This window comes from Coenobita brevimanus, chromosome 46 (assembly GCF_032717465.1).
Source record: "Coenobita brevimanus isolate Jiangsu-jjx chromosome 46, ASM3271746v2, whole genome shotgun sequence".
NCBI lineage: Eukaryota > Metazoa > Arthropoda > Malacostraca > Decapoda > Coenobitidae > Coenobita > Coenobita brevimanus.
In genome coordinates, this window is record NC_136999.1 from 45,596,590 (window position 1) to 45,668,678 (window position 72,089).

Below are 72,089 nucleotides of genomic sequence, written 5' to 3' on the forward strand. Positions count from 1 at the left end.
ATGTGGCCATGTGGAGAGGATGAATAATGAGAGACTGAGAAGGCTAGTGTAGGTGAATGAGGTGGGAGGGGAAAGGGGGATAGGGAGACCAAGAATGAAATGGACGGATGATGAGAGAGTGGGATGTCAATTGGAAAGAGGGCAGCAAAATGCAGAGGGCAGGGCAACTGGGACACGATTTGTTTGTGGTCACCCCTCAGGGGATTTAGACGTCTGGCTATAGATAGATGGATTGGCAGATAGATAGATAGATAGATAGGCCTTACCTCATCTGATGGTATCAACGAGACATGACCCAGATATAATTATTTTCTTGTCTGTAACTTAAGGATTCGTGTAGTATCAGATCAACTAACATACACCCACACCCCCCTCCCCCCCACACACACAATCTATATTTGTTAATTTCAGTTTCCATATACGTTTTAATGAACAATATAACTATGCCTTCTCCATGATGGTAAAATTAAGACAAGAAAATTACATCAGATTCACGTCTAGATGAGCCTGGGGTCACAACAACAACAAAAAGAACAACAAATATATACAGCTGTTGCTACTGCTACTACTAATACTACTACCACCACCAAACCACCACCACGACCGTTACTACTACTGCTACTGCTACTACTACTACTACTACTACTACTACTGATGTTGTTGCTGCTACTACTACTACTACAGCCGTTGCTACTACTACTACTAATACTACTGCTACTACTACTACTACTACTACTACTACTTGCACCACCAGCACCACCACCACCACTACTACTACTACCACAGCTACTACTATACGACTACTACTACCAAAAAAACAACAAATAAGAAATATAATAATATACTCTTGCTGCTGTTGCTACTGCTACTGCAACTATTAGTACTACCACCACCACCACACCACCTGCTCCATCATTACTACTACTACTACTACTGCTGCTTATACAACTGCTGCTACTACCACCACCACCACCACAACCACCACGACTACTACTACTACTACTACGACGATGACAACTTTTTTCTAATTTCACCTCCATCCATTTGCGAAATGTATTGTGAAGATCAAAACCAACTTTCTTAACCTCTACACCGCGGGCATGTTTACCAATGTTTTGGGTGTCCCGTGGGGTTATTCGAGCTCCGACAGACTCTTAAAAAATATTTGCCAAAAATCAGTTATTAGTCCTAGAATATTAAAATTATATATGCTTATGGCACATACCTTCAGCTTTCTCCTGGAATGTTTGTTGAGCCTTCGTCTGTTACAGTAGGACTTGTGGAGACCTCTGAAGTTGGGTAACGAAGTCTCCACTTTACACTTCCTGACAACCCGTAATATGATTACCACAGCCAGATATTAACTCTATAAACACTACTCTATGATTTTCAAGTAGTTTGGGATCCATACTCCAAAAAAAACTCACTGTGAAAGCAATGGAAATTACGAACGCGTCTGATTGTCGCACTTGCGCTAGTTCACTCTTGGTACTCTGTCATTTATTATTCATAAAACCCCTCACACTTTATATTTTTAATACTATATCACACTTATATATATCTGGAGTCTTTCTCCATAAGTTTCCGTCAGTAGTATTAGTTTATTGTCACTGAAGTCATTCAATTTTTCATTCAGTAAAATACGTAGAGAGCCACGGATTCACTTTCACTGTTATAACATAAATTATTTGTACTCATATTCTTATATTACTAATTACTTACATTACTATTTACATTTTCTATTCTATTTTCAATATTTACCCTTCTATTTTACTTACACTATGTTATTCACTGTCACTTTCAGTAAGATAAAACTATAATACACTGTTCAATCATATGTACTGAACATCCATTGCTTTCACTTGCTATTTACACATTATTTACACATTATTTCCAAATTATTCTCCTTTCACACTTGCACTGTTAGAACTGCTTCTGGCTGTGGTAATCGAAGAAGCAGGTAACACAGAGAGGAACCTGGCACTCAGCGCACTGCCAAGAGGTGCGTTTGTGCTCAGGTGTACGGCGGGTGGTATGTGCACACACCTGACACCTGCGAATCGCAGCCTTCCTTTTCCCTGTGGCAGGCATAAGCTCAAGTCTGTGCCGATCCATATACGCCCTCTGCTCAAGTCGGTCTGGAAGTGTTCCTGGATGGCGCCTTGGAGTTGCTGCTGTCACCCTACCATATCTTTCCAGCAGCTGCTGGACACAAGTCCTGGCGAACAACCTCAGGGAGAAGGACTTGGGTGGCTTGACCTTCATCTTGTACAGGATGAAGGCGTTCAGCATCGTCATATCTATGAGATGCAGAAAAACTTTCCTGTACCACCTAGTATTCTTCCTGAGGCAATCGATCTCACCAATCATCATGTCGGACTTGTCCACCAGCCGCATGTTGATATTGTAGTCCAACACAGCATCATGTTTGATCACAGGTTCGCCTGTCCTACGGTCGATCTTCCCACTGTCTGTCATCTCCCCCTTATGTACGGTGGTGAGCATGTGCACGACTCTCTTGTCATGCCACCATATTGCCAGCATCTTCTCAGACTTGCGTAGGTGCACGTCTCCTCGCTGCGAGGTTCCTACCTCTGTGAATTTGGGGAAGTGGGCACGATTACTTTTGACAGTGCCGCAGGAGGCAATACCGTGCTCAGAAAGGTATTTGGCAAGTTTCGGTGCTGTATAGTAGTTGTCTGTATACAGCACATGATTCCCACCAAAATACTTTTCAAGGAGCACTTTCACTACACACCCTGAGAAGCCAAGGGGGTGTGTTTTATCCAGATCGACAGTGCTGGCTGAATAAATGATAAAGTCAAGGATGCACCCCGTCTTACAGTCGCACAGTACAAAGAACTTAATTCCAAAGCGATGGCGTTTGCTTGGAATGTACTGAAAAAACCGAAGACGTCCTCTGAACAAAACCAAGGATTCGTCAATGACAACCTTCTGAAAGGGGTGGAAGAATGACATAAACTTATCCTCCATTCTGCTCAGAATCTCCCAGATCTTCCAGAGTGGGTTGGTTTGGGAAGGTACATCGTTGTCGGCAAAGTGCAGGTTTCCCATGATGTTCCGGAAGCGATCTCTGGCCATGTACTTATTGAAGGTGGGTGAGGGTAGTAAGGGATCCATGGACCAGTATTCTTCCAACTCATGCTTCTTGGAGTGTGGCATGAGAAGCATGAGGGCAAAGAACACATACAGCTCCTGCACTCCCAGCATGGACCACTGTTGCATCTTGGCTGCACCTGTACCACTTGCAGCACATTGTGATTCATACCTGTTGGTCTCATCACATATGTGCTGCATGACTTCGTCATCTAGGAAGGCCAAAAGGTAGTCCACACACTCAGCATTTTCGTCAATAGTGAAGGCAGGCTAAACTCCTGAGGAGCTCTCATCAAATACTAAATTTTCAGGCACAAAATCTGACCCTTCCGTCCACGTGAAGGCGTCCAGGATTCCCTGTCGTGGCGGTGTACGGTGGGTGGTGGTGGTGGTGGTGGTGGTGGTTGGCTGTGAGGCAGATTTATCTCGTTCAAGGTCACTCGCACTGACCCTGGGTTGCTGTACAGCACTAGCAGCCCTTACCCTACTAACAACGCTACTTTTCACAGTCCTGGATTTACCTCTTCCTTTACGGCCTGCCTTCACTGTTGATGCTGGTGGTGACTCCGACGACGAAGTCTCCGAAGATAACTCAGCCGACGATGAGGAAGAAATGAGTGAAGTGGGGCTTGGGGAACGGGGAGGTGAATGCACTCGGGACTCATGGCGGGCTGGGTCACGTGGGGGCATTGTTCTGGAGCTAACACGCCACCTTTTCACTCCCTTCCCATATTCCTTGCCTTGCTGCACTAACGGCTCCTTTCCCTTAAAGCTAGAGACTACTTCCGACACTGCAGCACTCATACTAGCACTTTCTGGCATGATAACCTCACCTGGCTCATCACACGATTCACCCGAATCGTCAAAATCACTGTCCATCATCACCATGGACAATTCTGCAAGTTCACGTGCCACTGCAGAGTCACTAAGTCCTTTCCTGCTTCCCTCACTACTTTTCTTAGGGGTAGAGGTCACGGGGCCCTTTGCAATGGGCGCAGAAGCGGCATGAATGGCGGGGCGCGAGTGCGACATGGTTTCACTACAGTGGAGGACAAGGAACTAAATGCCGTGGCTTATCTGAGAAGGGAAGGGTTGACAATGACACTGAGGATGACTGCTGCTAACTTACATGCTAATTTTTTATAGGTAGAAAATCTCGGCAATACATAAAGAAATAGGTAGTTCCAGGTGAATGTAAATGTCACTTAGGCTTCTCACTTCCTTTCTGATATATATTTTTATTACAGACATCGATTACAAGGCATAATTCAAAGGGGAAATTACCGTGGTAATGTAGCGAATGAATGCACGTGAGGTGTTGTCAGGTGATAATTAGCCAATTCCTGGTGTATAACACTATCACTTACCTTATTTTTTTTTTTTTGTATATATTATTTTGTATAAGTATAAGGCATAGGGCTTATTTCAATGGATGAAATCTGTGGAAAAATCCGGGGGAAATTTGAGTAGCACAGCGTGGCGTGGGAGGTGAGAGGACAGGGTAATGGAGGGCAGGTAGGGAGGGAAGTCACGAAGAGGGTTAAATCGCTAAAATGTCAACAATGGATGGGAGTACAGATGAGATTTGGAGTGCTGACTAGTGTTGGACATTGGCAGTACTGATAGATGATACAAGCCACCACTTGAGAGCCCGGGATAATTCAAAATAACACAGAATCACAAAAGTGACGCCCCGCGGTATGATCCATTGTGGCCGAGCGTCATGAAAGTGACGCCCCGCGGTTAACGGATTAATACAGTTCACCATTTGGAATCGAATGTGAAGATCAACACTGGCCCTTATCATACAATCTGTTGGCCTTCACCATTTGGAATCGAATGTGAAGATCAACACTGGCCCTTATCATACAATCTGTTGGCCCAAAACATGCCCAACGACTGTGGTTACCAGCTGTAGATTACTATTGTTATTACTTTAGTTTTCTCATTAACATTACTTATAAAGACATTAATCTTTAGTAATCGTTGGTCTATGTGGCTCCCAACCACAGTAACTTCGTCAACCATACCTGCCAGAGGGACAGACCTGAGGACTGATGATCTTGTGCCCCTGAGGCATTGTGAATCTTGAGCTTGTAATATGTTAATCTTGAGATTTGGTTCTAGTTATCGTGTAGGTGAAGGTAGGAGAAGTTAAAGATAGATACAGGGAGTTGATCTTGATTTATTATCTTCAAAAGAAAAGTTTAAGTTGAGCAATGTATGTATTACACAGGAATGTAATATACTAGGTAAGTCTCGTTGGACCCATCTTCGTATATCCTCTCTCCACAACCTATTGATTCTGTGGCTAGCCCCTTTCTGACTCTCTAATCCTCACATTCTTATCTAGGAGGGCTCGTGTCACATGTATAACCCATAGGTAGGGTTTCTGGAAGATTGCATGTGTCTGTGTATATGTAGCGCTTCCAGTGCCCTCTGGCATTCCTTACAGAAAAGCAGACACATTTCCTTTGGTCAACTCTCACTGACACATTTCCCATTTCCACACCTTGGCTGGTGCTCCTATCTACTATCTATCTATCTACCTATCTATCCATCATGCTATGAGTTGTATTATTATAAAATGGAGTCCTGGCATCGCTCGGTCACGCCAGCTGGTGATCCTCCTACAACAATTATCATTGACATATGCTAATCTATTAATACATAACATTGATTATAATATTGCATAGATATAACATTCATGTTAATATTGCAATGATCCAGTAATATTTTAGAAACATAATACATTTTAAACAAGTTGTATACATAATTGAACAAATGTACTATAGTTAAAATGATTATAGAATATTGTATGACGTATTGTAAAATGTGTATAAATAACAGACATATGCATATATGGAAATAATAGTTCAAAGTTAAGATTATAGTAAGAGCTATTAATATTCTGTACAGAGATAATGATACTGGTATACTTCTATATCATGTGTCTTTCCATTTTTATAAAATTAATACTATATACAAAATATGTACACTTCATTCAGGTGGTTTTACTTGAATCTTTACTCTACCCTAACTAAATACTGACTCCAAATTTGCAATTCTTGCATGCATTCTGTGCATTGCGAACAGCACTACTGCAAATACAATAGAGTAGATTATATTGACAATAGGTGCTGGGCTATACACATAATATGGGTTGACCATACTCAAACTCAAATCTTCCTAGGGCATAATTGTTTCATTGATTAGTTGCATAGTATCAAACTTAGGTGAAGTCAACTTAATACTTGTGCTCATGTTTAAGTCCATATTAGGTAGAGGGATTTAATACTTGTGCTCATGTTTAAGTCCATATTAGGTAGAGGGTGGAATTATTTGTGTGTATGATTGAGAATGGCATAGTGATTGATGGTGGATAAAGTGGACATGGATGGTGTAAAGACCGCACAATAGTCTGGTGCAATGTATAATCCTGATGCTGAAGTATGAGATGGTGGTATATTTGGACAGATTATGTAAACTGATGTGTTATGAGTGAAATTTAAAAAAAAAACTGTGAGTGTCCGATGCGTTGATGGTATATAAGCTTATCTGGAGCGAAAGTGAAGTTGCGGTGATTATGAATGTCGTGATTTCTTATGATAGCCATTTCACAAGAGACTGTTCCAGTAGGCTGAAATGTGAAAATATCCGCAGGACAAAGGTGAACAGCATGTAAGGATGTACGGCACTTTCGTTCAATCGTTGATTCACTGGCCAAAGTGACAGTGTTCCATCTCTTGGAGACCATGATGAGTTCGGTGTCTGTGTCGATGTTGATAATGACCAAAGTATTATTATTCTTAGAAGGGAAGGGGTGTATTTAGTATACTGTGAACAGGTCGTCAGTTATGAATGGTACATGAGCTACTAATGATGTTGGTGTTAGTGTTGCTTCTAAATATAGATAATATAACATGAAATCTCAACCACGAAACAAAGGCTTCAAACTATGTTTATGTATGCCCTGGCTAATTATCTGACGTAGCTCATGAACTAGAAGTAGGTCAACTGTGATCCTACCATTACCAGCATTTGCAATTCCTTGCATAAGTGCCCTGTAACGAACTCTTGTGTTATCTAGCTGGAGTATAAGTGTGTCAATATGTTCCGTGATGATGGAAAAATGTTGGAAACGTGTTATGTTCCCTTACATGGCATTTAGTTTGTCTATACTCTGGTAAGCTATGTTTTCTGTTTTTTTTTTTTTTAGATTTTTCACGACTGTCTTCATTGCTGAGTTTTGTCCGGCGACGAATTTGTTTTGATATGTTAGTACCTGAGCTATTTTATTAAATTTGTTGTTTATTTCTTGAAAGTCTTCCTCTGTAGCCAATCCAAAGATGTTCCCAAGAATTGCACCACCCAGATCAAACAATCCGCGCTTTTGGCGACTAATTGTGATGTTTGTGTCGTTCAGTACCTACGGTCCATGAGATGGGAGATCTTGGATCATGATGAGCATAGTTGACTTCGCCTGTTCTATCTTCCATTTCGCTAACTTCGCTATTTCATCCACTTCCTTTGTGTTATGTGCTTGTGAAACATAGCCTCCTATCATGAAGTCCAGGGCCCTCATGGGTTTGGCGATGTTCTCTAGATAAGTGGATAATTCGTATAAATAATCCAAACTGATTTCAGTACTCATGACATCTTTTACGATTAACGTCGTGGCCATTGGAACTATGAGGCATCCTTGCCGTTCCATGTGTTGGGGGTCTAAGTGAGCATATCCTCTTACTATGTAGAGGTGCATCCATGATATTAGTCCCTTTATCATTACCTACAGAAAAATAAAAACTATTAATTTTCTAATATAATCATGCTGTGGTCAATGATAGTGATGATGTGCGTTACGGTTGACTAACAGAGAACAATAACTTGCTTGTTATTTCATTTATAGGAGTTTAAATAAATATTTAAATCATTTAAATGATGTCCTGCAGATTTTTCGGGAACAGTTGCATCTATGTTTGTTTGTTTGGTATGCGACCTTAATCTCTTTTTGTAATTATTGTTGTTTTCTTGATTGGTTTCATGAGTTATGTTCGGATGTTCGGTGGTATTCGAGGTCTTATAATTATTGGGTAATTCCCTTGAAACTCGTTTTAAATGGTCAATATGAACTTGTTTCTCTTCGCCACTTGACAGTGACCTAATTACAACTTTGATTGCTTTTATGTTAATTACTCTGTATCGGTCCTCAAATTTCAGGGACAATTTATTGTCTCTCGCATGAATGGTACCATAGACAATGTCTCCTAAGCTGATAGGCGATTCTTTTGGCGTTTTATTAAATGCCTCCGTCATTTCTTCCTTAGACATTGATAACTGTTTTTTTTCACTCTTTTATGTATGTCTTGGAATTCACTTAAACGGAGTTTAGAGTAATTATCGTAGTTGTATATGGGCAGATTTTCATTTTCTAAAATTTCATATGGTAATTTTTTATCTATCCCATATGTAATTATTCCCTTATACAAAGGAAAAGGGGAAAAAGAAGTGTGTGGTAATCATAGGGGCATTTGTCTTCTTAGTGTAATACGAAAAGTGTATGGTAGGATACTTATTGACAGAGTTAGGGAAATAACAGGAATTAGTTAGAAAAGAACAGGGAGGATTTAGGAAGGGAAGAGTTTGTGTAGATCAGATATTCATTCTTAGATCTTTCGTGGAAAAGTTTCTAGAGAAGGGAAAGAAGTTGTATGCGGCCTTCATGGATTTACAGAAAGCATATGCCAGGGTGGATAGACAAGGATTGTGAAAAGTATTAAGAATATATGGAGTAGATGGGAAGTTGTTGAATGCTGTGAAGAGTATGTATGATGGTGCTAAGGCTGCAGTGTGTGTGGATGGTGAACTGAGTGAATTTTTCTCTTTGAAGGTTGGGTTGAAACAGGGATGTTTCATGTCTCCATGGTTGTTCAATCTGTAAATGGATGGGGTAATACAAGAGATACAAGGTAGGGCAGTGGACGTTGGGGTGGCCCTAGCGAGAGAGAGGGTAGTGTTTGAAACTTCCTGTACTGTTGTTTGCAGATGATACTGTGTTCTTAATTGTAGACGAAGGGGAGCTGGAAAGCTTGGTGGATAAATTTGGGAGAGTGTGTAAGAAACGGAATCTAAAGGTGAATGTAGGGAAGAGTAAAGTGATGATCCTTGAGAGGTGAAGTCAATGAATGTACAGTGAGGTTGGATGGAGAGGAAATGGAAAATGTGAGTACGTTTAAGTACCTGGGGAGTGTGATGAGTAAGGATGGACGTTTGGAGGATGAAGTGCTTGAAAGGGTACAGCAGGGAAGAAAGGCTGCTGGTTCCTTGAAAGCAGTGATAAGAAACAGGGAAGTGAGCATGGAAGTGAAAGTTACTACATGACAGTATTGTGATACCATATATAACGTATGAAAGTGAAGCATGGATGTTGTTGGAAGGACACAAGAGTGAAAGCAGTGGAAATGAGTTATTTAAGGGGAGCCTGTGGAGTCATATGGAGAGACAGGCTGACAAATGAGGATATACAGTAAAGGAGCTTTGTGGTGTGGATGTGGATGTGATAGGAAGCGTCAGGAGGAACACACTGAGGTGGTTTGGCCATGTGGAGAGGATGGAGGGTGAGAGACTGACGAGGAGTGTATGTGAGTTAGATGGAGAGGGTGAGAGGGAGGGGGAGGGCGAGGAAAAGACGGAGGGATGGAGTGGAGAGGTATATGAGAGATGGGGTGTGTGAGTTGGAAGCAGGGCAGTGAAATGGCGGAGGACAGGGCGACATGGAGGCGATTTGTTTGTGGCCACCCCGTACAGGATTAGGACGTCTGGCAATAGATAGATAGATAGACAGATAATGAAATGTGGTGTGTCTCCTACAGACTTATTTATAGATCCATCAATTGATGCTTCTAGTCTGGGAATCCAAGCATCCCAGCATCCATAATTTGTATGGAGAATGTATCATAGTATATCCAATACTTTTTTGTTTTATCTCTCTACTAATCCATTGGATGCTGGGTGATAGCCTAAAACTTTAACCTTTTTGATATTGTATTGTTTACGTATTTCTTGTAAGATATCAGAATTAAATTCAACTCCATTACCGCTTATTAGTACCTTTGGGGTAGTAAAGCGACATATTACATTATCTATTATTGCCTTTGCAACTGTTTCTGCTGCTTTATCCTTAATTAGGGCTAAAATTACATAATGGGGAAAATGATCCGTTGCTTCGAATAGGTATTGATTATCATTGTATGATAACGGCATCTTGAGTAAATCAACCGCAACAACGTCCCATGGTTGATGTGGCACAGGGTAATCACCTGTAGGGGCAGGTGTGATTGGGTATGTTTTGCGCATGATTCGCATCTGTCTATACGACTGTTTATATCTTTTCGTAATGATGGCCAGTAATATAACAACTGGGCTTGTTTGAATGTCCTATCCTTTCCAGGATGTCCTGTATGTGGGCTATCGTGTATCGTTCGTAATATCTGGGGTATCATGTCATTAGGTACCATTAATTGTTTATTATTTCTTCGGCGTTTTGGTTGTCCTCGGTTGATCTTGTATAAGGCATTATTGATTATTGTGAATTGGTTTAGTGGTACATGTAGTTTGGGTAATTGTATGTCATCTCCACTTTCTAACTTGTATACAACTTTAGACCATGTTGAGTCAAGTCTTTGTGCTTTGGCGATTTCATCATGGCTTGGGATGTTTCCTTTGAGATCTGATGCCGCGACATGAATTGTTTTCTGGTTCCTGGATAATGCATCAGCTACTAGATTCATTTTGCCTTGTATGTAATGAATGTGTACATTGTAGTTTTCGACTGTACATTTCCATCTTGCTCTCCTCCCAGAGAGGAGTTTTTCTTTAAACATACCCACTAGCCATTTATTGTCGGTGAATAAGTGTATTTCCTAACTATATATCAAATCTTGGAACTTTTGTAATGCAAAAACCACTGCAAGTGCCTAAATGTCTGTACTACAGTAATTTTTCTCTGCACCTTTTATTTGTCTGCTGGCAAATGCAATTGGTTGATCCTGTCCTCTCTTATCTTCTTGCATCAGTACAGCCCCTAATCCCTTAATAGATCCGTCTGTGCAAGTAATAAATGGTTTTGTGAAATCCATATAGGCCAAATATGGTGCATTTGTAAGTTTATCTTTTAATTCTTTAAAGGCTTGTTTTTGTTTTTCTCCCCTTTGGAATACAATATCTTTTTTGAGTAGCTGGAATAGAGGATAGGCTATATGAAAGAACTGTTCTATAAATGACCTATAATACCCTGATAGACCTAAAAATTGTCTAACTTCGTCTATCGGAGTGGGTTCTAGGAAGTCTCTCACTGCCTGTATTTTGTCATCGGTGGTGTGAATACCTTCAGGATTTAGTTTGTGGCCTAAGAATTTTATTTCCTTAAAGCAAAACTTGCATTTAGAAAGCTTAATTATTAAACCAGCATCACCAGGCTTTTGTAAGAGTAGGTATAATTTCTAGAGATGTTCTATTATATCATTAGTTGCGACAATTGTATCATCAAGATAAACGAATTCCGGACAATATGTAATTCATTAGGCTTTGGAAAGTGCCTGGTGCTGTCTTCAATCCCATTGGCATTCTCCTATATTGATAATGTCCTGTATTTGTGGAAAGGTCAGTTATTTATGCGAATCCTGATCTAATGGAATTTGATAGTATCCATTTAGCAAAGATATACATTATTTTCTGATCCAAAATTCTGTAGGATGTCACTTAGCATAGGCATGGGAAACCGGTCTGGGATTGTGTGATTGTTTAGATTACGGTAATCTACTACCGGTACCTAACGCATTTCTCCAATTCCTTTGGGCACGAACAATGATGGGGCATTCCATGGGGAGACTGATGGCTCAGTAATTCCAAGTTTTAACATTTCATCGACACACTGGTTTGTGAGTGTCCGTTGAGATTGTGGGACTATAGGCAGGTACGAAAATCAGTTGTGCGTCTGGGTGCATATTAATCTTGTGATTAATCAGGTTAGTACACACTAATTGTTCTCCGGGGAATGCTACGGTGGCCCTATGTTTTTCCAACAATGTTAACAAATCAGTTTTTCATCAGATTCCCCTGAGTGAATTAAATTCTCTTTTATGCTTTCTCTATCCGTAGATTTTATCTTACTTGTCAGACCAGCTAAAACTATTTCCATCACATGGGTGGGGCATTTTTCAAAATTAACTATAGAAGTCCCCTTTTTCAACTGCATTTCCCCATTCATGTGATTAATTAGGAATATCTGAGTCTGTCCATCGTTATTCATCTGACATAATGCGTTTTCTACTGACAATCCTTTTACTTTACATAATGCTTCCAAGATAAGAACAGTACTATTCTTTAGTTTGCTCTTTACGGTTACCCTTATGTAGGAGTTAGGAGCAATAACTAAGTCATTGGTGAGATGGGCGGGAAAAAGTGATGTCAGTACAGTTACCACGGTCTCTAGTCCTGGAGGCTGGGGGGGGGAGGGTAAGTGCATCGATACACTCCATCTATTTGTGTATGTTTGTTTAAGCTTTTAATATTACTAATTCTTTTTGGTTCTGTTTTACTAATCCGTGAGGACTCTGATGGTATTTCTTCTATGAATTCATTATCAAAGTCTATTCCATTTATATCTGGAAGTAAAGTTATTTGCTCTGTTCTTATGCATCTAAAGCCCAGCAACATATCAGCTTTTATTGCTAAGTTTTCAACAATATACAAAAATGCAGAAATTGGTCTTGTAGTCTGTGATGTTTAACCGTATCATACCTTTTACTTCAATTTGTTTGCCATCTACTGTATATAAGTCTAAATCAGTTTCTTCAAGGAAAGTTACTTTCATCTTATTTCTAAAAATTCTGTCTATTTCTTCTTGTGTTATTAAGTTCACTGGAGAGCCTGTGTCTAAAAATAAGGAAAAGTTTTGATCCTCACATACAGCTGGTATCAAGATACACTCACTTCCCAACATGCCTCCTCTGTAAATTTTAGACTTGCTTTTCTTTACGATTGATCATTTTTTGTTGTGACTTGGCCTTCCCCCGATTTGAAAATGGAAACTATTTTCTCTACTGTCTTACAATTGCTGATCCAGTGCCCTTGGGACCGATGATGTCTACAGTATGGATCATATCCTTGTGTCTTTTGTTTATCTTCTTGCTTTGATAAAGCAGTCATTCTTTGTGTGTCCTGGGTTAGCACAGTGATAACATAGAATGGACATATCTCCCGACTGTGATCTGTGAGATGACTTCCATATTTAGTGGTGTCTGTGGCGTGAGATCTGCTCGGACTGTGCGGAAACTTATGTGACTGCATGTGGCCTGGAGTTTGAGAACGCTGCCTCGACGCATTAAGTTGTTCCTTCTGTCAGTTTTCGGGTCGCGATCGATTTTTATCTCAGTTTTGGGTACTTGTAGCTGTTTTCACAGCTGATACTGTCTCAGGCACTCTCATTCTACTAGAATGTGATTGTGTTTCGGTCACCCCTGCTTTGCTACAATTCATCTCTACCTCGTTCATTAAGTCTAGTAAGCACATAACTGGGGTGTACGGGATCGTCTTGGCTATTTTGAGTGTCCTGTCAGGTAATTTACACAAGGCAGCTACATAACCAAGGATGTCTACGGCAAGGTCTGGTGACATCTTTCCATCTCGTGTTATCCAGTTTGAGTTTTCTAAAGTAGCTAATAATGTTCTTTTAACGGCAGAGACATCTGCTATTATTTCACTGAGCACATGATTTGTAGTGTGCTCCCTTACAAGATCCACAATCTTACGTAATTCTGGGATTATGCCTGGCAAAAAGTTGATACTTCCAGAAAATTTCTTTAAGAATTCTATTTTAAACTCATCGTATGTCTTAGCCTTAAGAAGCTTATCTGACTTAACCAAATCACCTGCTGGGCATCTTTCCTGTTTAATCCATGAGGAAAATAATGCATTTTTTTCTTATTCATCCGTTATGCGTCTTTTTACGAAGATCTGTTCACACTGATTGATCAATGAAATCACATGAATGCGATCTTTTTCTGTGCCTGAGAATTTTGGGGCGCTTGTATCCTCATGATAAATGTAAACATGAGGTGGCGATGTTTGATTTGTGGCATTGCCTGCGGTGTTCATTTTGGATGGCTGCTTTGGTAGGTTAGCTTGGACTTGTTTATCGTTGTGTGAGGGAATAGTGGAATAGATTTTACCTGAGCGATGAACTCTGTTAAGTAAATTTTCATAGACAGGCAAGTCATAGACAAAGTTCTCACTTGCTACATCAGAGGGAGTTTCCCAAGAATCATCATTATCATCTAGAAATTATGTATTTGTCTCTTTGTCTTTAGTTTGTGTGGTTGTGTTGTCCTGTTGTTCTCCAAATTGTTGATCTGAAGTGACCGCTGTGTATCATCTGTTATTAACACGGGTGGAGGCGAAAATATCCTGGTCATATCACTCAGCTAAAATGAACTCATGTTGCTAGGGTATAGTGTTATGAAATACGTCTTTTATTTATGTCCTAACGGAATAGATGAGTGAATGAGTTGTAATAAATGAAAGATAACAAGTGTATAAATGTATATATAAAAATAAGTAAAGGGGTGATTGTACCTAATTTAAAGCATTGAGAAGAAATGAGCAAAGTATAATTACACCCACTTGATACAGATGATGTCACTCGGAGAGGCGTGTTGATAGAGGTGTCACTCTCGGAAGGTTAATGCAGAGCTGATATAAGATCTCCCTCTTGATAATTCTAGGGCTGTGTTGATGGACGATATTACTAAGGAATTGCCATGGCTTGGTGATCTCAGTGTTTATTGCAGTGCGAATTAATCTCAGTGATTGAAAACCTCACCATTCAACGTCCAACTTCCAATCAATAGCAGTTGGAAATAAATGAGTATGAGTAGGAATGTGTGAATAAGAATGAGTAACGAGCAATGGGTGAGAGATGCGTGGTGTCAAACACACGATGATTGACTTGGCATTGGTTCAGCAAACACACATGGTGACGTCAACTTCCCACACTCTGGTAGCTGTGGTGAGTAAATGAGTGGCGATGAGTAACCTGAGTGAGGAAAGGTGAGTTAGATGAGTTGTGAATATGGGCTTGGTATTTTCCTCGTCGTCTTGACCTTCTTGCACTCCTGCATCAGCGGTGGAGGCTGGGGGGCGGTTGGAGAGAGTGGTGGGGTTCAGGGGATGTTGCTGTGTACTTGCTTTTCGTTTGCTTGTTTTGTGTTTCTTCTCGATGTATTCTCGGTCTTTTCTTATTGTGATTTGCTCGTTGCCGCTACTTGTAGGTGCATGTAGAAGATCATAGAGATGTCTCGTAGACTTGTTACTTGTAGTTTTATCGTAGAGATGTCTCGTAGCTTGTAACTTGTAGCTTGTATTTTGTAGGAATTCACTGTAGATTTGAAGACGAGGTTCGTACTTCTGCTATCTCAAACTATATATGTGAATCTTGAGCTTGTAATATGTTAATCTTGAGATTTAGTTTTAGTTATTGTGTAGTCGAAGGTAGGAGAAGTTAAAGATGGATACAGGGAGTTGAACTTGATTTGTTATCTTCAAAGAAAAGTTTAAGTTGAGCAGTGCATGTATTACACAGGAACGTAATTTACTAGGTAAGTCTCGTTGGACCCATCTTCTTATTTCCTCTCTCCACAACCTTTCGATTCTGTGGCTAGCCCCTTTCTGACTCTGTAATCCCTGCATTCTTATCTGGGAGGGCTCGTGTCACGTGTATAACCCGTAGGTAGGGTTTCTAGAAGCTTGCGTGTGTCTATGTGTATGTAGCAATTCCGGTGCCCTCTGACATTCCTTACAGAAATGCAGATATATACATTTCCTTTGGTCAACTCTCGCTGACACATTTCCCATTCCAACACCTTGGCTGGTGCTCCTGTCTACTATCTGTCGAGGATATATCTTACAGAAACTTCGTAGCTTCTTGTACTGTGTTTGGTAGATCAGTTATGCACGTATTATACTCGCGGACGAGCGGTAAATATACGTGAGTAGGTTTGTAAGTAGAGAATCTTAATTCCCATTGTCATGCAATGACAGGAGAGGTAAAGATGAGTATGGGACTATGTATAATTTTATTTGTTTTGAAAAGATTAACTAAAGTCTCACACACGAGAGAAGGATAGAGTCCCGCTGTTACCTCTCAGATTTGTCTGGCTAGACCCCTTCTCTCTCTCTCTCTCTCTCTCTCTCTCTCTCTCTCCAACCTTTCGCTACGATCGCCAGCCCCTTTCTGACTCTATAATCCCTGCATTCTTATCTAGGAGGACTCGTGTCACGTGTATAACCCGTAGGTAGGATTTCTAGAAGCTTGCGTGTGTCTGTGTGTATGTAGTGCTTCCGGTGTCCTCTGGCATGCCTTACAGAAATGCAGACACATCTCCTTTGGTCAACTCTCGCTGACACATTTCCAATTCCCACACCTTGGCTGGTGCTCCTATCTACTATCTATCTATCCATCATGCTATGAGTTGTATTATTATAATATTGAGTCCTGACATCATAGGAGTGCATACTTCATGAGGGAGAATGACAGTCGACATCTAATCCAGGTCATAACTGAACTCTGAGGTTGATGCTTCTTCTCAGAAAGAACCTGAGCCAGTTTCGAGGAGAATCTCACCGCCTGTGGACCCATCCCACCTGATGCTGTGAAAACAAGGGCAGTGAATCGACCGTGATCCACATGCTGGATCCTTTTTTGATAGTTTGTTTCCTGTTCACTCCTCTTGTGTGCAACCTCGAGACACTTCGCAGAGACATGCTGCCAGAGGATCAAATATCCCAAAATCGAAGAAACCCCTTTGCCCAAGTTTCCAGAAACTTCGAGGACTGACATCCACTCTTGCATCATTTGATGTGTTTGCTGTTCTGTGTATGAAGTGCTCACCGTGTAGAGGCAGCAGAGCTGGCTCTGTGGTGACATCTTGGCACTTTTGATGTAGCATTTTCGCAGTGAGGTCGCGTACATCATCTTGATGAATACGCTACTACTGCTGCAACTACTACTATTACTACTACCATCACCACCAATATTACTACTATTACTGCTACCACCACCACCAATATTACTACCACTACTACTGCCACCACCAATATAGCTACTACTACTACTACTACTACTACTACTATTATTGCTATCACCAACAGTGCTACTACTACTACTGTTACTACCACCACCACTTTTACTAATATTACCTCTCCTACTACTACTAATTACTTCCATTAACCATAATTCTTCTTCTTAGTACTCTGCATTTGCTATCTTCACCATTGCTACTATTGCTACCACCAGCATTGTAACTACTGCTACTATTACTACCACCACCACTGTTACTACTGCTACTATTACTACCACCACCACTGTTACTATTATTACCTCTATTAAGCTACTACTACTACTAGCTACTTGCATTAATCATAATTCTCCTTAGTCCTCCAAGTTTCCAGTCTTCAGACCCCTAAATTAAGTGTCACTACTCACATAAATTTTTCACTTTAAAAACGGAAGTCACTGAATTACTGTTAGTGAAGGCTATTTGCCCACGGATATCTGGGCGTAATGAGTGTTTTTCATTTTGTTTTGATCATTCTCTTCAGCATACTTACCCCCTATCCACAGCAGGAGAAACAGGACTGTTTTTCTGAGCTATTATCGTCAGTGGTAGTGGAAAGTAGGTGCTCTGCCCAACGTAGAAATCGCACTGACCTGCTCATAAAGAGTTCTGTGAGTATTATGACACTTTATAGAGGGATGCAGAAATACACACGGGTCCGTATTCTCGTCGGTTAAGGAAGCTCCCTAACATTTCCTCCATAGCGATCTATTTTTTAATATGGGTAGTCAAAATCCTTTGTAAGTTATTTATGAAGAGTATGGTGATGTTATAAGTAATTATATAACACAAACAAGGACAGTAAGGTGTAAAAAGCAAAATAAGTCGTTGAGGAAAAGGGGTTAAGGAGCTTTCTTATCCTACGAGAATACAGGCCTTGGTATTCCAGGAGAATGTTTTCCCTTCTCTGTCCCATTTTTGCTCTATTCCTTACGCAGGAAAGTCTAGGTTAGGATAGCTTTGTTTCCTGGGTACCAAGTTATGTTAGTTTGTTAGTTAGGTAAGTATAGGTGAAGTTTTGCCTGAGAAAAAAAACTGGACGTGTAATCATCCTGGGAAAATCAAACTTAGCACGTAGAGCAAAAATGGTACCTGAAACGGAAATCAGGGTGCCAGGAGGAAAGGACGTAACTTTGGAGAATTATAAGTGAGGGAATCTTCAATAAAAAATACTTTATTAACGTGGGTCCAAACTGAAACCGTAACCGAGCTAGGGTTATTGGTGATCTTATGACAGGTTTTTTTATAGTTAGATGTGTAGCTATTTTTCCATAGATTTATATATTATGGTCATTAACATATTTAGATATGTGATTTTTTGTTGATTTAAATCTGAAGTGATTTTTCATATATTTAATTTTTTTTATCATTCACATACTTAAATTTTAATTTTCATACATTTAAACTGAAGTTATTTTTTCACAGATTTGGACTTTTTTCATATATTGTTATTTTTGGATTTTTTTCTAATATTTAGGGAAGTGATTTTTTTCACATATTTAGATTTTTAAGTCCTCGTCCCACACTGCTACAGGCTCCAACAGCAGTAGTTCAGTATGGGAAGGACATTGCCCAGTGGATAATTCTCATAAGGTCAGCCTTTCAATGTACACAAGATCAACTCAGGCGTCGTAATAACACTTGCCTCTCAATTTCGTTGTCTTTATTTGCCACGTAATTACATTGTCCGCTTCACAACTCCAGAGCTGCACTAACTTCACAAGGCCACAAGTAAAACTGACTGAACCTCCTCTATTCTTTCCCCCATCCTATAGAAACTGTGAGGTACCTGGTGTGGTCAGTACCACGAAAGGTGAACAAGGTTTATTTGTTTCATTTCAAAGATCTACCCATAGGCATTGAGAATGTGCATGATAGCAATCCCAAACAGGTAGCTTACACTGGTTAGACAGCTGCAAATTTGTGTCGAAAATCTGTTTTCTGAAGATTCGGAAAATAGAGTTGATGGGTGGGTGTGCACATGTGGGTTTAACTCACTTTTAATGATCATTGTGTTGTTTGTAATTCATGTTTTGTTGAGTGGAGTGTTGGTTATAGGAGACACAATGCAAAATTTTATCAAAATCCACTGAATAATAAATGAGCCTGACATCACCAAAGGTTGGTGGTCTCTAAATGCATTCTCTTTGTCACAGTCATTCCGTTTACGAAACGTCAAACATTTTAACATCAAGGAATGTATATTAGATAAGACTCAAGTATCAGTAGAATCCAACTGACAGTTGTCATGGAAAACAGCGCCAACTTTGACCCCCTACAATATACTGCCACGTAGCGTCTAGCATTCTCAGAAGCCTTAAATAAATATACTTCCCAGGAATGTGATATGAATCAACAAATTTTGTGACATATTTACTTGGCTTACCTGTGCATACCGCAGCATATGCTAATTTCATTAATGTCTCATTTCTTTAATTATCTTGTGTCTTATCAGGTGCATGAGTGAACGTTACTCTGCACCCTGAAATGGTTCAGCATACAGAGAAGGCATGCATAATCCATTCTGGCAACGATGTTCCACACAGTGATCTCTTATCATTAAGAGACTATGTTTCTTGGGACACTCTTCTTAGAGCTGCCAGAATAAGACAGCACATACCGCTACTGGACATTTCTGCAACAGTAGGAGAGGGAGATGTGCCAGAAGTATAAGCATAGAAAATGTCGCCAGATGTTCACTATGAAGCGTGCTTTGGATGAACCTGAAGGCAAAGATGACGGCTCCCTTTTACAGGTGAAGGGATGTCCCGCAAGGAAGCAGGCCTCAGCCTCAAGAGTTTTAGATAAAACTTGTATATTTTGCCCACCGGCAAAGGCAACACAATACATAAAAGGGCCAAGAACCAGAGAGCCTCTGATAAAATGTGTTGAATTACAAGCAGACTCAAGATACCAGAAGTGGCACAAACTGTAATGACACCAGAATTCTAGCTCTTGACTCAAGAGAGCTTGTTGCAGCAGCAGACATAGTATCATAAGTCCTGCTGCAGACTTTATACCAACTTAAATGGCATAGAAGACGGTACTGACACATGCACTCTATAAGATCCTGAGGACTCTGATTACAAGTACAAGGAGGCTGAAGAGGATGCCTATGACCACTTGTTGCAGTATATCCGATGTGAAGTGTTTAACCCACCGACTCCCGTTGACATATATTTACGTCCACACGTTTTGTCACTGACTCCCATTGACAAATATAAACACGGAGCAATGGCAAGGTCTCTAATTTGCACAATTTTCAATTTTTGCGAGTGATTATTGGTACATATACATGGGACACCTTCCTCTACAAGATGCCAGGCAGGGTCAATGCCTTACCCTGCATGACCTCCCCTCCCCCCGCATGCCATTGTCTCGGCAATTCACCTGTTACCAGTGACCTGGCCAGTAAAGACATGTCGTGCCGCGGTAAGAAATTCAAGGCCAGAGTGAATCCCCAATCGATGACAATGTGAAGGACAAAGTTTATGTACCATTAGAGGAAGAAACAGTCAGAAATGTTGATCAGATAATGTTGCCAAAAAAGATCAGGTATGTTGATGTGTCTGATGAGTTAAACAATGCTTATATTGCCTATATTACAGTGTGTTTTCCAATATACTCTCGTACTACATATAAATTCGTACCAAATAAATAAATAAATACCGTTTATGAGTTGCGTGGAATAGTTACCCTCCCATAGAACTCGTTTTCTTAGGAGCCACCCTGATAGAAAACACAGTAAGGTAAGGGGTACTGCTACCTGTATAGTGTATTTTAAACCTCAGGTGAGCTATTTCTCTATGAATTTTCGATGTTTCTCATCAAATGTGGAGGTTTGAACCAAAAAATTTTTTTTCCAAAATTGGTCGGGATTGGGGGGGGGGGGGGTCAGTGGTGGAAAATCGGCCGGGATGGGGCGGGTTAAACCACCTACAGTTATGAAACTAGCAGAGCTTACAAGTGTGTTACAAGACCGCATGCTGTCCCTTGGAGTGGAAATACGAGAGTCCACTATGACACACTTTCAAAGGAAACTTAAAGCTGATCTAGGAGACATGCTTCATATATTTGCCGATGAAATGGGAAAGCTCTTGGTATTTCTATACAGCTTAACTGCCTATGACCTGTCTCGTGAAAATCAGCAGCTGAAGAGCAAGCTGAAAATACTTTGGGAAAACTGTACTCTAATGTTCAGCAGACATCGGAGTGAGCAGCGTGACACCTAAGATCTGTTATAAAAGACCAGGATGAAAATAGACAATGACCATTTCTACCCTCAGCCCTAACTAGTAGTGTGAAAATCCCAGAAAATGTAGGAAAGTTCTTTTTTGCGCTGATCAGTGGAGATGTGCCTTCCAAACAATCCTGAAAACTAAGTTCACTGCTAGTAGACTCACTTGCTCAGGATCTTATATATGCAGTGAGTGGGGGATCTCAAGTTCCACCTACATATGTTCTTCTGCCATCTGCTGTAAAGGCACTGACCGGCAATGTTAAGCTTATCCGGATTTTGAACAGGCTTGGTCATGGAGTGTCATATACAACTACAGTAGTAAATTAAACTGCCCTGTGCCTGCTAAAGCTCACTGGTACTACAGATAACTTTATCCTGCGAGAAAATATAAAAGATCATGTATTTACAACTCTTGCATGAGAAAACATTGATCAACAAGAGGAGACCCTGACAGGAGAGGGATCGTCTCACAGAGTTAGATATAACTGTTCAGCCACAGATACTTGTATCAAAGCCATAGAAGCCTCCTCTTCCAGCTATTCAAAAAAACAGGAACAGAAGGACCCCTTGACTGTCTATGTACCAGGGAAACAAGTCAGTCCTCCTAACCTCAAAAGTGTCGACTGTGATAGAACTAATGTGACTGCTGAGGCACACAAGAAGAATCTTGTATGAATGCTTACAAAACAGGTCGAAGGAGACAATGAACAAGTGATGGGAAAGACAAGTGTCAATATTGTCATGAGAAGAGACCTGACAGTGACAAATGCTAACACAGGATATCTCCCAACTACAAATGCCCCAGCAACTGATATGGAAACCTTACATGGAATATTAAAGCACTCAGTGTAGATCAAGAACACCCTCAACCTTTCCAATATAGTAGTTGTGTTTGATCAGGCAATCTATCCTAAGGCTGTAGAGATTGTGTGGAAACATGCTGACAGATTCAAGAATGCAATCTTGCAGATAGGAGCATTCCATTCTATGTGCAATCTACTTTCCATTGTTGGAAAACGGTTTTAAGATGACAGGTTGAAAGACATTATAATAGAAGCTGCTATTGTTGCGGAAGGATCAGTTGCTGGTGTCCTGGAAGGCCGCCAGTACAAGAGAACAGCGAGAACCCACAAAGTATATATGAAACCTTACTCCACATTGTCTTCAAGGAATTCGTCCCATGGATGGAACAAAATCATACACCACACATTGAAGAGGGACTATAAATTATTCATGACCTTCATGAAAATCTTTGCTCAGAGATGTATGAACAGACGATGTCAAATGCGAAACTTGATGGTTTGCGTCATTACTTTGCATCATGCATAGATTTTCTTCAACATGACATTGGCGCTTGTCAGAATTCTGGATGAGCTACATTGACATTGTCACTGTATTGCTTGGTCTGCTACGGCCTACTAGGGAGGGAAATTGGAAGCTCCACATGGCATGCATCCGTTCAATGATTCCATGGTGCTTTGCGCATGACAAAGTCAACTATGCACGGTATCTTAGTGTGTATTTTGCTGAAATGTCTAACTTGTCTGACACAAATCCAGATGTCTATGACAGTTTCAAAGAAAGCTGGTTTACTGTTCAGATAGGAGACTTCAGTATATTTGGTTGCATCCCTGATGCCAGGCAACAGAAGAACAGTCAAGAAAGACACCAAAAATGCAGATGGAACGGAACTTTTCACTTTAGTTTGAATGCTGGTGCTTCAGATACTACTACCTTACTGCAGAGTACAGAAGTACTTACGTCGGGATGCTGCATGAGATAGGTCAGCTAAACAAACCAGACATGCAGCATGCTGGTCTGCACAAGCCACGAATGCGGAAAGATGAAACTGCTGTTTGTTCAGTGACTAGTGTCGTTGGTGACTTGGTGATTACTTTCAAAGAATCAAGCGAGCATGTCAACATTGTAAGTGCCACTGTAGCTCCAGATAATGTTGCAGCAGATCTAAAAGAAGCACATAATCGTGGTGAAAATGCTTACGTGAACTTCAAAGTGATAAGACTGGAGACCAGTCCTCCATTGATCAAATTCCATGATCTTCCCAGAATGAAGGTTAAGACTTTCAGTGAAACCTGAAAAACCAAGAGACTGAAAACCAATGGCAGACATTCTGAGAGCAACCACTTGACTCTTTGGCAATATGCTAATGATGGCACAGATACAGGAACTTGACATGAAGGAGATTTTAAAATTCACACTAGGTCCCTTGCCATGGTCGCCTACTACAGCTGATGGCCTGCCGAGGAAAACGGCCAAGTCTGTACTTTCCAAGGAGTTACAAAATATGTATCTGAACAAGAAGAGATTCCTCCATCATCTGCATGCATAGCAGATGGAATGGCTGTTGTTTACAAGATAAAAGGAGAGAAGTAAATCATTGGAGACATTGCATCTTTGGTTTTGTCAAAGGCCCTTCATGAAGCATCAAACAGTGACAGATTAGATGTTGTCTTTGGTGTTTATAATGAAAACTCTATCAAAAATGCTGAGAGACAGTTACGCTAATCTACATCCAGTAGCACAGAATTCAAAAACATTCAATCCAAACAGCTTGTTGTACAGTGGAGAAAAATTCTTACGCCACAAGCAGCAACACTTCTCTCTTTCAGTTCCATGCTTTTGAATGGAAGCAGGAGAGACATGTCAACAAAGTAAATGGCAAAATTTTATTTGTCACATGCAATGATATCTGTCATCGGATAAACGTCCAAAGTTGTGACACTGTGGCAGAGCTAAAGACAACCCAAGAAGAGGCTGACACACGTATCCTTTTACACTCAGCTCATGCAGCGACCTGTGGTTTCAAGACAATTATCATCGTTTCAGATTATACAGATGTGTTCCTTTTGCTACTAACCTTCGATAAAAACATTCCTCCTTCACTTTATTGGAAAAATGGAACCCAGGCTAGATTGAAATACACAGAGGTACAGAAAATCGCTAGGATTCTAGGTGAAACAGTTTGTGAGGAAATTATTGAAATGCACAATTTTACTGCATGTGACCCAGTCACCATATTTGCTGGAGGTGAGAAGCTGAGCGCCTTTAACCCGCCCTGTCCCGTCGACGTATGGGTACGTTGCAACGATTTGCATTTGCCAGTCCCGGCGACGTACCAGTACGTCGTGCAATTGCAATGTGCATAATTTCGACAATTTTCAAATTTCGCGCTTGATTTGCAGTACGTACCCTCGCCTGACCTTCCCCTACCTGCCACCAGGCGGGGACACTCGGCGACCCCGCGCGACCCGCGCTAGCCCGCCACTCGTCCACTCACCTGGTAGCCACGGTCCTGCTCAGACATGGCTAAGAGAGGTCTCTCAGACAGCGAGATTCAAGTCGTCCTGGACACCTTTACCAGCGACAGTGATTCCCCACTGGATGACGAGGAGATGGACAAAGATTATGTGCAGCCAGAGGAGGAAGAAACCACCATCAGTGACAAGGAAGTTCCGTCACCCAGGAAGCGGCAGTACGTGACTTACCGTGCTGCTAGAGAGGGGCAGGAGACAAAGAAGGCACGTGGTATATCCTATCCCTATCCCCAGCGTGATTTGGAAGGAGAATTCGAGGTCGAGGACGAGGACAGAGCCGTGGGACGTGCTGCCACGTGGTATGGACGGGAGGTCATTACACATTGTGGCCCAGAGCGCACACTACATCGTATGAGCAGGTATGGGCCTAGCATTCTGTTTGGGGAGCTAGGAAGTCAAGTGGAGGGAGTGGGGAGTGAAATGGAAAGTCCTGGGATTAGGGAAAGTGAGAGTGACGTGAGTGAGTCATTGCTCTCCCTACGTAGTGTGAGGCGGCAGAGTGTATCACGTGGGCCAGTGCGGGTGCGTTCCTTATCACGTGGGGTTGTGAGGGAGGGGGAAGGTGGGGAGGAACCACTCCAAAGCACGTCTTATGCTCCCCAATATCCCCTAACACTTGGTCGAGATAGGTTGCGTGAGAGAGCACGTGGTGTGGTAATGGAGGGGGAAGGTGGGGAGGAACCACTCCCCAGCACGTCTTCTGCTCCCCAATATTCTACTATTTCATCCCCACAGCCCCCTAATGTTCCTCAAGGCCGTAAGGGTAAGGGAAAGGGAAAGGGTAAAGGCAGAGGGAAGAGGAGTGACAGTGGGGAAGCCCTCCGTACTCCTTCTCCCCCACCTCCCCAACCAGGATCTCCTCGGCGGTGATGGGGCTGATGGGGACGAGGGATTTGTGTCGTGGGATTGGGAGGATGGGAGTGATTTTTCTCCCCTCATTCACCCCTTCACTGAGCAAGGGCGATCTGGCTGCATTGCACCAGGTATTCACAGTAATTCCACCAGGTTGGATTTTTTCCACCTGTTTTTCAGTGAGGCATTCGTGGAGCAGATCGTTTATCAAACAAACCTGTTTGCAAGCGCCCAGCGCCTAGAAAGTGAAAGATTGGGAACCAGGAGTAGGCATTCTATGATCTATGATTACCCTGTCTCCCTTCCAGAAATGTTTTTATTTTTTGCCCTGGTCCTTTTGATGGGTATTATAAGAAAGAATAGAATTCCTGCTTACTGGACTAGGGACCCTGTTATGTTTACCCCCATATTTGGTCAAGTGATGAGCCGTAACGTTTCAACAAATTCTAAGTCGCCTCCATTTTTATGATGCTCATGACCCTGCAAATGCAAACAACACTGACAAAATGAGGCGAATTCGGTTGGTCTTTGATCACCTCAGGCAAACCTTTCGTTCCTCATTCTATCCCTATAGAGATCTCGTCATAGACGAGAGTCTCGTGTTGTGGAGAGGCAATATTTCATTCAGACAGTATATACCCAGCAAAAGGCACCGTTTTGGGTTCAAGATCTTTGTTATGTGTGACTGTAGGACTGGATACGTGCAAGACACAGTCTTGTACACTGGTGCACAGACAGACATAATCGAAGATCGAAGTATTGGACTGTCGGGAGCAGTGGTAAAGACGATGATACAAGACTACTTTCATCGCGGTCACGTTCTCTACCTCGACAACTGGTACACTAGCCCTCTTCTTGCTCGTTATCTTCACACACATGAAACGGGAGTCTGTGGAACCGTAAAGGTGAACCGGCGTCACATGGCCAAGGTAGGGCGGAAACTTGCAAGGAGTGAGGTTGTCTTCTTCAAAGCCAACAACATCCTTGCAACAATGTGGAACCACAACAGAGAAGTAAGCCTCTTGTCCACGGTTCACCGCCCCTTGATGCACCGTACTGATTCAGTAGATTACCGTAGCGAGAGCAGGAGTCGTGTTTGGAAACCTGAGTGTGTCATGGATTACAATATAAACATGCGCCTCGTGGACCAGTCAGACTCCATGATATCGACGGTAGAGTGTGCCAGGACCACGATGAAGTGGTATAAAAAACTGTTCTTTCACTCGCTAGATATCACTGCTCTGAATTGCCACCACCTTCACGCCATGACCACAGGAGTTCAGGAAACATTTGAAGGGTTTGTGAGGGAGCTCGCAAGAGAAATCTTTGCAAAGTATGCTGTTGAAAGGCCCCAACATCGCACCCGCACTGCCCCTATTGCCCAAACTCCCCAGAGAATATCCGGCCGCCATTTCCCCACTCCTATCCCTCCCCAGCCCAACAGACCTAGGCCCCAGCGCAGGTGTCACGTGTGCAGTAATTCCCAGGTGAGACTCACGACACAGAGGAAGGACACCCGCTATGAGTGCATGCAGTGTGACGTGGGTCTCTGTATTCACCCATGTTTTAGTGAATATCACACGTTGATGCAATTTTAGCATGGTGTGAATGCGAAAGGACGCTGAAATTATGAGGGAAATGCGACAGACAGACACTCAGTGAAATTATCAGTCATGTGGATCTCCAAATATTAGTATAAAGTGCCCACGGGTAGAACATAAGTGAAAACATTGTGTGTAAGTATATAAATCTGCCCTAAGTTGAAACTTACATAGAGAGGGTTGTATGATGCGATATTCTGTCGCTCAGTGCAATAAATACGGCCCGTAATTATATAATTATTATTATGTGACATTCTTACGGGTATAATATAAGTTCAAATTATTGTATGTGATGATATATATTCTAAGTCAAATATTCATAGCGTGTGTATAAAGATAAGAATTCCTGACGTTCAGTTGAATGAATAAGGCACGTAGTAGTCAAAATAAAAGTCAGCAAGTGATAAAGTGAATAATTAGTATATAAGTGTGTGAGTGAATTAGCATATAAGTGTGTGAGTATTATGTATGTCGAAACATTCCCTGCGAGGGTATTTTCAGGCGATATTCTCACGCTCACTTGAATAAATAATGGCAGTAAGTATGTACAGTGCATTCTAGGGGTGTAAACGTGTGTAATGTAAGTGGGAAATTATAATTGGAGTGAATAAATAAAGTAGATGATGAAACACGAGTGTTTGAGATCGTGGTTGCTACGTGAATATGCGCTAGCATATCGCTAAATGCCCTCGTAATGAATGAAAATAATTGAAAACCTTTACAGTGGTGGAGGAAAGGTTCTATGTAAAGGGGAAAATAATTGGAAAGTGATAAAACAATTTGGTATGTTGAAATACGAGTCATAGCGAGTGCGCTTACTAAGCTGATGTGCGCTATACTTATGCTGCATGTCATCATAATGAATGAAAACATCTGAAAACACTTACAAACAGTTATAATTGGTAAATTGTCATTGAAACAGAAGTATACAAGTAGAAAAAATGATAGGTTGACTCATACCAGAAACTTAGCATATAGCATGTTACGACTCGGACCAAACTCGCTATGCTCGTGCGATGGTACAATGCTTATTTTTCATATATATGTGTCTGAAATCCATTATATTGTTACTGTTATTGTTTATTAGTTCAAATTCAATAAATGTAGAGGAGTTGTGTGTTGTTTCTACCATTATTCCTTACCACAGAAAACGTAAACGCATATCCAGCCCATTACAGAATACGATACCTGCCGGGGGGAACCGCACCTGTACGGACCACTTATAGACCGCAGGAACCACTTTCTTTATGATTTTCCTTCGTTTCTCGACCTAAGCGGAAGTTTTAGCAAAAAAAAATTTTTCCAAAAAGGCTCGGGACTGGGGGATGTCATAGGTGCGGAAAACCTCGGGACGTGACGGGTTAAAATGCCGAAAGATGACATTCAGCTACAGAAAATGTTCTGTGATCTTGGGAAAGAATGGACAGTATCCCAGTCTCTTAAAGACAGGCTAGAATCGTTCATCTGTAGGCAATATCAAAAACTGCTATGGAAAATAGTTAATGAACTGAGCTATGGGATGTTTGCATCCAAAAAAGAAATAATGAGCAACACCATCTACCATCCTGCAGTAATCTCTATCTATCTATTGCCAGATGCCTCAATCCCGTTTGGGGGGCCACAAACAAATCGTCTCCACGTCGCCCTGTCCCCCCATTTCACTGCCCTGCTCACAACTCACACACCCCTCTCTCTTATACCTCTCCATCCCATCCCTCCATCACATCCTCGGCCTCCCCCTCCCTCTTCCCCCCTCCACCTCATTCACATACACTCTCTTCGTCAGTCTTTCACCCTCCATCCTCTCCACATGGCCAAACCACCTCAGTGTGTTCCTCATAACGCTTCCTATCACATCCACATCAACACCACAATGCTCCTTTAAATCCTCATTCGTCAGCCTGTCTCTCCATGTGACTCCACAGGCTCCTCTTAAATAACTCATTTCCACTGCTCTCACTCTTGACTTGTGTCCTTCCAGCAATGTCCAAGCTCCACTTCCAAACGTTAGAGTTGGTATCACAATACTGTCATGTAGTAACTTTTTCACTTCCATGCTCACTTCCCTGTTTCTTATCACTGCTTTCAAAAGAACCAGGAGCCTTTCTTCCCTGCTGTACCCTTTCAAACACTTCACCCTCCAAACCTCCATCCTTACTCATCACACTACCCAAGTACTTAAACGTACTCACATTTTCCAATTCCTCACCATCCAACCTCGCTGTACATTCACTGACTTCACCTCTCTCAAAGACCATCACTTTACTCTTCCCTACATTCACCTTTAGAATCCGTTTCTTACAGACTCTCCCAAACTCATCCACCAAGCCTTACAGCTCCCCTTCGTCTTCACTCAACAGCACAGTATCATCTGCAAACAACAGTACAGGGAGTTTCCAAACACTATCCTCTCTCACCAGGGCCACTCCAACATCCGCTACCTTACCTTGTACCTTTTTTATTACCCGATCCATGTTCAGATTGAACAACCATGTAGACATGACACATCCCTGTTTCAACCCAACCTTCAAAGAGAAAAATTCACTTAGTTCACCATCCACATGCACTGCAGCCTTAGCACCATCATACATACTCTTCACAGCATTCAATAACTTCCCATCTACTCCATATATTCTTAATACTTTCCACAATCCTTGTCTATCTACTCTGTCATATGCTTTTTCCAGATCCATGAAAGCCGCATACAACTTCTTTCCCTTCTCTAGAAACTTTTCCGCTAAAGATCTAAGAATGAATATCTGATCTACACAACCTCTTCCCTTCCTAAAGCCTCCCTGTTTTTCTCCAACTAATTCCTCTGTTCTTTCTCTAACTCTGTCAATAAGTATCTTTCCATATACTTTTCCTATTATACTAAGAAGACAAATGCCCCTATGATTACCACACACTTCTTTTTCCCCTTTTCCTTTGTACAAGGGAATAATTATACCTGACTTCCAATCCTCCAGGACTCTACCTTCGTCCCAGGCCAATTTGCACATCTTCCACATCCATTCTACTACTATCTCTCCCCCATGCTTCAGCATTTCACCACACACTCCATCAATTCCTAGGGCTTTCCCCAATTTAACTTTCTTCATTGCTTCCACAACTTCTATCCTACTGATTTCTTCCTGTCTTCTCACCTCCCTTCTCCCAGCCATTCCCCAGCCACTTATACTCGCATTACTTCCATCCTGCATGTTCAACAATTCCTTAAAGTGTTTTCTCTATCTGCTCACTTTTTCTCCCTTCTCCACTAGTAATCTACCATTTTTATCTTTCACTCCCCTGCTAACCTCACTTCCACCCTGTCTTACTCTCTTCACCTCTTTCCAGAACATTATCTTACAGTCCCTCCACTTTACACTCAAATTCCTTCCAAATTCCTCATCCACTCTCTTCTTACTCTCTCTTACTAATCTTTTCACCTCTCTCTTTCTTTCTACTTATAACTCTCTCTTCCGCCTCTCAACTTCTTCCATGCCCCTATGTCTCATCCATTCATTGTATGCTTTCTTCTTTTGTGCCACAGCCTGTTTCACCTCTTCAGTCCACCACGCTGTTCCTTGCACCCCCCCTCCGTCTTCTCTTCCTCCCACACACCACATCACATGCTGCACATATTTCTTCCGTAAATATCCTGCACACACCTTCCACATCCCCCATCTGCTCCAATTCATATTTGCCCAATCGTTCCTCCACTTCTTTCTTATACTCTGCCTTTTTTTCATCCTCTTGTAACCTTTCCACTCTCCTTGCAACTACTCCTTCGTCTCGTCTTTCCCTTCTTCTATTTCTCCATCTTACTTGGATCCTAATTCTGGCCACCACCAAGTAGTGGTGTCAGAAAGTCCACTCCCCTAACTTCTATAAGCTCTTGCGTCCATTACACATCTTCGCATCCTTTCATCCACACACACATAATCAGTCATTGCCTTCCTTTCATTCAGTTCACCACCCACCCTTCTCATCACTTGCCATGTATACCTGTGGATCATTTTATGCCTGAAGAGGGTATTGGCTATCACCAACCCCCTCCCAGCACAAATGTCCATTAACGCACTGCCATTCTCATCTATCTCAGCAGGCACACCCCACTCACCAACTATTCCAATCACCTTCACATTCCCTACTTTACTATTAATATCACTGATCAAAAACACTCCCTCATTCCTTCCAAACTTTTCCATGCGCACTTCCACATTTGTTCAGAACTCTTCTCTCACTCTGCTAGCACGATCTTGCGTTGGCGCATACACACACACAATCACCCACATTTGTATTCCAACTTTCAACTTTACCCACACAGTCCTTGACCCAAGTGATCCATACTGTCTTATGCTCTTCTTCCGTCTTTTACTCACAACTATACATGCTCCTTCCTTTGCCCTCTCATTCTCACCTACTCCTGCACATATACCCCATCCATACTCCCATTCTCTCACATTTTCTCCTCACCATTTTGTTTCAGTTATTCCACATACATCCACTTTCGCACCCTCAAGAACCTGGACAATTTCTCTCTCTTTCACCTCATCATTCGCTCCTCTTACATTCCATGTTGCCATTACCAAGTCCTTCGTCCGGTCCTGGTCAGCATTGTTTGGTCAGTCCTTGTCCGAGGCTTCTTGTTTGTTTGTTTTTAGTTAGTTGTTTTCCGGGGAGGGGCACTAACCCTCCGCCAACCCTTTTAGTCACCTTTTACGACAAGCAGTAATGCTTTGCAAAAACACATTTTTCGTACAAATTTTCAGACAAGTATCTGGTGATGTCTGGAACAATACCCACAAGTACCAACACCCAGTGCATATGGTTGGGAGGTGAAAATTATCAGAGGAAAAGAAAAACTCACAGTAACTATCTTGCACAGCACCCAAATGTAGCTGTGCTGTTAATGGGTTGAAATGTTCGGAACTCTGCAGACTGTTAACATGTGAGAACCAGCCATCTGATGAACGTGCTGACAGAAAAATGAATGTGATCATGCTTATGATGATGATGATTATGAAGATGACGATTACTAGAAAAATCTGTTGATCATCAACATTCTCCAGACATTAGTCTTTCCAACAGTGAGTGTATTCCCAAAATACAATAATTTTAACAAAATTTATGTCTTCATTTTCAACAGAATATGTATCACAAAGAAAATAAAACTGCATATTTTGTTTCATATTCTTTCACAAATGTATTAGGCTAATTCATCCGACTGTGGTAAAAAATTTCAGATTTATTTGACGTAATTCTGTGCATTAGGGGCATCTCCTTTGATGGGCTTTGTAGAAGGTAAACTACCGATTCCAATTTGCTAGCATGCAAAAATGTGATCATCAGATATCTATCTTTCAGAATATGACTATTAGAATTGGTCATCTTGAATGGTACCGATCGCCCAAAGTTGGGGTACAAGGTTCACAGACTATTTATAACCTTCCTCACTATTCGATTGTTCTGGTTGCCCCTACCGACAACAGTTCCAAATCTGAGACACCCAAAATTCAATTGCATAATTTAACAATCATCGAGATACACTACAGAGAGAAAAAATAAAGATTAACGCATTATGTTACAACACACCTTCACTCATAATAGCAGGCTACTCGGCAACTCTGGCAACTTATAATGCATGAACCACAGGGAATATTCCAGTATCTCCTTGCTAGCACCCCTGCTTCTTAACATTACCCCCTCCCTAGTCCTTTTGTCATCCCGACAAAAGTACACAAATTTTATAAACATAATCTGAAATCCAAACTAAACAATTAATCGTACACAAAATAGTGCATCAACTTACCAAGTTTTCTTCTTTGACACCCCCCCTTGGGCAGCCACCTTGTCGTGGTGGGGGGGCTTGCGTGCCCCTGTGATCCCACAAGCCTGCCCGTGGATGTAACGACATCCGGCAGGGTCTTCCATGCAGGTAGGGTTGTGGGTGAGGGGTCTGACTAAGCGCTGCACGAAACGTAGGTTACCCGTATGGGTCATCGGTGCTGCCTTCCAGAGGGATTGCCTCGGTGCTGTCCTGAGTTGGTTGGTTGGATGTCCGGGCTGGGGGGTGTTGGGGACGGGGGTCTTTGCACTGGTGGGAGCAAACTTTCGCATCACGGGGTGTCCTTTTAGGGACACCCTCTGGGGACGAGGTACCCCACTCCCATCAGACCGCTCTCAGTCCCCTCACTCCCTGGTAGGTGGTTTCCCTTGGCTCCTGGTGCCATTTTGTCTCAAGCATGTATTTATGGATACATCCCGAACTCCTTTAACCACTCGTGTGGTCAGTGACCAGCCGCACGAGTTGGCATCACCTGGTCACTCTGGCCGATGACCCTGTGCCCCCAGGGTCATCTGCCAAAACTGCGAATGAGGATGCCCTTCCTATCGAGGTGTTACCTGGTGTTTTTGTTAATAACACAAAATAAATAGTCCTTAAAATGGATAATGGTACTTCCTGCCAGAACCTGAATTGTTTTCAGATTCGCAGTGGTCTAGTTTCAGCATGTGGATTTACCCCCAAGGTCTCTCTGCAGGGTGATGGTTCTCTATTGCTAGAAGTCAGGAATGAAGAGAGTTCACGCATCCAGTCCCTAACTATGGTCGCTGGTTATCCTGTATCTGCCTCACATCACTTGGTCCTAAATCAGTCCCGAGGGGTTGTGTCTCGTGACTTGATCTCATATTCTGATTCTTCCCTCTTAGAGGGGCTGGCTCCTCAGGGAGTTGTAGCAGTACCAAGAATAATGAAGAAAGTTGATGGGATTTTAACCCCGACGCCCACTCTTATCTTGACATTTGATCGTCTTACTTTGCCAGAGGTCATCACCGCTACATGGTGGAAGCTTAAGGTTAAACCTTATGTTCCCTGACCCAAAAGGTGCTATTACTGTCAAAAGTTTGGTCATGTTCGTCATTCTTGCAGGCGGGAAGCGTCTGGCCTTTCTGAGGTTTGTGGAAATTGTGGTGCAATTTCTCATAGTATGGATGATTGTTCTCAACCCTCTAAATGTTTGAACTGTGAAGGAGCACATGCAGCCTCCTCAAGGCATTGCGAGGTATACAAGTATGAATATAAGATTATTTCTGTCCGAAGAAAGGAGAAAATTTCCTTTTCTGAGGCAAAGGCCATGGTAAGGGAGCAGTTCCTTTGCCCTGTGGTTACCTTTGCTGCTATGTTGTCTCGCCATAAAGCTACCCGGCAGGTGCCCCTGCCATCACACAATGCCCCATCAAATTCTCGGGGTTCTACTTCCCGGTCTTCTCAGCCAGGGGGTTCCACTGAGGGAGTGCAGACTGGAAGCACCTGTGCTTTCTCCAGGGAGGTGCCTCCTGTCTCTGGGGGTGTCCCCTAAGTGGTGGTTCTTTCAGCGTCTGGGAGTGCCTCCCCTATCCTGGTTCCTCCTGTGACAATCACCCGTGTTGATGCTACACCTTGCTTTGACACATCCAAAACTCCCGATGTCCTTCCTGTGCATCCTTGTCCTGACATATCCAAAAAAAACAGTGTCTCTCATACTCCTGTATTGGCTGATACTCCTGTACCGACTGCTGCTCCTGTACCATCTGCCTGCTCTGCTACTGTTGTTCACTCTTCTTTACAGTGTGGCACTGCAGTTTCTAATGCTTTAAGTTCTGGTGCAGAGATGGAGATTGCATCTGCCAACCTCAAACGTGTGAGGAGTGAGGAGTTTTTGGGTGACTCCCCTCCTTCTAAGGCTCAAACTTCTGTACCGCATGAGGATTCTGAGGGGGCTCTTTGCTCGACAACCCAGCCAGTGGTGGCGACTAAGACTGTGGGTGTTCATGACGGCCCTTCTAGGATTCCCGTCCCTGCCTCTTGCTCAGGTGTGGTGGGGCCTGGGTCTTTAGATACTCAAAGAGCTCAGTCGCTTGCTCCCTCTGATCTGTCACCCAGCGGCCAACCTTTGGTTGATTCGGTTGGCTCCGAGGTGCCAGCTGAACCCTCACATGGGTGTGCGGACAGGGCACCTGCATCTTCCAAGAAGGTCTCTGTGCTTCGGACTCATTCTGGCGATGGGTGGGACGTGTCTTGGGGTAAGGGTACTTCCACCCATGGAAACACTAAATCTTCATTATTTTCTCGGTTGGTGAGGCAGAGCTCCACGCCTAGGAAGAAGGGCTTTCACTCCCTTCCCAACGAGGTTGCTACATAGCTTTAGTGTTTATAAGTTCATAATATATAATACTAATCACTATGGCTCAATCGGTACCAATCTGTCTTCAGTGGAACTGTAGAGGTGCCTTGGCAAATTGAGAAGAATTGCAGTTATTACTCTCTGCTCTGAACCCACTATGCGTGTGTCTTCAGGAGACAATGGTGGGGGACAGACAGTTCCCTTCCATTAGGGGGTATGAGGCCTTCCACGCATCTCCTCCTGGTGGTAGCGGTGGATGTGCAACTTTGTGCCGTTCTGATTTCCCCTTTATTTCCTTTGAGATTCAGTCCCCCTTTCAAGTCCTAGCCGTACAGATGCACGTTGGGAGGTGCTATACCATCTGTTGTCTGTACCTTCCACCTTCCATACCTGTTATACGTGCTGATCTAGAAACCCTTATTAGCCAACTTTCACCCCCTTTCCTACTCCTTGGTGACCTCAATGGCCGCCATCCTTTATGGGGTGACTCATTTTCAAATCTCCGGGTTGATCTTCTTGCCTCTTTGGTTGGGGATTTAGATTTGGTTGTCCTAAATGATAGAAGGCCGACCCATTTTCATGTTCAGAATGGCACGTATTCTGTCATTGACCTTACCATCTCCTTCTCTGACTGTGCCCTTGATGTTTCTTGGGAGGTTTTGGATGATCTACATGGTAGTAACCATTATCCTGTAGTGGTCCAGCCTACTAGCTCTGTTCCTGTAGCCTGTCTGCCACGCTGGTGTCTGGACAGGGCTGATTGGTCTCTCTTTGAGGAACTATGTGTATTTCCCAACAGGGTTACTGATTTTTCAACTATCGATGATGCCGAATGTTATTTTACTAAGACCATTTTCTCAGCAGGGGTTCATTCTATCCCATGGACTTCTGGTGTTTTTTTCCGGAGACCTGTGCCATGGTGGAATGATGACTGCTCCATAGCAAAGGGAACTTACAAAGCAGCTGCTCGCCGGTATTTTACCAATCATAATGTTTTTCTAAAAATACAGTTTTGCAAAGCATGTGCTCACTATAGATGGGTCATGAAGAATGCTCGCCATAACTCATGGAGGTCGTATGTTTCTACGATTACATCTTCAACTTCAATGTCTATGGTGTGGAAAAAGGGCAAGATTTCTGGTAGGTTCTCGCCCCCCTCCCCTGTGGTGTTGTGCCTTCACGGAGAACTTGTGTCTACACCAGATGCAGTAGCCTCTGCTTTTGCAAATCAGTTTTACGCTGTCTCCACAAAGGATCCTTCTCAACCATTTGCTACCTTTCATACGAATCAGGAGAGGCTGGGTCTTGACTTTCGCTCTCATGGCAGAGAGCCGTATAATTTCAAATTTCAGCCTCCGTGAGCTGCGTGCTGCCCTTTCAGAGTGTCGTGACACTGCTCCTGGGCCTGACGATATTCCATACGCTATGCTGCATCATCTTGCAACTGATTCACTTCAGTTTTTATTGGACCTTTTTAACCGGGTTTGGAGTGAGGGCTCTATTCCGAGGAGTTGGAAGTTGGGTTTTGTCCTCCCCTTTCCCAAGCCTGGTAAAGACCATTCCCAAGTCTCCAACTAATGCTCTATCACTTTAACATCATATGTGTGCAAGCTGTTCGAAAAGATGGTCAGTGTCAGGCTTATGTGGTTTCTGGAGAAGGGTTGCTTTCTCTCTCCATCGCAGAGTGGTTTCCGTAAATTACGGTCCACTTCAGACAACCTTATCAGGCTCGAGACGTCAATCTGTGAAGCTTTTGCCTCCAAGCAACATTTTGTGGCTGTGTTTTTTTTGACCTTGAGAAGGCTTATGACACTGCCTGGTGCCATGGCATCCTCCAACAACATCATGCCTTTGGTTTACATGGTCGCCTGCCTGTGTTGCTTGGAGACTTCTTTACTGATCATGTATTTCGGGTCCATGTGGGTTCTACCCTCTCTACGCCACTGTGCCAGGAGGAAGGTGTCCGACAGGGGAGTGTCTTAAGTGTTTCCCTGTTTGCAGTGGCCATCAGTGGTATCAATGACACTGTGCCTGCTGGAGTATCCTCATCTCTTTATGTGGATGACTTAGCTACATGGTTTTCTGGCTCTGCATGTCTGCTATTGTGCAGCGTATGTAACTTGCCTTGGATAAGATTTCTGCCTGGGCCACTTCCAAGGGTTTTCGGTTTTCCCTTCAAAGACTGTGGCTATGTACTTCTGTAGGATGAGAGGGGTACACCTGGACCCTGATCTCCAGCATTGTGGGAGGAGACTCCTTTGTGTGACAGAGACGAAATTCTTGGGCCTGATGTTTGATTGTTGTTTGAATGGGTCTCACACATGGCAAATCTTAAAACATCATGTATGAAGGCTCTCAGTCTATTGAGGGTTCTGTTCCATACCTCTTGGGGTGCTGATCGAAGGACGCTCTTGCATTTGTTTCAGGTATTTGTAACCTCTAAGCTGTCATATGGCTGTGAGGTATATTCCTCTGCCAAAGAATCAAGACTAAAAACTCTAGAAGCTGTCTATCATGCTGGTCTTTGCCTTGCAACTGGAGCTTTTCTGTCCTCTCCAATTCCCAGCTTACTGGTGGAAGCTGGTGTGCCTCTCTTAGATCTACTGCATCAGTCTGTTGCAGTACGGTGCTGGCTCTGGATTCGTCGCCCTCCAGACTCACTTGTCTGTGAGGGTGTGATGAAACAGTCTTGTCTTTTGTGTTATAGTAGACACCCTCACATGCCTCGTCCGTTTGGCTATAGGGTTCAGGATATAATGGAGGGGTTTGGTTTGTCGGCAGTACTTGTCAGTCCTGTTCGGATCCCAAGGGTTGCACCTTGGATATTGCCCAAGGTGACTTTCTGCAGGCCTTTTGCAGGCTTAAAGGATAGTTGCTCCTCAGTGTCTTTTAAGGTTATTTTTAGAACATTGTTCTAGTCATGGTGGTTCTGCGCCTGTGTATACTGATGGCTCTAAATCCGCATCAGGTGTTGGTTTTGGAGTGGTATTTCCCAATTTTAGCCGTGGAGGTAGTCTTCCTTTGGTTGCCTCAGTTTTTACTGCAGAGTTGTCAGCCATCATTTTAGCCTTGAAGTTGGTGTTTGTTCACCCTGACAATTATTTTACTATTTTTAGCGACTCTCAAGGGGCGCTTTTGGCCCTGGACTCTTTTAACTTTTCTCATCCCTTAGTTTTAGTTATTTTGGAGTGGCTATTCCTCATCCATCATCGGGGGAAGAGATTGGATTATTGCTGGGTTCCCGCACATGTTGGTGTGGTGGGCAATGAGACAGCGGTTGCATTGGCCAAGGGTACAGCTACTCAACAGCCCCCAACAGAATATCCACTTCCTGCATCTGATCAAACACCTTACTTGCGGGACAGAATGCATGTGTGTTGGCACAGACGCTGGGATTGTGTTGCTCATAATAAGCTGAAAGAGGTCTTTCAGTGAGTGGTTGTGCCAAGGGTTCTCCCTTCCATACCTCTGCGATTGGAGGTAGCTCTTGCTAGGCTTCGCATTGGGTGCTCTCAGCTTACACATGGGTTCCTGATGGGTGGTGAGACTCAACCGTACTGTGATGATTGCTTTGTTCCCCTTACTGTCCGTCACTTGCTGGTCGAGTGTCCATGTTTGGGGAACCTGCGTCAGAGATTCCTCCATAGGCATAGAGGGGTAGATGGTGCCTACTGTCTCTCCTCAATGCTTGGTGGAGCCAATAGCATTTTTACTGATGTTTTTGGTTTTCTTCAGGAGGCGGGCCTCCTTCCACTTTTATAAGAAATTGTTATTTCTTTTAACTATTCTTTTCTTTTACTATTTTCAGTGTTTTATTTCTAGAAAAAGTTATTAACTTTATATCGATTATGCACTGTTTATTTGCCATGTGTTTTAGCTTGTTGTCCAGCGGCATATGACCTTAGCAGTTGCGCCGCTAGTTTCTGCTACAATCAATCAATCAATCAATTCTTCTTTGACATTTCTGATGACATCCCTGCTCCTCCGCATAGTCCACTCTTCCTGGAATGACTTGGTTCTCTTCCTGATTTATTTCTTCCCTTGTGAAACTGTCACCATCCTCTTCTGCTTCAGCCCATTGGTCCTCCTCAACATCATCTGTTGTTCGTGTGCACAATTCCTTCAAGACGTCCTAGCCGTACTGTTCTGGCCTATGATACTGCCATAGACGATTCACGTGTGCTACCTTTGGCCGAAACTTCCGATCTCCCTGAATCTGGTATGTTACACATGAGAGGCAGTCCATCACAGTGTAGGGCCCATCTTGCGGTCTCTGCAGAATCAGCGACTAGCCCTTCTTCCAATGAGGATTGTATAGCCAAACTTCGCCTCCTTCTTTGAAGCTCACCTTACTTTCCCTGGCATCATACTTGCGCTTCATCACTTCGCCTGAAAACTTCAGAGCTCCTCGAACTTGATGATGTACCTCAGCCAGTCTTCCTGAAGATGCTTCGCATAGCTGGAGGTGTCTGTAGGCAGCTCTTCACCAGGTGGTGTTCTCATTAACAGATCAATTGGTAATAATGGCTCGTGGCCCAGCATCAGTTTTGCAGGGGTGTGCCTTGTAGACTCATGGGATGCAGACCGATATGCCATCAGCAGCGCAGGTCATTTCTGGTCCCATTCCATCTGTCCCTCTACACAATACTTAGCCAGTTTTTGTCCCAGGGTTCAATTGGATTTCCCCCATTCCACATGATTGTGGCCCTGATGGAGTCGTCCTGGTCTTCATGTTCCCCAGCAACTTGCAGTACTCACGGAACACAGCAGGCTCGAAGCTTCTACCCTGGTCTGAATGAAGCCCTTGTGACATCCCAAAATAATAGAAGAATTGGTCAAGTAACACCTGAACAACCGTTGTGGCCTCCTGATAGGAAATGGCATATGTTTCTGGCCACTTTTTAAAGTAGTCTATGGCAACACATATATACCGGTTTCCTCTTTCAGTGAGTGGCAGAGATCCAGCAATTTCCACTGCAACTCTTTCCATTGGTGCACCCACTTGGTACAGCTGAAGATGGGGGAAACCACGTTTGTTTGGTCCCTTCTTGGATCAACATACATGACAGACCCAACACATGCATCAACATCCTGCCATGCCAATCCAGTAGAACCTCTGTTGCAGCCTACTTAGAGTTTTCTTGACTCCCAGGTGCCCACTAGTGATCTGGTTATGAGACCCTTCTAAGTCCCCCTACCTCATTTTCTTAGGTACCACCAGTTCCCAATACTTGCTGGGGCTATCAGGTGTCTCCCACTGTCACTCCAGTAGTCTTTTGTGCAAACGAAGAAGGTCCCACTGACTCCAGCAGCTTTTAGTCGCAGGGCTGAACCCAGAAACCTTTTCCCAAGATGGTAGCACTGTACTCCGCTGCAGCTGCTCTAGCACAGGTTGTAAGAATGTATCCTCAATCTGCATTCTCTTCTGGTCTTCTTCAGCTGACACTGGCTCAGTCACTGCAGTACGGCTGCATTTCTTGCAAAGATCTTCATTCCTACTACACTGCTTGCAAACTGGGTCTCAAGGTCAATGACTCAGGCTGTTAGCTTTGCCATGTACCCTCCCAGGATGGTGCTGCAATTCATAGTTGTGCTGGTCCAGTTTCTCGATCCAATTTGCCAGTTGTCCCCCTGCAGCCTTCTTCTTATCCTCCTTTTTCTTCTCTGAACATTCAGAACTGAAGTTTCCCACCTCACCTCATGCCCAACTCCTTTTTGTTACAATTGCAGATTTCTTTGCACTGTTCTGAAACTGTACTTGGTCCTTCTTCAGTTTGTAATAATCCTCCTTCCTATGTCCTGACCTTTCACAGAACTAGCAACCTCCTCTGATCCTCTGTTCCCTCCTCCACTTGTAGCAGTCCTATTTCCTATATTCTGGCTTCTTGCAACCAGCAACTTCCATTACATTTTTTCACTTCACGTACCTGCCCCTTTCTTGCCTCGCATCCTGCATTACGTCCTGCCTGCAAACTGGATGTACTGGACCTGATGTAGGATTCAGATTCCAGAGCCCTCGCTAGTGCTTCTTGCATGCTTCTTGGTAGGGCTTGCTTCACTTGCACTTTCAACTCTGCACAATCCAGACCATCGACGAACTGGTCTCTCAGAAGAGTAGCCACTAGGTTAGGTGCTGCTCCAGGGTACGCCTTGTGTGCCATACTCTCCAGATAATGAGCAAGCTGCTGAAGGGATTCGCCTCGAGCCCTTACAGGTCCAAAATCTTATTCTGTATACCTCAGTCTGGTACAGGGTCCTGTATCTGTGCTCCAGCACTTCTGATTGGGACTGATATCTGTTCCTGTCCTCCACTGATATCTGGTCAAGAATCTTCATTGTCGCACCTTTGAGGCATGTAGGAAGCTGCACTACGTTCTGCCTATCATCTCAACCATTCAGATCAGCAAGTAACTCAAACTGCACATGGTAGGCATCCCAAGATACTTCACCATCATATTCCCGAGGTTTCTTTATAATTGGACCTCCATTATACTCGTAGCCATACATTTCACTGGTATAAGGCCTAAAAACTGTGGCCTCATAATTAAGTCCATGACTCATAACTCCTACATTCTGATTTTTCTTTTTTTTTTTTAATGCTAGGAAGAAGAAACCAAAGGCTACAAGCCCGCAATAACCGTTTCTTCCAAGAGAAAAACCTAATACAAGAGAGGGGCAAAATCAAGATCCGATAATTTCGAGTTGCCTGGATACACTGCATTTGAGGGACTGGAGATCATGGCTAGCAGGAAATAAAGACAGAGGGAAACAGTTCCAGAGTTGACCTGTTGCATAAATGAAGGACTGGGAGTAACGGTTAACTCTTGTATTAGAGTTGGACAGAAAAGGGATGAGAGTTTGCTGCGAGACGGGTGCTACGCGCCCGTCGTAGAGGTGGAGGAATGCAAGGAGACTATTCAGAGGAGCAGTACCCATTGAAGTAGCGATAGAAAAGAGATAAAGATGCAACAGTGAGGCAAAGAGACAAAGGTTGAAGTGAGCCAGTAAGAGGAGGAGAGTTAATGAGATGAAAAGTCCTTGACTCCACCCAGTTGAGAAGAGCTGTATGGGGGTGCTTCCCTACACATGAGAGTTGTACTCTACACAGGGGCGAATAAAATCAGTGTATAGAATCAACAGTTGTGCAGGGGTGAAGAAGGAGCGGAGTCGGCTTAGCATACCTAATCTCTTGGAAGTAGATTTTACAAGAGATGTAACATGATCTTTCCAAGATAAGTCACGAGTGAATAAAACCCCTTCAAGGATGATACAGGATTAGGCTGAATATTATTAAACGTTAGTGGGTACACCTGTGGAAAATTTTGTTGGGTTGATAAGTGTAAGAACTAAGTCTTTGATGCAATAAAAACAACAGGATTATTTTTACCCCAGTCAGAGATACGAGCCAAGTCAGACATTAGGTGTGCCATAGCCTCATCCTCTGCTTGTTGAAGTAACTTCTGAGATGGACGTAGTGGGAACCGAATGGAAAGGTGAAGGGTTGAGTCATCAGTGTACGAGTGAATAGGATTAGATGTACAGCTCAGAAGACCATTGATGAATAATAGGAAGAGAGTTGGTGATAGGACAGAGCCCTGAGGAACACCACTGTTGATAGATCTAGGAGAAGAACGATGGCCGTCTACAACAGTGGCTATAGAACGACCAGAAAGGAAACTATAGATAAAGGCACAGATAGAAGGACAGAAACCGCAAGAGGGCAGTTTGGAAATTAAAGATTTATGCCAGACTCGATCGAAAGCCTTTGAGATGTCAAGTGCAATGGCAAAGCTTTCGCCAAGGTTCCGAAAGGAGGATGACCAGGAGTCTGAAAGGTAGGTGAGAAGATCGCCCGTGGAGCATCCCTGACGGAACCCATACTGACGATCAGAAAGAAGGTTGTGATAGGAAATATGCTTTAAAATTTTTCTATTAATAATTGACCCAATTACTTTTCAGACACAGAATGTTAAAGCAATTGGACGATAGCTAGATGGTTGGGAATGGTGACCCTTCTTTGGGACTGGGTGAATGAGAGCAAACTTCCAGCAAAAAGGATAGTACAAGTTGATAGACAAAGGCGAAAGAGTTTATCTAGGCAGGGTGTAAGTACAGAAGCACTGTTCTTGAGGACAACAGCAGGGACTCCATCAGGCCCATATGCCTTATTAATATTGAGGCCTGTGATGGTAGAAAATACATCAGCTGAAGAAATTTTAATGTCAGCCATGAGGAAGTCAGAAGGGGGAAGTGATGGAGGAACAGCACTGAAATCATCTAAGGTGGAATTGGAGGAGAAATTCTGAGCAAAGAGATCTGCTTGATCATAATAAGAAGTAGCTACAGAACCATTAGAGTAGAAAAGAGGAGGGAAGGATGATGAGGTAAAGCTGTTAGAGAGTTTTTTTGGCAAGGTACCAAAAGGAGCAGGAATAATTCGAGATGGAGAGTTGAGAGCATTTAGTATGGATGAAATTATTTTTAGCACAGTGAAGAACAGACTTAGCATGATTCCGGGCAGAAATGTAAAAAGGATGTGATTCAGTGGTGGGTTGGCTCCGGTACCTTTTATAGGCCCTCTCCTTGTTGTGGACAGCATTAGAACAAGCGCAATTAAACCAAGGCTTTCTCACATTAGTCAAACGATATGAGAAGGGAATGTATGCTTCCATGCCCGAGAGAATAACCTCTGTAATGCACAAGGCACACTCAGATGGCTCCCAGCCATGGAGGCAATAATCATTCCAGGGAAAATCAAAGAAGTACTACCTGAGTCGACGTTTTTTGGAGGGTCCACAGGCAGCACCGGGGTGATAGGACAGGTTAAGGTAATAAAGTTTTGATCGGAGGAGCCCAACAGAGCTGAAAGATTAACAGTATAAGTAGAAAGATTAGTTGTAAGGAAGAGGTCAGGTATGTTGGAGCTCTCTCCAAGATGGTCAGGGATATGGGTAGGGTGCTGTACAAGCTGCTCTAGGTCATTAAGGAAAGAAAAGATGTAGGCTTGTTCACCAGGTGGATCAGTGAAAGGAGAGGAGAACCAATGTTGGTGGTGAACATTGAAATCTCCTAAAACGGAGATTTTAGAGAAAGGAGAAATGGATAGAATGTGTTCCATAGTAGAAGTAAGATAGTCAAAAAGTTTATGACTGTCAGTAGAATTAGGAGATATGTAAACAGCGCAGATATTTTTAGTCAGAGAATAACAGGAAAGCCGAAGCCAGAATGTAGAGAATTCAGAAGAATCAAGTTCAGGAACACAAGTGCAAGATAAGTCGTTACGTATATATACACAACAGCCACCTTTGGCTTTGAAATGAGTATAATGGAAGTAGGAGGATACGGAAGAGGATTTGCTGTCAGATGCCTCAGACAGCTGAGTCTCAGTTAGGAAAAGAATGTGAGGTTTAGAGGAGGAGAGGTGGTGCTCAACAGAGCTAAAGTTAGCGGAAAGGCTGCGAATTTTGAAGAAATGGAGAAGAAGTGAGTCAGACAGTGGTTCCAGGCAGCTCGAGTTGTCAACGGGAGAGAGGCGGAAAGCGGGAACATTTTTTGTCCCCCCACCCTGGGTACCGCAAGGCTATGCATTGTTTAGCCATTATTTATTTTTTTTTGAATTTTGGAAAAGGAAGTGTAGTGTGAACTGTGAATGTAGTTTGGTGCTGATAGTTAGAGAAACTTGTATTGGAGAGCATGTCTGTGTTACTGAGACACTGAAAAAATTTAGAAAAGGGGGATGGTCAGGAACTAGTCCTGATGTCTGATGAAACGGGAGTTCCAGCTCTCCCTGTCCTCAGCTTTTCATCCACCTTGAGGGTACTGCCCTGATCAACTGGTGCTACAGCCTACTCCTGTAAATCTGGAAAGCTATTCATCTCTGTAATGGTACCTTTACGTGCTTCAAATTCGTCAAGATTCACCATACACCATCCATTTTTTTTATTTGCTTCCTGTACACTATGCTGAGGCTCAGCAGTGCAAGATTTTTTTATGGCTTCATTTCTCTCATAAATTAACTTCAACTGGTCACCTAAAAGCTGTCAGCACTCCGTTATTGCATACCTCACGCTCTTCCTGCTGAAACTTAGTGTATTCTTCCTCCTTCAACTGTTGCTGTTTTTCCTTTCTTCCCCCATGAAAGAGTTATACTGTCCCTGCATCCTCAGTTGTAACTTCTCCTGTTGCTCCTCTAATGACTCTTGAAGTCTTTCATATCGTTTCTGTTCTTCACTTTTGCCTGTAGTTGTTCTCTGAGTTCTTTTTTGAGCTCTTTCTTTTCTTCATTTTGTGCCTGTAGTTGTTCTCTGAGTTCATTCTTGAGCTCTTTCTTCTCTTCATTTTGTACCTGTAGCTGTTCACTTTGTGCTTGTAGTTGTTCACAGAGTTCTTTGTTTCCTTCAATTTGCGTTTGTAGTAACTTCATGACTGCAGCCAGAGATGCCTCCTCCTGACTAGCACGGCTTGTTGTCTGCACACCTTCTGGCTCCATGTCGAAGATTTGACTCTCTGCAGCACATTTCTATCCCAACTCTTGATACCACTTGTTACATCCTCGTCCCACACTGCCACAGGCTCGAACAGCGGTAGTTCACTATAGGAAGGACATCGCCCAGTGAATCGTTCTTTGTAGGGTTAGCCTTTCAATGTGTACACAAGATAAACTCAGGCGTCAAAATAACACAGGCTTCTGACATTCATTGTCTTTATTATCTCCTGCCTTTACAAGGTTGAGGGAGGGAGAGGGAGGGGTAGACCGAGGATGAGGTGGAAGGATGGAGATGAGAGGTATATGAGGGAGGGGGGAGTGAGTTGGGGGGAGGGTAGTCAAATGGTGGGTGACAGAGTGACTTGGAGGCGTTTTGTCTGCAGCCACTCTTTGCGGGATTAGGGCTTCGGGCTATAGATAGATAGATAGACAAGGCCGAGCGATAATGTTTTTGTCCGCCTCTGTGTGTGTGTGTGTGTGTGTGTGTGTGTGTGTGTGTGTGTGTGTGTGTGTGTGTGTGTGTGTGTGTGTGTGTGTGTGTGTTCCAATTATAGCTCGAGCTATCAACATGAAACCTTTCGCGTATCAAGATATAGCCAAAATCTTGGCGAAGTTCGAAAATGGGCACTCGGAGTCAAGGTCAAGTTCACCAAAATGGCTGCCAAAGGTAAACTAGTTTTTATCACCCTCTGTTAGAACCGTTATGTCTCATGAATGGCTTGAGCTATCAACATGAAACCTTCAGGGTATCAAGATATGGCCAAAATCTTGGACAGTTTCGAAAATGGGCACTCGGAGTCAAGGTCAAGTTCACCAAAATGGCTGCCAAAGGTAAACTAGTTTTTATCACCCTCTGTTAGAACCATTATGTCTCATGAATGGCTTGAGCTATTAACATGAAACCTTCAGGGTATCAAGATATGGCCAAAATCTTGGACAGTTTCTAAAATGGGCACTCGGGGTCAATGTCAAGGTCACTAAAATGTCAGCCAAATGTCAGCTAGTTTTTATCGCCTGCCTTTAGCACCATTATATCTCATGAATAGCTTGAGCTATAACATGAAACCCTCAGGGTATCAATATATTGCCAAGACCTTGGACGAGTTCGAAAATGGGTACTTGGGGTCGAGGCCAAGGTCACCAAAATGGCTGCCAAATGTCAACTATTGTTTATCTCTCACATTTAGCACCACTATATCTCATGAACGGCTTGAGTTATGAGCATGAAGCCTTCAGGGTATCAAGATGTGGTCAAACTCTTGGGCTCAGCGAAGAGCATATTCTGGCTGGCGATTAGCATTCAGCTCCCGAATGCTTTTCTTTCAGTTTCCAAGGAATTACGCTGTCTGCTTCACAACTCCAGAGCTACAGTAACTTCACAAGACCACAAGTAAAACTGACTGAACTTCTTTTATTCTATCCCTCATCCTTTTATAACCTTCTTCGCTAGTCGATTGTCCTAGGTACTCCAAGCGACAACAGTTCCAAGTCGGAAACATCCAAAATATTTCAGAGCTTTCATACATTACGTAGCACTCTAAATACTTCGTCATACAAACTGAAATTAAATGATATAATTTAACAAACAATCATCCAGATACAACATTGTAGAGACAAAAAATTAATGTATAACCTAATAAAAAAGCTCCGATTCCAACAGCAGGCTACCTGGCAACTCTGCCTGGCAACTCAAAATGCACGAACCACCGAGAACTTTCCAGTGTCACCTACCTAGCAGTCCTGCTTCTTAGAAACATGTGGAAGTTTTCAATAGAGATCGCATTTTAGGCCTTCACTCCAACAGGATCACGGAAAAATTTCTTTTCGGAGTTAGCAAAAACAGAGAGAGAGAGAGAGAGAGAGAGAGAGAGAGAGATCGTAAGTTAAGAACTAAGATGCATTCAAATGTTCACAGTAGTAGTTTATTTTGTTTATGCACAGACATACACATCGAACTTTGACCTTGCCCTGCGACCTTGACTTCTGACTGATTGTTCTCAAAACTGAATCCTTTCGTTCTAACTTGACCCTTAATATTTCGATTGTGTTTAGATTAAATCACATCAGACATATTTTAACTTGCCTATACTTGTACACTTGGCACTCGGCCTTTCCCTGCGACTGAGACAATTGACAGATTATTGTTCTATTGATTTTTTCTCCTTATCTGCAAGCATTCCGCAAACCTTCGATAAAAGGCTGATTAGGTTGACTTTGCTCTGTGACCTTGGCCTTTGACTGATTGTTATAAGAAATAAACCATTTCATTCTTGACATACCCCAACCCCTCCTCCAAGTTCGGTCTGGAATGAATTAAAACTTGCTAAAGTGATCTTGCCATCATTTAACATAGCCCTGTGACCTTGACATTTGATCTAATGTACTGGAAAAAAGTGTAATAAAGTATAAGTGTCCTCGAGGGCTGTCCCTAAACGCTTCCACAAAGTTTGGTTTAAACTGCAAAAAAATCGTTTGATATATATTGTTTCCAAACACACACACACACACACACACACACACACACACACACACACACACACACACACACACACACACACACACGCACACACACACACACACATGCACGTACGCACGCGTGCGCGAGCGGTTAAAGTCATGACACCCTCTCTCAATCGGTGAACATGGGTGCAGTGAGTCCAAACCTGTCAGAGAGAAATCTACAGCCATGAAATTCCAGAAGTTGATATCGACATCAAAGACGACATGAGTACCAGGCCTCGCCAACCTGTTCATGTCTGCCACTAAGTTGCTATACGTGGAGACGGTCACTCGCTCTGTGTCAAATAGGTCTGCAAGCTCACGGTACACTCCAGATTCCACAGTCTGAAGAGAAATAAACCTCAGAGCAGAACAGAAATTAGATTGTTTAGTAATGAAACCTTTCATATGACTGTTGTCTATAATTCCAGTATATCGTGAAAGATGTTGCACTTTATTGCAATTAAGCTTTTTGTGTAATTAATGATTATCTGATGCACTATTTTGCTAAGAAGAGCACTGTTTACACTGACAGAGCTAAAGTAACTTAACAGATCTAGTCAGTTAACTACTTGCGAGTTTGGGAACTACAAGGTAATTGAAAATGTCGACACTTATAAATTAGATAGTTTTAGCACAAATCGGGTTTGGAATAGAAAATTATCATGTGAAAATAACGTTGACAGGGCCCAAGTATTCTCCTGTCTCAGCTCCACTTCTACCAAATGTTCACTTGACCTTACCTATACAATATCTCTGCTTTCCACAGTTATTTTTATCATCGCCACTTTGAAAACGTCTATGGTACATGCAGGTCACTCAGTCGGCAAACACATTTGTTAATACGTTTATTGCGTTGTGCGTATTTCCCTCCAAGTGTTTGTCTCTGAAATATGCTGCATAAAATTCAGCAGAACAACAAGCCTGCTGGATTTTACTGACTTATCCCATCCCGTGATTAGTTAATGAAAAAAGCTGCCATGCTGGACTATGCTTATAACATAAAATGCTCAAATACAATTTTGGGTTAATATTAGCATGCTTAAGCGAGCGCCTACAGAAATGTTTATTTGTCTTAGTTGAATTCCGTTATTTTTCGTGTACATACCGAACTATAAATCTTTCATCTTAACGTAGCCCAAATGTTCCTCCTTTTGCAGCTTCTTTCATATCACACAGTTTAGCAGCAGAGAGAAGCAGGTCTAGTACATTCTGTCCCTTGCACTTCTTCGTTACCAACATCATAATACAGCTTTAATTTACTGTTACAAAGGGGCATTGGAGATGGAGAGATGACAGTTTTAGGCCAAAGTAGAGAAAAATCAATTCAGGAAATATTTACTTTTAGGGCTCCTTCTCTTCGGCAGGTTTCCTCCTCATCACCACCTTGTTTTTATGCTGTGTGGGATGGTTTAATGCCGCAGATTGTCGGAAACGCGTTTTCATATATTAAACAGACTTCATCAATTCCTGCATAAGATAAAGGAAACGAAGTGATTTTGGTGAGGGATGGGTGATATTTGTTGTGCAAGACGAATTAGTGCCGTGTGAATATGCTATGATCCCATTTGTTAGGTTAGATAAGGCTAGCTTAATATCTGGCGGAAAAAAAAAAAAAAACACGTTCTCAGCAACCTTCAGCATTAAATCAACCATTCACAGGATAAAAACAAGCTGGTGAAAAAGAGAAAACCACAAAAACAGTGGAGAACGTAAAGCAAATACTTACCAGGATCTCTGTCCGTCTGTCCATCGATGTCAGCACACTGAAATCCCGGAGAGGGATGGTAACAAATGAATAGTCTGTCACTCTGTCCTATGCCACTCACACGTCCCTCTCTCATATACCGTACCACTCCTCCTACTACTCTATCTCATCACAAATAAGTATACATATATGTATGTATGTATGTATATACTTTTTGTATGTGCACGAGTCTAGGCACAGACATAACAGCCCGATCGGTGAGGCCCAGCAGTCCTCCCACGTATCATACACTTCCACGCCACCACTTCGGCGCTAAGCACCCACCGTCGATACTGAATACAGGACTGGTGTAGTGGTATTGGCTTTTTTTTTTTTTTTTTTCTTGGCGAGTCTTGTGGTAGATCAGTAAACTCTGCTTAGCGAAATTACAAAACAAGTATGGATCTGCGATCTTTCATTGGCGCTGCTTCATGACTAGCATTATATCTTATTGTTAACCTATTGTTGTAGCTCAACAATTAAGGTAAGAAAAGAGGAATTTTAGGTCAAGTTAAATTAAAAAGAGTATAGACGTTATTGCTGTTGCTCTTTCAGTTCCATGCTCATCCGGTGTGGGATCTTCAAACGAGCTTGCTATCGCCTCCCTGTCATAGTTTACATTTGTTTTCGTAAGAAGGTTAAGGAAAAAAGTGTGCAGAATGTTTTGAAATCTCGAATTAATCCTACAAAAAAACAAATCTTAGTTACCAGGGGAACAATTGCCGTACAATGTTACTGTTTCTTCAGGAAGCACACGGAAAGGAACAGTCTTATCATATCTCTAATGCTTCCTAGAAAATGATATCAAAGTTACGACACCAAATCGGTCGTGAATATGCTCGAGTATATAAGCCCTGGACGTAAACTAAGTGTGGACTACAAGAAACCTTCCACTTTACCCTTTTTACTCTAACTTGGGCTAAAACTGAAATCTCTCCATCTTGGACACTGACTTCTAACAACAGATTAACACTTGAATATGATGCTAGTCACAAGAAAGTGCTATGGAACCTATTTAAAGGTAAAATATTGTTTTATGCTGAAACTGATCTACGTAGAATAAGCTGTAAAAGGACAAAATTCTTGATCAGGATAAGATAAAGGACAATAGACTCCATACATAAGAACTGGGTTTTCGCAAGGCCTCCCTTCTTAGAGGGTTCAAACATTATGGAACCGCAAGAAAAAACTGGAAGATCACAAACGGATATTTGTTCAGTAAAGTCGGCAGATGATTGTTTTGTCTATTGACAGGGAGGGGGGAAGGGAGACAGGGAGGGCACAGGATATGAAACCAAGTCCTAATAAACAAATATGATAAGTAACATTGAAATACTACTCTACCATTCCATAAATTATACATTGAAGAGGTCCAGTGAACAGATCTACAATATTAACCTCTGATTTTTTTTTTTTTTTTTTTTTTTTTTTTGCTGTGAGTGCATATATTTAATATCGCCGTGTCAGTAGAGAGGTGGTCTACAGTCCCAGTGGAAGCGAGTACGAATCCCGGCTGGGACAGGGAAAGGTTTAAAGGATTTAAACTTCGCTAACAGACTTTACTGATCTATCATAAGACTCGCCATGTAAAAAAAAAAAAAAAAAAAACGCCAATACCACCACATCAGTCCTTTAAGAGACAGCCCTATTATGTATTCAGTATCGACGGTGGGTGCTTAGCGCCGAAGTGGTGACGTGGAAGTGTATGATACGTGGGAGGACTGCTGGGTCTCATGGAACGGGCTGTTATGCCTGTGCCTAGACTCGTGCACATACAAAGTGTATATGCATACATACATATATATACTTATTTGTGATGAGATAGAGTAGTAGGAGGAGTGGTACGGTATATGAGAGAGAGGCGTGTGAATTGCAGAGACGATTCATTTGTTACCATCCCTCTCCGGGATTTCAGTGTGCTGACATCGATGGACAGACTGATCGAGATCCTGGTAAATATTTGCTTTACGTTCTCCACTGTTTTTGTGGTTTTCTCTTTTGCACCAGCTTGTTTTTATCCTGTGAATGGTGGATTTAATGTGGAAGGTTGCTAAAACCTTGTTTTTTTTCTTTGTCGGATGTTAAGTTAGCCTCATCTGACCTAATCAGTGGAATTATATCATATTCATACGGCACTACTTCGTCTTGCACAACAAATGTCACCCATCTCTCACCAAAAACACTTCGTTCCCTTTATCTTATGCAGGGACTGATAAAGTCTGTTTAGTATATAAAAACGCGTTTCCGACAATCTGCGGCATCAAATCATCCCACATAGAATAAAACAACTTGATGATAAGGAGGAAACCAGCCGAAGAGAAGGAGCCCTAAAATATATATTGCCTGAATAAATTTTCTCTACTTTGGCCTAAAACTGTTATCTCTCCATCTCCAGTTTTTCACTGATTAGTTGTAACAATAAATCAAAACGGCATTATGATGCTGGTCACGAAGAAGTGCAAGGGACAGAATGTACTAGACCTGCATCTCTCTGCTGCTAAACTGTGTGATATAAGCTAAAAGAAAGGAGGACTATTTAAATTAAGATAAGGTAAAAGGAGTATTGCAATGTCAATATCCATAGTTTAACTGTTGACTGTAAATAAAAGGGTGTGGTCCTTACTTTAAATAATGTCATTTCTGTAACATAAGCAATGAGAAGTATCTTGATATTATGATCGTCAATGACATCTCTGAGGGTCTGGTAGGGATGACTGATGTGTCTGACAGCCAGAAGCGAGGTGAGGTTACCAACGTAGCTTTGTGTTAACGCCACCATCATCAGCATCCACACCCCTTGCACCACACGCTCCCACCACCACCACCACCCAGATGGCTTAGACACATCTGTTTAAAACAAAAGCAATTAATTCAATGACGTCTAAAGGAGGCATATTAAAAAAAAAAAAAAAAAAAAAAAAAGGAGGGGGGGCAAGTTTCAATTGGGACATTCACGCTACCTTCTTGGAGGAGGATGCGAATACAGTTGATTATGTTGGTCTCTTGTCTGGGTGGGTGGTTAGTGTGTGGAGGAAGGCAAGAAGGAAGGAGTAGCATAGCAGTGATCACAGCCAGCAGTGCCGACCCCACAGCTATCCACACTACCGGTGACAGAGGCAGCAGGAAGCCCCACGGGTCCACCTCAGGGCGACCACGGGCAACGAAAATTTTATGGTGCGTCATAAAGAAACACGGACCGCAGTGGAAATCCTGTTTCGTCTCCTCTATGATGCCATATGGCCCACTCATATCAGCCTCCTAGAACAGAGAAGAGTTACTGAAGAAATGTGCAGTTAGCTGAGCATACAAGCTGGTCCGTATATAATGCTCCACTTGCACTCAGCGAGGTGATATCTCGTGTGTTTTGGGGATGGAGTAGTGAGCGTTATCAGTATATAACCTGTATCATTTATTAATTTTCTACACCTACCTCCACAACCACGCACACACTAGCCGACTGAGTCATTCTCACAACATATAAATAATGCCATGGGACTTTAGTGAAGCGCAGTTTATGGGTCCCGTTTAATTTTATTGAAATATTCCTTTTCTTTAATAAAACGGCCGGGTGAAAACAAACATAAAGGTCAAAATATGATCATTAGTAATTATTCTGTTCATCAGGAACTGAAACAAATAAACACACAGTATTTTTTTATATATAGAGTACTGTGTAAGCCTTGCCATTTTTGCGTGTTCTGCTGACTGATATAGAAAACTCTTGTTAATTTAGTAAGTATACCTTTGAATGAAAGAAAACTGAATATTGGGTTAAAGTGATTGTGAAAACAGTCTCTTTTATTATGTCTATTCTATTTATCTATAGCCCGATGCCCTAATCCCGCAAAGGGTGGCCGCAGACACAACGCCTCCAAGTTGTTCTGTCACCCACCATTTTACTGCCCTCCCTCTAACTCAGTTCCCCCTCCTTCATATACCTCTCAACTCCATCCCTCCACCTCATTCTCGGTCTCCTCCTCCCTCTCCCTCCGTCCACTTCACCTACATACACCCTCTTAGTCTTTCATTCTCCATTCTCTCCACATGTCCAAACCACCTCAGTTTATTTCTCCTTCATTATGTGCAATCCCTAAAAATTGTATCCTCACTTGGAAGTTAATAGGTTTGAAATCATACGTTCACCTCTATTATAATTAAACGCAGGTATTAGATATAGCATTGATGTGTCACAACTGTAGGAAATGCCTATGATAACACATAGCATAGATATGTCATATGGCAACTGGGATCTTCAGGGCTACCAACATGTGTCACAAGGCCTCAGTCGTGTTTAGGATCACACTGTTAGTTTTTCAGTTTGTTTACCGCAAAGTTGTTCCGATACTTTTTTTTAGGCACTGTGCACTTGACAAAATCCCCGTCGCCTCTCCTACTCCCTTCCCCATGGGCTTTAGAATTCAGTCCAGTGATTCTACAGCACCTGACACTGATTAATTTACTTGGCCATAGATCAGTGTCATCTGTGTCATTTGCTTCAAATTCAGAAGACTAATTTTCAAAGATCATAAGCAGAAAAGCAGGACAGATGACACGTCTTTAGTTGATGGTACTCTGTTTAAGTTCATCAAGGAAACAATTAGCTCAATGTGACCTCAGTATACCCATTGTCCATGTATAGTTGCTGGGAGAGTTACACGGACTCCCTTAGGTACATGTCAGTCTTTGAACAACCTGCCAGACACACCGATCAAACGAAAAAGAACACTTAACAGAATGCAGTACACACGGCCAACAGCTGGTCTATGGGCAATATATTTATTTGGCCTGTGATCTTAACCTTTGACAAAAAACTCTCAGAATCAAATAACTTCATGCTTGCCTAAGCCTTAACCCTTCCAATAACTTAGGTTCAAATCAGAGCTAGATTGTTTGAACTGACTTTGCCAGGTGACCTTTCCCTTTGACCTTAACCTTGACTGTTTTCAAAATAGATCTCTTTGTCCGTGTGTTAACCTCATCCCTTCCACAACGTTTTGTGCAAATCAGATGAAAACTGTAAGTTGACTTTGCCATGTGATCCTGACCTTAAACCTATTAATCTGAAAAAAAAAAAAAAAATTAATCTCTTGGATGACTGTCAACTTATCCACCAATTTTGATCCAAAACAGATCAAAATTTCTTTGCTTATTTTGTTCACACACACCCACACACACACACGGAGTCAATCGAGGCAGACGTGCGACATCGGAGCTCCGTACCGAACGAACACGGCCAGTGGCATTACCTAAATTAGTATCTTTGTATGAGTCAAGCTCTGTACCAGGTTAGACTAAATGATTTTTCATTATTAAAAGAAAAAAAAAAGTTTAAACAAGACTTGTTCAAACAGAAAAGAGAACCAAGACGAAAGAATGCGCTGAGTCAGCTGAGATTTGTTTAGACTACAGCTGCACGGGGAATGTAAGTACATACTCTGTTATTTTAGTATTGCAAAATGGATACATACTTTAGTAAAGCAAATTTAGAAAAGAAAAGGGATAAAGGTAGAAAGCAAAATGATGATTTCTACCAAGAACTGGTTGAAGTGGAGACTCACAATAGACTGGTTGAACGTGTAAACAAACTAGAAATGGCTTTCAAAAATTAAAATGATGAAATAAAGAAGCAGATGCACTTGCAAAAGGAAGAAATAGAAAAACTAGGAAGGGAGGCCAACAAGAAAGACACAACCATCAGTGAACTAACAGTGGAATTGAGTACACTTAGGAAGAAAATGAGTGAAATGGCAAGTACAGTAGTCAATCACGAGAGTGTTATGGAAGAGTTCAAAAATGACACAGAGACAATTAGGCAAATAAGCAGTCTTAGAGACCAGAGCAGTGATATTGAGGAGAAGATAACACAGGTGAATGAAGCTGTGCAAAGCTACAAAAATGATGTGGAAACCACGTATGCTGAAATGGTGAAAGTAAAGAAAGACTTAGAAACAAGGGTGGAGGAAAAAAGCATTAAACAGGAAGTGAAAAGAATAATCCAAAATAATCCAAAGTTAGTCAGAGATTCATTAGATATAAACAAATCTATAGTAATCACTGCTATAGAAGAGGAAGAAGTAAAAAACAAGATCACAAGAGACAAAAAGGAGATGGCAAATGTAATGAGCTTACTGAAAGAAGTATCAGAGGAAATCTGTAGTAAAGACATAGAGGAACACAAAAGGTTAGGGAAATACGAGAAAAGCAAGACAAGACCGCTAAAGGTGACTTTCCAGAGTGTAAACACTGTGGAAGAGATACTAAAAAATGCAAAGAATCTTATGGAATAAGAGGAGTTCAAAAATGTATGGATAAAAAGATGCCTAACACAAGAGGAACTGGAATTACTGAAAGAGAAAAGGAAGGAAGCAAAAACAAAAAATGAGGAAAGATCAGAAGAGGAGAAGAAGAAATTTTTTTTACAAAGTAATAGGATTGCAGGTACGAAAGTGGTACACAAACAGGACGGAATAAAAAGGAGGAAGGTAGTAAAACCATGTCATGACAAGTATATAAACAAGATGATAAAGTTGATGTACTCAAATGTGGATGGAATGGTATCTAAATTACTAGAGATGAATGATTATGTCAGAGAAAATGAACCACAAATAATATGCCTAACTGAAACAAAATTAACACCAAGGATATCCAATGACACATACTAAACTTAGAGGAATACAATATATGGAGAAGAGACAGAAATTTTAAAAAAATGAGGAGGAATTATAATATTAACTAAGAAAAATCTAAAAGTCAATGAAATAAAACTAGATATACCATCACAAGTAGAACTGATTGCAGTAGAGATCAACACATCTGAAGGGAAAGTAATTGTAGCCAATTTGTACATGCCACCCAGATCAAACACATGGGAAAGAGATGAATATGAGGACCTGACAGAGAGTACAATTCAGAGTTTAAGATCATTACTACATAAAATGGAAGAGAAATCGAAAAGAATTATACTAACTGGGGATTTTAATACAAATATAAATTGGAATACTCTAGATATAATTAGCCAAGAAAGCTGTTGGGACCAAAAGGTCCTGGATCTCGTGCAGGAGTTTTTCCTGACGCAACATGTGAGGGAAACCACCAGAAAAAGAGGACTTGATGTACCTTCAGTGCTAGCTCTAATATTTACTAGGCAAGAAAATGATATTGACAGTTTAATATATCACCCTCCACTCGGGAAAAGCGATCATGCAATACTAAATTATAACTTCAGGATAGCATATGACATAGTTAACAGCAATGACAGTTACAAAAAGAGCCTAAACTATAAAAAGGGAAATTATCAAGACCTAAAGAAGTATTTCTTAGAAGTTGATTGGAAAAATGAGCTTAGAGGACAAGATTTAAATGCTGTATATAAAAAATTGTGAAAATTATGAAATAGGAGTCCAGAAGTACATCCCACAGCACAAAGAAGCAGATAAGAAAATACAGAAATGGTTCAATACAGAATGTAAAAAATCAAAAGAAAGAAGAGATTTGTTGTGGAATAGATACAGAAGACACAATAGTGAGAGGGCGTATAATAATTACAAACAGGCAAGAAACGATTATACAAGAATAAGGAGGGAAGCCCAAAAACAGTTTGAGGAGGATATAATAAATAAAAGTAGTGATCAACCAAAGCTGTTTTACAGCTACATCAGAAGTAAAACCAAAGTAAAAGATATAATACAATCCATTACGGACGAGGGAATGACTTATACACAAGAGAAAGATATTTGTTAAGCACTAAATAAGAATTTCCAATTAGTTTTTACAGAAGAAAAAAATTTTGAGAGGGACTATGTGGAACATGAATGTCCACACATACTACCAGATATACAAATAGCAGAAAAAGTAATACAGGAGGAGTTAAGTAGATTAGACAGAGGAAAAGCAAGTGGTCCTGATGAAATTTCATGTTTGGTACTACGAGAATGTGCAAAGGAGTTTAGTAAACCATTATTTTTAATTTTCAAGGAATCCTTGAGTCAAGGTAAACTACCTGATATTTGGAAAAAAGCAAATATTGTCCCCTTATTCAAGAAAGGAAATAGACAAAATCCACTCAACTACCGACCAGTATCACTGACCAGTGTTGTAAGCAAGGTATTAGAAAAAATTATAAGAAAAGCTTGGGTAAATCATCTATAAGAACACAGTATGATAACAGAAAGACAGTTTGGTTTCAGAAAAGGAAAATCATGTGTTACTAATCTGTTGAGCTACTATGACAGAGTAACAAACACAATACAGGAAAGGGAAGGATGGGTGGACAGTATCTATTTAGATTTCAAGAAAGCTTTTGACACAGTACCACACCAAAGACTTTTATGGAAACTGTACCATCAAGGAGGAATTCGAGGCAAACTGTTTTGTTCGATGCAAGACTTTCTCATAAAAAGAGAAATTAGAACAATACTAAGAGGAAACTACTCACCATGGAAAGAAGTGACCAGTGGAGTACCACAGGGTTCAGTGCTAGCACCAATCATGTTTTTAGTGTATATAAATGATGTAAACAGTAACACTAGAAATGAGAGCTATCTGAATATGTTTGCAGGTGATGCAAAAATACAAAGGAGAATTACTAACACAGACTCTTGTAAAGAGCTACAAGAAGAATTAAATAAACTTCATGAATGGAGTAGTACATGACAAATGGAATTCAATGTGGACAAGTGTCATGTAATCAAGTTTGGTAAAAGTGGAAAAAGACCTGATTGGGATTATAAGTTAGGAAATAAAACCCTTTACACATCAGAAAGAGAGAAAGACCTAGGTGTGATTATTAATAACAGACTATCTCCGGCTGACCACATCAGCGCGAAGGTACGGAACATGTATACACTGCTTGCAAATATGAGAATAGCATTCACATACATAAATGAAGACATGCTTAGAAGGATAATAACATCATTCATTAGACCAACCCTGGAATATGCATCAGTAGTCTGGAGTCCTTATCTCAAAAAACACATAGACAAGATCGAAAAAGTTCAGAGGGCCGGTACAAGATGGATACCAAGCTTAAGGGACCTAAGCTACGAAGAAAGACTAAATAAACTGAATCTACCAACACTACAGGAGAGAAGGAAAAGAGGTGACATGATAATGCTATATAAGTGCATATCAGGGAAGGAGAAAATAGACATAAATGATTACTTAACATATGGAGAAGCATCAGCAAGAGGACACTGCAAAAAACTGCATAAGAAGAGAGGTGATAAAGACGTAAGGAAATTCAGTTTCCCAAACAGAGCAATTGATCAATGGAATGCACTACCGAATGAAATAGTGTGTGCTAAAACAATTCACAAATTTAAGGATATGTACGATAAATATGGTTTAAGACACGGGACAGTACGTGCTTGACTCATTCCTGTAAAGATACAATTAGGTAAGAACAATTAGGTAAGGTAAGAACACACACACAAACATACACACAAGAAAGCAAGCAGTCTGATAGATCAGAACAGTGATATTGAGAAGATAACCCATGTGAATGAAGCGATGCAAGGCTACAAAAATGATGTGGAAACTACGTATGGTGAAATGGTGAAAGGAAATAAAGAAAGACTTAGAAACAAGAGTCGAAGAAAAAAGCATTAAAAAGGAAGTGAAAAAAATTATCCAGAACTATCCAAAACTGGTAAAAGATTCAGCAGATATCAATAAATCTATACTAATCAATGATTTAGATGAGGACGAAATAAAAAACAAGATTTCGAGGGACAAAAAGGAGATGGCAAATATAATGAGCATACTGGAGGAAATATAAGAGGAAATCTGTAATAAAGACATAGAAGAACACAAAAGGCTAGGGTGATAAGTCAAGGTCTCTGAAAGCAACCTTCCAGAGTGTAAACACTGTGGAGATACTAAAAAAATGCAAACAAACTTATGGAAACAAGAGGAATTCAAAAACGTATGGACAAAAAGATGCCTAACTCAAGAGGAACTGGGATTACTAAAAGAGAAGAGGAAGGAGGCAAAAACAAAGAATGAGGGAAGATCAGAGGTAGAGAAGAACAAATTTTTTTTTTACAAAGTAATTGGACTGCAGGTGCGAAAGTGGTATATAACCAGAAGGGAATAAAAAGGAGGAAGGTACATTAGAGACCCAAATCATGACAAGTATGTATACAAGATGATTAACCCTCTCCATCCCGACGTTTTCTGGGCAGTGGTACGCCCCAATCCCGACAATTTTAGACTTTTTTTGGCTCAAACATCCGTTTTTGGTGAGAAACTAAGGAAAATCACAAAGAAAGTGGTCACCGGGGTCGATAAATGGCCCTAGGGGACGCAGGTGAGTTCCACCTGTACTCCCATTCTCTCACGGTAGTCTGGTCCTCTCACGTTTTCTATGGTTGCTTGGGCTATCTGAAATGATACTGTTTACGTACATTTTCATTTATTACAATGTTGAAAACATGTATAACAGAAGTATATTGGGTTTTATACAGAAAAACATGAGAAATAAGGAATGTACCACTGTGCGAACCTAGCGAAATCAGTCGATTATGCCACCGATGGATAACAAATATCGTTATTTCATTAGCTATTGTATTTTTTCAAGTTCCATATTACTTCCACAATAACATCATACCATTTTCTACTTTACATAATTGTTTTTACATATTTTGAGGCATTATGATAATAATTAGCGTTGAAAGAGCACTTATTTACCAAGTGAAATCATGTTCCGTCATGATTTCTTCAACTCAGAATCTATTTTTTCATCTTTTATATTACTTCTAACATAACATATTACCCATTTACATGTTAGACAATTGCTTTCACTTTCTGCTGCCCTAACCATCCCCACACCACTAGTTCCTGCCCCTCTCCCCTTTCCTTTTCCCTTTCCCTTCCCTTTCCTTCCTTTCCCAACATCCTGGGGCTGTGGGGAGGAAGTAAGGGAATATTGGGGGTCGAATGAAGTGCTAGGGAGAGGCTGCTCCTCCCCTCCACGCCCCACACGAACACCATGTGCACGTGTTGCCTCCCCCACACCACTCTCGATTTCACGCATCTCTCTCCGCTCTCCCGCCCCACCACTTTCACTTTCTGCTGCCCTAACCATCCCCACACCACTACTTCCTGCCACAGAACACATAGGGGGACCATACCTGTGGAACAGTCGTGATGTTACCTCTGTCCCATGTGGCGATATCTTCTCCTTCCCCAGCCATGAAGATACACCAGGTCCTGCTTCATCGTCATCGTCCTCGTCCTCGTCCTCATCTGATTCTCTGTGTTGTGGTTGGATAGGTGTCAGGGATGCAGCACGTGGTGCAGGCTGGCCGTCCCTTGCCTTCCGGTACGTGATGTATTTCACTTTCCTTGGGGAAGGGACCTCCTCATCACTGCTGCTGGTAACCTCGTCAGGCTGCATGTAATCCTTGTCAAGGGTGTCGTCATCCAGTGGGGAATCACTGTCGCCTGTAAAGGCATCCAGGGTGGCTTGTATCTCCTCCTCTGACAGACCACGACGCACCATGTCTGACCTTGGTGACTGCTGAGAGGTGAGTGGACGAGACAAGGGGCAGGCGGGGTCACGCTGGATCTAGGAGCTTGCCCGCCTGTTGGCAAGTAGGTGAGGCTTTCACAGGCGGGCGAACCAAAAATCAGGCGCGAAATTTGAAAATTGTGAAAATTATGCACCTTGCAATGTTGCTGCGTTAATTTACGTCTCCAGGATATGAGTGCAAATCACGTGAGGACGTGAATTCACGTCTATGGGATGGGACAAGTTAAGATGATGTACTCAAATGTGGATGGAATGTTATCTAAATTATTAGAGATGAATGATATATATATGTAAAAAAAAAAAAAAGGAACCACATATTACTTGCCTAACTGAAACAAAGTTAACACCAAGGATATGATGCGATACCCTAAACCTAGAGGAATACGGGTATAACTTCAGAAGTAACCAATGTTACCGATTTTCATTATATTACGTCCCTGAACTATTCTAACCAAGACATACCTTTTTTAAGGCTAGTTTGAGTTGGGGGAGCTATTTTGGTAGGGGTCGTCATATAGTGGCTTAGGTTAGGCTATCTTTCAGTAGCGGATGAATATCGCGCCATATTGGCTGGTGCAGGAATGTGCACTTGGTCTATGTCAGGCCCTAGGTTAGGTTAGGTTAGGTTAGTTTGGGTTAGTGCAGAATAATGTGTTTTCAATTAATTTTGATCTTGATTTGGGGGGATAAACCCACTTTTGGAAATCTTACTCAAAATTACAAAAGGGGGATTTTCCCCAAAAAATGAAGGTCAAAACTAATTAAAACACGGTATTTTGCATTGGAAACCATAAAAATAATAATAAAAGAAAACGTTGATTACTTCTAAAAATTTACCGGAATACAATATATGGAGAAGAGATACGAACTTAAAAAAAGGAGGAGGAATTATAATATTAACAAAGAAAAATCTACAAGTCAAAGAAATAGAACTAGATATACTCTCACAAGTAGAACTGTTTGCAGTAGAGATTAATACATCTGAAGGGAAAGTGAATGTGGCAAATTTATACAAGCCACCTAGATCAAACACATGGGAAAAATGCAAATATGAAGACTTGGCAGAGGGGAAATCTGAAAGAATTTTACTAACTGGACATTTCAGTACAAATACAAATTGGATTACTCTAGATAAAAAATGTCGGGAAAGCTGTTGGGATCAAAAGCTCCTGGATGCTGTGCAGGAGTTTTTCCTAACACAATATGCAAAGGAAAACACCAGAAAAAGAGGACTGGATGTACTCTCAGTACTAGATCTTATAATTACAAGGGAAGGAAATGATATTGATAATATAATGTATCACCCTCCATTCAGCAAAAGTGACCATGCAGAATTAAATTGGAACTTCAGGATTGCATATGACATAGTTAACAATAATGAAAGTTACAAAAAGAGCCTAAACTACAAAAAGGGCAATGATCATGACCTAAAGAAATACTTCTTAGAAACAGATTGGGAAAAAGAGCTTAGAGGACAAGATTTAAATGTTATACAGGTATATAGAAAATTCTGTGAACTTTATGAAAAAGGAGTCCGAAATTACATCCCACACGACAAAGAAGCAGAAATGAAAATAAAGAAATGGTTTAGTAAAGAATGTAAAAAGGAAAAAGAAAAAAGAGATGTGTTGTGGAACAGATACAGAGGAGACAATAGTGAGAGGGCATATAATAACTATAAATAGGCAAGAAACGATTATACAAGAATAAGGAGAGAAGCCCAAAGACAGTATGAGGAAAACATTATAAATAAAAATACTGGTCAACGGAAGCTATTTTACAGGTACATCCGAAGCAAAACCAAAATAAAAGATAAAATACAATCCATTACAGACGAGGGGATCATCTATAAACAAGAGAATGATATCTGTGATGCACTAAATGAAATTTTCTAATCAGTTTTTGCAGAAGTGTACGAGTACGCTCTGCGATCAAGACTTTAGCGTGGTCAAAAGGGGACTAAAAAGAAGTCACACTGCATGCTGGAATGATTGGAAACTCAGATTGATGGAGACTCTACCACTAGCGGCCTCTTTGGTTGCGTTTGTTACTTCTCGAGTGGCTAAGCTAAGCATGGTAGCATGCCAAAATGATGGGGTCAGTCTTCAACTCAGCCAACCCAAGCCTGACCTTCGCGATTTCCCAAAATGCTCCTGGGTTACACATTAACAAGCTCTTAGGTCAACTCTGTATCACCAGTTCCCAAGTGTTATACAAACAATAAAGTTCAAGTGAGAGGAAATGTGTATTAACAAGACCAAAAAGAAAAGGGCAGGAATCTTCCTATCTACTAGCCTTACAGAATAATTCTGAATCAGTTGGCACATTATTCAACAAACATATGGCCCTAATATCAAATTCCACAAAACTTAGCTCCCTTGTCCCAGGTTCAGTCAAATGTGGCTCTCCATAATCAGCCCTCTGAGCTCATAGTTCACTGGTCCGGACTTCTGATATTCTTGACCTTGACTTCCACACTGGGACCTTCACCTCCGTACTGGGACCTTGACCTCCACACTTCGACTTGGACTCCCGCACTGGGACTTTGACTCCCGCACTGGGACTTTGACTCTCGCACTGGGACCTGCTAGAAATTAATATGTACGTTGAATAACTATTCTCCTTAATGGAAGTAATCTCTTCAGGTGATCGAGAAAGTCTCATAATATAGAAACATGAGTTTCAATTAGAAACAGAATAACACGTGGCACTACAGACACTTACAGGTAGGTCTGCTCAAAGTAATACATATTGTAGGGATAACATAGAGAAGAAGTAACAAACAAGCATGAATAACCTACTCTTACCATGAGTGGAGTAGACTGTAGCACCAGTCAAACAGGGCAGTACTCCCGAGGTTGATGGTAAGCTGGTGATAGGGAGAGCTGGAGCTCCCGTTTCACCAGCCCTCAGGACTTGATCCTGACCATCTCCCTTTGCTGAATATTTTCAGTGCATTCATTTACACAGAGAGTAGGCCAGCATGCTCTCATAATACCTCTACCTTCAACTGTCTACACCACACTACATGCGCATAACATATCACACCTTCTATTCACGTCTTTAGTAATGGCCGCTGCAATCTTACTATCAAATGAGTTGGTACCTCGGATTGCCACCACCAGCAGGGTAGGGCTGGCGGCACAGGGTCCTCTCTGTTGCCATCAAGCAACTGTGTCGGCAGCGACTGTTGCTCTTTCCGAGAATGCTCGTCGGTGAAGAAGTGACAGTGCGGCCTTATTCTTTACCAACATTCGCGGCCTTACCACAAATTTAAACTCAGTTCATTTTTTCTTTCAGTTCATATCCCCTTTGGCCCTTTTCCCCACAGAACCACAAATCTCACCCTCTACCGATATATCTTCATTTTGTTTTCCCAGTTACCATCTCCTTACAAACTTCCGTAACAAAGGCGGCACCTGTTGTTATAGCAAATCCCAATATGAAGTTGACACTATTTTAAACATCACTTCATCCAGTTCTGATTATTCATTATATAAATTAAATTGTCAAAACATTACCAAATATATTTGTGTAGTTTATCGTTCCCCCAATGCTTCTTCGGAACCCAGTGTATTTGATTCCATATCCACTCAGTTGAGTAACTTTGACCTTGCCCTTGGCACCGAAATTACCATTTTGGGTGATTTTAACATACACATTGTTGAATGGTTATTGCATTCTGCCCGGACTGACGACGCTGGTCTAGAGTGTGAGCTGTTTGCAGAATCGTTTAATCTCACCCAGTTGGTAAAGCAACCAACCAGAATACCTGATAATCCTGACCATAATGCCCATCTCTTGGATTTATTCTTGACAAATAATCCAGATCAATGAAGGATAGAGGTACTGTCACCACTTGGATCCTCTGACCACAATCTCATCAAAGCCTCATTAGTTAACCCTCCCACACCTCCCCATTCTGAATCTGTCAGGGTGACCCGATGGCACTTCGATAGGGCAGACTGGGATGGATTTAGAAATTATCTTGCTGATGTTCCATGGCAGTCTTTCTTCTCTAGTGATCCCAATTCTACCCAGTCCCACATTTGCGACTTAATTCTACCTGTTATGAATTTATTCATACCAAGTCAACAGGTCACTAAAAGATCAAACTCTCCAAAATGATTTGATGGCAACTGTGCCAGAGCAACATCCCAAAAGTCATTAGCATATAACTCTTACTTAAAATAAAAAAACATCGAATCACTCTCCCAATTTAAAATTGCTAGAAATCATGCAAAAGCTGTATTAACCCACCGCGTCTCGGAGACGTGAATTCACGTCTTCACATGATGTGCACTCATATCCCGGAGACGTAAATTAACGCGGCACATTGCAAGGTCCCTAATTTGCACAATTTTCAATTTTCGCGAGTGATTTCGCGAGTGATTTTTGGCACGTATACATCGGACACCTTCCTCTATTCCTCTACAAGATGCCAAGCAGGGACAATGCCTTACACCGCATAACCTTTCCCCCCCCCTGCACGCCATTGTCTCGGCAATTCACCTGTTATCAGTGACCTAGCCAATAAAGACATTCAGGGCCAGAGTGATTCCCCAGTCGATGACAATGTGGAGGACAAAGTTTACATAGCATTAGAGGAAGAAACAGTCAGAAATGATGATCAGGTAATGTGGGAAAAAAAGGTCATGAATGGTGATGAGTTAGTGAGTGAAACAATGCTTATAATGCCTATATTACTGTTTGAAAACCAATATACTCTTGTACTACATATAAATTCGTACCAAATAAATAAATAAATACTGTTTATGAGTGGATAAAATAGTTACCCTCCCATAGAACTAGTTTTCGTTGGTGCCAGCCTGTTAGAAAACCCAGTCAGGTAAGGAGGTACTCGTACATGAATCGAGTATTTTAAACCTCAGGTGAGCGATTTCTCTATGAATTTTCGATGTTTCTCACCAAAAGCGGATGTTTGAGCCAAAAAAAAAAAAAGGTCCAAAAATGTCGGGACTGGGGCATACCACTGCCCAGAAAACGTTGGGATGGGGCGGGTTAAATCTATCTCAATCAAACTTCGTTCAAAAGCAAGCATCAAAACTACTTAACAACCCTAATGACAATAGATTATTCTGGTCAACTCTTAATTCTTTCAATAATAACTTTAACAAGTCATCATCCATTCCCCCACTAAAATCTTCTGATGGCGACATTACAAATGACCCACGTGGGAAAGCAGATATCTTTGACAGTACCTTTGCCAGAAACTCTACCATAGACGATACCAGCCAGAATGTCCCGATACTGGAACTTGATTCTCCCGAAATTGCACCACTTAAAATATAGACAAAATAAGTAAAATCCATCCTAGACAATTTACGTACCAACAAAGCTCCAGGCCCAGATGGAATTCCGCCAATTGTTTTGAAAAAGTGTTCCCCTAAACTTGCCTCTCTCCTAGCTAAATTATTCAGACTATGCATACGTACTTCTTTATTCCCAAATTCTTGGAAAGAAGCATATATCCACCCAGTTCCGAAGAAAGGAAGTTCGTCTGATCCCTCCAATTACAGACCAATACCTGTCACATCTTCTCTTGGTAAGGTATTTGAAACTTTAATAAGCACATTGTTCCAACAAATTAATTACTGATAGACAATATGGTTTTCGCCACGAAAGATCCACCATTGACATACTCAATCTCTTAGCTCATACCATTCATCAATCAACTGATCTTTTTGGAGAAACTCATGCAGTAGCTCTTGATATCTCTAAAGCTTTTGACAGAGTATGGCACCGTTCCCTGCTGTCCAAACTCCCTTGCTATGGACTAACATCTTTTGTTCCTTTGATTTCTTCATATCTTAGTGACAAGATAATAAGGGTAAAAGTAGATGATGTATATTCCAAACTCCACTCAATTAACGCAGCGTGCCACAGGGATCAGTTCTGGCGCCAACCCTATTTCTGGTTCATATTAATGATCTCTTATCTGTCACCCACAATCCCATTCACTCATATGAAGACGACTCAACACTACATAGTTCATTCACACTCAGACATCCATTTACAAAGGCTAATATCTCCAACTCTCAACTCAGTACAACCATCTCCATAAATCAAGATCTATCTACAATCAGTGAATGGGGACAAAACAACCTTGTCTCTTTTAATGCTAGTAAAACTAAATATATACAGTTTACTAATAGACAGATATTGCCAGATTCGTACATTACCTTCAGTGCTACTAATATTCCCATCTCCAAAAGTATTGAAATTCTTGGCATCTCACTTAACAGAGCCCTCAGCTGGACCTCTCATGTCAGATCACTTGCTAAAACTGCCTCAAAGAAACTTGGATTATTGTACAGAGTCCGTAACTTCTTCGCCAATGAGCAGTTTGCTATAATTTATAAGAGTCATGTGCGCTCTCAGCTTGAATATTGCTCACCCTTGTGGAATGGTTGTGGAGAGGTTGCATTAAGACAACTAGATAACATTCAGAACGAAGCTGTTAGAATCATTAACAACCTTGCCATTACATATAAACTACCTCCCCAGCAAGTAAGAAGGAATGTTGGCTCCCTTGCATTATTTTACAGATATTTTTTCGGCAAATGCTCAGATGAAGTTGCGTCCATGGTGCCACCTCTCCATGCCTTCCCTCATGCTACACGAGCATCTGGTAGCGCTCATGACTGGAATGTCACTTAGCCATATTGCAGAACTTCTGCCTATCAGAATTCTTTCATTCCCCGAACTGCATCTCTCTGGAACTCGCTTCCCCAGAATTGTTTTCCTCCAAATTTCAGCCCACAACTGTTCAAGTCTGTTACAGATATTTTATGAACAGAGGACACCAGTAATCTGGTGGATGGATTTTTTTTTTTTTTTTGTCATTTGTTTTTCCTTCCTCCATTCTGTTATTTATAAAAAAAAAAATGAAAAACATCATTTCATCGATATCACTGTGCCTCACAAAGTAATTACGTGAACGTTAACTCACAACTACCACAGCCCTAATAAGTAATGAATTGCAAAGTCATCCCAATACATATAAATAAACAATTCACAGTTCCAGAGCACCTGATATTTGGCCCACAAAAATGACATATTTATCTGAGGCTCAGACAGAACTCTGTAGCTAGCATTTTCGTATTCCAATTATACACTAAATAATAAAGTACAATACACAAATATGTGGGAGATACCTCACTATCCAGCTCTCAGAATGCAAGGGGGGAGAGCAGGAACTCTGGACTCGCTTGTCAAATGAGGCCAGTGTCGTCATCTCCCGTGATCAAACAAGACACTTCCTGGGGGACAACACTTGATACTAACCCGTCACTATTATCACTCGTGGGGTATCACTTATTCACGCTTCAACATATCAAACATCAATATTATCAAATTACTTACAGAATTCCTTAGGGGGGGGGGAGGAGGAGGAGGACAGCACCGACCACTCGCCACGTTTAATAGTCGGTGAGCGAGTGACACTCCAATATTGCGTGGTGGAAAGGCTGGGGGAGGATGACGGCTTACATGATTTAAGTTTTTCATTACTACAGACTCGTGATGGACTCAGTGTGATGCCTTTCACCCTTACAACTGATTACCCTCAAAATTAACTTTCCCTAGTTATAATAATCACTTTCCAACAACCTATCTCTGTACCCTTGTTTGAAAAAGCATTGAAAATCATTGTGCCTCACAGCCCTTTGCACATGCATACATTATGCTGGATTACGTGACCATAGGCACATATTCCTACCTGCTCGAGATTTTAATGTTATAAAGAGACTTAATACTAATAAATTACAGTAGAAAAAAAATAACTTAAGCACTAGGGAACTTAATCTACATTCTGATCACGTTCACATGGAAACCGCTATACCCTGGCCACACTCTCTCACTAACCCGAGCTTTTGGTCATAAAATGAACAAGATACAACTCATTATCAGTTCCGGACACTACATCCACCCACGGTTAGGGAAGACCAAAAGTTCGGGCAACTGGAGCTGAACCCCTCGGAAATACCCAGTACCCATACTTAACAAACTTTGTACATAAAATCACCTACTTGAGTGCTTTATTAGTAGTAGGAGTAGGCAGCCCCACCCGGGGAAGTACCACTGCCAAGGTAACGGGAGACTCAGGAAATAGCCTGGATTCCATTTTCTCTCCTAGACCTTGATAGCTGGTTACACATCTTTCTGCCTCAAACATCAGAAGGCATCAGGCTGCCCTCTTTAAACAACACACACATCCACATTATATCACATTGCCTTAAGCCAGCTATCCTCTCTCCATAAAACACCAATCTTGTCATTACATATCATACACATTTCACAGCACATCCCTGCCCTCCCCCCCATAAAAAGAACCATGGCTGCCGCTATACTGGGAATTTGTGTGGTGGTTTCTCGGGTGACCAACACCGGCAAAACTGGGTTGTTTGCACAAGGCCCTCTTGGTCGTCATCAAGCAGCTGTGCCACCTCCAGTGTTGCGGCGCCCTAAATCTGCTCGTCAGGTCAGTAAAATTTTCTTTTTCGATATTAGGGGACTTCACTCCAACATCAACTTTGTTCAAAATTTCCTCCAGTTTGAATACCCTGATCTGCTATTTTTGACAGAGACACAAGTAAGCTCCACCTCTGATTTAGCTAGATTTAATTTTCCTGGTTATATCTTGATTCAGAATTTCAGACCCAAAGGAGGTGTATGTTGCCTTGCTAAATCAGAAATTGCCCTGGAGGAGATTACTAAATTTAATTGTCCCTATTATGACTATTCCATATACAAATTAAATTCTTTTGGTAGAATTAAGTATTTCTGTTGTGTTTATCGTTCCCCTAATGTCCGTCCAGAGCCGAGTTTATTTGACTCTCTGTCTTCACAACTAAGTGTCCTCAACATTAATACTGTATCAAAAATTACTATTCTGGGTGATTTTAATGTCCATAATGTTGAATGGCGCACTTATTCAGCCAGAACTGATGACTCTGGTCTCGAATGTGAGCTAATTGCAGACTCATTTAATCTCACCCAGTTAGTCAGTCAACCCACCCGTGTATCAGACAACCCCAATCAAAATCCCCACCTATTGGACTTGTTTCTAACAACCAATTCAGATACGTATAGTGTCGACGTGAAGTCCCCTCTCGGATCCTTGGATCATTGTCTGATTCCAGCCGCCAGTTTAACACCTACCACACCCTTCTGCTCTGAACAGGTCGTGGTGACTAAATGGCACTACAACAGGGCAGACCGGGAGGGATCCATAATCTTTTCATGGATGTTCCTTGAACCTCCTTTTTCTCCGAAGATGTAAACTCCACATTGGGCCACATACATGATTTCATTAAAGTCGGCATGGAAACATTTATACCCCATCATAGTTACAGAAAAAGATGTAATTCTCCTAAATGGTTTGACCACAATTGTGCTAGAGTAACAGTACATAAAACAATAGCCTATAACACTTATACAAAGACCAAAACCAAAGAAGCCTTTAACTATTATAGAAATATCAGAAACCATGCTAAAACTATCATCAATCTTTCTAAATCAAACTTTCCGCAGAGACAGGCTAACAAACTACTAAACAACCCAAATAATAACAAAATATTTTGGTCAACCCTTAATTCATTCAAAACTAACTTCACTACCACCTCTTCCATTCCACCTTTACAGTCCCCCAGTAGAAACCTAGTAAGTGACCCACGTGGAGAAGCCAAACTTCTTGTTGATATTTTTTCAACAAACGCAACCCTAAATACAGAAAATAACAATATTCCTGTACTTGATTTTGATTCCCCTCAAATACCTCCTTTCATGATTCACACCAGATACGTACAAGCTGTATTACAGGATCTCTCTGCAGACAAAGCTACTGGTCCAGATGAAATTCCTCCAATAGTACTTAAAAATTGCTCCTCAGTGTTGGCTCCTGTATTGGCTAAATCTTTCTGCTTATGCATCTGTACCTCAAGTTTCCCAGCCTCTTGGAAAGAAGCAAATATCCATCCTGTTCCTAAAAAGGGGACAACTTCTGATCCATCAAACTATAGACCAATTGCAATAACTTCCATTATCGGTAAAGTTTTTGAGACGGTGATTAACAAACACATAATCAAGCATCTAGAAATCAATAATTTAATCAGTGATCGGCAGTATGGATTTAGACAAGAACGTTCAACTGTAGACATTCTTTGCCTTCTTACCCATCAGATTAACAAAATAATAGACCAACACGGTGAAACACACACAATAGCACTAGATATATCAAAAGCATTTGACAGAGTATGGCACCGGGCCTTATTGTCTAAGATGTCACACTATGGCCTTGCATCACTGGTTCCTCTAATTTCTTCTTACCTACATAA

General features: G+C 41.7%; 1 protein-coding gene across 1 annotated transcript; it reads right to left on the reverse strand.

Moving 5' to 3' along the window:
* Positions 1-17,780: 17,780 nt before the first annotated feature.
* Positions 17,781-52,980, reverse strand: LOC145398712 (uncharacterized). The gene is made up of 3 exons (XM_080271513.1): positions 52,825-52,980; positions 48,619-48,799; positions 17,781-17,884 (listed from the first exon to the last, which is right to left on the reverse strand). The coding sequence occupies exons 1-3, from the start codon at positions 52,978-52,980 to the stop codon at positions 17,781-17,783; spliced, it is 441 nt and encodes a 146-aa protein (XP_080127639.1).
* Between the last annotated feature and the right edge of the window lie 19,109 nt (positions 52,981-72,089).

Coding starts and splice junctions, on each gene's coding strand:
- LOC145398712 (XM_080271513.1), bottom strand. CDS start 52,980: ATGGTGGCGTTAACACAAAGCTACGTTGGTAACCTCACCTCGCTTCTG. Junction 48,800..52,824: donor CAGAAATGACATTATTTAAA/GTAAGGACCACA, acceptor ATTTCTCTTCAG/ACTGTGGAATCTGGAGTGTA. Junction 17,885..48,618: donor TGTAGATTTCTCTCTGACAG/GTTTGGACTCAC, acceptor CTTTATGAGCAG/GTCAGTGCGATTTCTACGTT.